Below are 72,089 nucleotides of genomic sequence, written 5' to 3'. Positions count from 1 at the left end.
AATTTCTGTTGTTGAGAGGGCAGACAAACAAAGAGTATGTTGTTACTTTTCTTTTTAGTGTATTTTTTTTTGTTTTTTGTACTTTTGGATTTATTAGACTTTGTGTTGATCGCTACTTAAAAACCATGGAGAAAATATTCTTACACATTAGTTAAAATTGAATGAAATGTGGCGATTGCATTCTACCCATAAGGTGTTTGAAAATTTTGTCTAACTCAGTTGTGTTAGTAATTATTTAAATAAATCCACAAAAATCTAAAACATGGTTGTCAAACATGCACTTTTGTTGGATATTTTAGGTCCCTTTGTAGTAGTTTTGTTAGATCTTGGTATATACTACTTCATGAGTTTGTTGGTGTCATTTTACACATTACTCATCGCTTATATTTTGTTTGAAGTTTTCAAGTTCATCATTTAGGGAGAAGAAGGAAACAAAAGAGAAATTATCTAAGAAGTTCCAAATTTAATTTTGGAGACAAGAAAGAGATGAAGGTGATAACAAGCAAATAAACAGTAGCCAATTATCCTATCACTACAAGAATTGGCAGATTTTCGACAGTTATTTTTGCAGGTTATGATGATTAAAACAGCCGTAATTTGCAATCTATGAAGGTTGTAGTACCGTCGCAGAAACGTGTGTTCTCAGGTTGTTTAGTGACGGTTCCCAAAACCGCCACATCAATCGTCGGTATATTTCATGATAGACTGGAACTGACATAAACAGGAGATGGCCAAGGTTAAATACCGTCGTGAATATCCTTTGAATTTTTGTTTTCATTGTTGATTGCGGCTGTTTAAAACTACCGTGAATGTGAAATCCCAACGATTCAAACAGTCGTAATTTAATTTATATATTTTAAATATAATTTGTTTGGTAACGGTTTAAAGCACTACTAATTATTTAATTTTTACATTTAGCAATAGTTTAAACTATTATAAATTTTTATCTATTGTATTATGTTTTTTATAATATATATTTTTATTTAAATTATTATCTACTAAAATATTTTTAAATATAGTATTATTCTTTCTAATATTATTTTTTTCTTTAAATTATTTCTACAATAATTATTTTATTTATAGCATTATTTTTTATTTTATTTTATATCACTTATAACGTAGTAAAATTAATTCTAATAAAAAACATTTAATATCAAATAAGCATCATAATATAAAAAAAATGTGAGTTCCATAATCATGTAAACTACGAGTTACATAATCATGTTATGTAGTAAAAAATACCGAAAACATATCAAATCCTAATTTTATAATAATAAGTATCATTGTGCCAAAAATACATAAGAAAGTTCAAAATCTAATTTATTCATAACAAAGTCTAATTTGTCCTTCTTGATGATCCATTATCTACAATTTAGTAGCTAGACTCAGATGAACGTTTACAATCAGCGGATGATTCCAAACCCTGGAAAAAAGTATTTAAATAATACTCATAAGCTTTAAATTTAAATGCATCAAAATAATATACATGCCTTCCACTAGAATTTTGCATTTGCATTAAGAGTTCAATTTCCTCTTTCCTAGCATTGTCCCCTTGTTGGAAGAATACGATTGCCTCCATCAATTCATCAATTTTTTAATTATTTTCTTTAAGTGCATTAATTTCTTCTTGCATTTCCTTTATTTTTTTCATTTTCTACAGAAGAAGATGTTGATCTTGTAGATCTATTAATCTGAGATGGCGTAACTTCAAGTCCCATACTACGAACATATACATGTTTTTCTTTTCCAAATACTTTCTCAAATGTCTCATTTTCAGACACATAATCCTTAATTATAGCTTGTAATTTTTCTTGCACATGAAAAAGAACAAATTGAGCTAGCAACATTACTCATTCTGAAAAAAGATAGGGAGCATGTTTTTCATTTAGTAACTAAGGAAATTGTATAAAATGAAGTAATACAAACCAGTCTATGGTAGCATAAACTCATTCTCTGTACATGATTTATTAGAGGAATTATTAAATATTAAATCTTATTTAGATCATACATTAGGCAGAAGACCCACTAACCTAATACGATACACAAAAACAAGATAATTGAAAATGAAATATTTTGGTTTGACTATTACAGGTCCTTCAAGTACTACATGACCATATCAGGGATTTTCATTTAATAAAAGTTGAAAATTCATGAGACAAAGTGTAAGTCATCAAACCACATCAATTAATCATACACAACATCAACTCAGCAAACAATGCATTCAAAGCTCCACATATGCTCATCCTAAAAATCTGCATGACACAATTTCAGTTTAAGGCACATCCCTTTTAAGTTTCATGAAAGGATCACCATTATAAAATGGATTCGCTTTCTCTCTCAACAATAGAATCCCTTTTAAGTTTCATGAAAGGATCACCGTTATAAAATGGACTCGCTTACAGAATCCAGGTCCGACCCTTTCTAGGTGCAGGCAGTGCTCTAGCATTGGGCCTTACAATCTTGGGGCCCAAATTAATTTAAAAAGCAAGCCACTTTAGCTATATTTCTACACACTATTTTATTTATCTTATTTTCTTTCTATAAGAAAGTTATATGGCTAATATGAAAGTATCAGTTTTACGGTGGTTTCTCATCATGTTAATAGTAGAAGCAAACACTTATGGTTAATGATACAAAAGGGAGTAAAGTTAATAACTACTTACTTTGAGTCTAGGTTGTGTTATTTAATTTCTTATTATCACTTGTGAATTAACTACATGAATGATTGAGATATTTTAAATGGTATGAAATGATATTTATAGTTTAAATAATATTTTAAATATTTAAGTGTCTCATTTGATTAATATATAATTTTATTTTTTATGTGTTTTATTTAATTATTAATATTTTTTATAAAAAAATTAGGCCAATTTTGAAATTAGACCAGGGCCTCCGATAGATTGGGTCGGCCCTGATAGAATCTCTAATCATTTCAAGAATGTATCTTTTGATCATCATGAGGCACATTCGATTAGATCAGTCCCATTTGTCTACTTTAGTCTCATTTGGGTTCTTATTAGTGGCGGTGGGACGTTCTTCCCTCAGAGATAAGTCTAAGTTCATGCATCCAAGAACGATCTCTACATATTCTTCCAGGAATTGAAGCTCATCCCACTTAGCATAGTGATAAAGTTAATCTGAGCAGCAAAATTTGGAGCAGTATTTGTTGGTAATCAGATTTAAACAAAGCTTCAAAAAGTAAGTGGAGTAATGTGATGTTATTCAATTAATCAGTAGCTAATATATAGCCATCTTACAAGCAAAAGGAAATAACCAACTCTACTCTTTACATGCCTACAGAGTAGTAACACAAATAACAAACTCTATTTCTCCTAAAGAATAGGTCTTATTCAAAAAGACATGTACCTGCTTATGAGACATGTACCTGCTTACGAGACTTACACCATACATTAAGTCAGGACGAGTTATAATAAAATACATGAGACTCCCAACCATTTGTTTAAACAGAGTTGCATCAACTTTAGTTCCTCATTCATCCTTTGACAAATTTGTTCCCGGTATAATTGGATTTTTTCACACTATTTCCATTTTCCATCTCAAATCTTGCTAACACTTCTCGTGTATATCTTCTTTGACAAATAAAAATACCATTTGAATTTTGCAGCACTTCCATTCCAAGAAAGTGCCTCATTCTTCCTAAATCGGACATATCAAACTCTATCATCATTAACCTTTTAAATTCCATACACATGCTCACATCACTTCCATTAAAAATTAAATCATTTACATAAAGGCTTATTATTAAAATTTTACCTCCTTTTGACTTGGTGAACAAAGTATGCTCACTGGAACGTTTCTTGAAGCCTTCACGCAGAAAATAAGCCTTAATTTTGTTGTACCACGCCCTTGCCGCTTGCTTAAGGCCATATAAAGCCTTTTTTAGCTTGTAAAACTTCCCTTCTTCTCCCTTCTTAACAAACCCTTTAGGTTGTTGTACAATTACTTCCTCCTTGAGTTCACCATGAAGCAAAGCGTTTTTACGTCAAGCTGAAAAACCTCCCAGCCACACTGTGCTGCTACTGCAAGTATTGTTTGAATGGTATCGAGCCTTGCTACTGGTGCAAATACTTCGGTGTAATAAACTCCATATCGTTGTGCATAACCCTTAACTACCAATCTCGCTTTATGTTTCTCAACATCCCCATTTTCATTAAGTTTGGTCTTAAAGACCCACCTAACTCCAATAGGCTTGGCATCCTTAGGCAAATCCGCCAGTTTCCATGTTTGGTTCTTCTCTATAGCTTCCATTTCTGCTTCCATAGCATGTTTCCACTTCTTGCTTTTTACTGCCTCTGCAAATGAAATTGGATCATTCTCTGTTACCATCATCATTGCATACATATTTTCTTCTTCCGAGAGGCCTTCTCCTGTTTCATAGTCCGCCATCCATACCGGTTTTGTTATGACTCTTTCACCCCTCCCTTCATCTGCAACTTCTTGAATGTTTACTTCATTTTATGGTGAACAATCAGAAGTAGTATTTCTGCCCATAACCTCCTCGGCATGCTTCTTTTCACTTTCATTATCATCTTCTAGCACATCCAAATTCAGTTCTTATTCAGCTCTTCCCCAATCCCAGCTCTCTTCTTCTTCAAATTGAACATCATTACTGATGATGATCTTCTTAGTGGTTAGATCATATAATCTATAGGCCTTGGATTCATTGTTAATACCCAAGAATACACACTTTTTGCTTTTGGCATCTAACTTGCTCCTCTTTTGGTCTGGAATATGTGTGTGTGCTATGCAACCGAACACCCGAAAATAAGTTGTTGTTGGCTTCACTCCACTCCATGCTTCCTCTAGAGTTTTCTCTTTTATCGTCGCGGTCAGACTCCTATTTTGAACGTGAACACACCAATTTACAGCTTCTGGCCAAAGAACTTTTGGAACTTTCTTATCGGCTAATATTGAGCGTACTACATTCATGATTGTTTTGTTCTTTCGTTCGGCAACTCTGTTCTGTTGTGGAGTGTATGTTGCTGTCAACTTCCTACTTATACCATGAGCTTTACGAAATTCTCCAAATTCATTTGAGTTAAACTCACCTCCTCTATCTGTTCTCAAACAAGTTATATATGCACCATCCTCTTTTTCAATAAATGCTTTGAAATTATTGAATGCACTAAAGGCTTCTGATTTTTCATGTAAAAAATAAACCCAAGTTTTACGTGAAAAATCATCAATAAAACTTATGATATACCTTTTGTCATTGTTAGAAGCAGGTTTGGTGCCCACACAAATCAGAATGCACAAATTGAATTTGATTTGATGCTCTCCAAGAACTTTGTTTCGGAAAGGATCCTCTATGTTGTTTGCTGTAACACCCCATTTCTACCCGGTAATTATAATCAAAATCAGAGTTATAAAATTTTAACAAACAAACGGGATGTCACACTTCACATTAAAATCATACATCATAGAACAACTTGCTCAGTTTAATTCAATAGATACATAATACTTCACATTCGGATGAACCGATAACGTCATACTTTAGTCTTTGAAACCAAACAACTTTATATTAATTATACAGCGGAATCACAATATTCAATGTTAAATAACATGTCATCTTGTCAACTAAAACAACTTGAAAACATCACGATACTTCTTAAAATTCAACTTAAAATTCAGCAATGTAAAACAAAGGCAACAACTAAACAATTATCGTTCATCCCTTCCCGAGTGTTACATATCAGAGCCACTCTGAAAGCTCACTAATCTTCTTAATCTGTTGTTGCACCCCAAAATTTGCCCTCATATATTTGCAAATGTTATTTTATTTCAAATAAGTGACATAGCTCAGTTGGTAAAAGTGTAAGGCTTACGATTACAAGGTTTCGGGTTCGAATCACACTTCTAATATTTTTAGAAAGAATCAATTTATCTGGTTATTCTTGATTAATCATTAGGATTATTTGGATCCCATTTAATTTTATTCTTATTTTATTAACCTAATTTCTTGTATAAATAATGTCTCAATTCTACACTTTTGGGGGGGCCAATTTCAATATAATAAACTTTGCATTCCTCACAGACACGCGTACACGATATCCTTCCACAAAATTTCCAATTCACTGTCAATACAGCCACTATTTTTTACACCAACAATCATCCCCCAAAATCTACAATTTTCGTGACACAATAATTTTCAACGTTTAATTTCATACATTTTTTCTTTTAATTTTTGGTGTTATTTTTTTGGGCAATGGTTTTCACATGAGGCCCCAACTCTTTATTTTCAGTTTCATCTTTATTCCGCCGTTTAAAACCGCATGATGATTATTTGACGGTTTTAATTTTATACTAACAATTTTAACCTTGTAAATAATTTTACACGTACGAACTAACAATTCCACACATCAAAACCTTTGTCATGTACAGTAAACAATTTCACCCATACCATTCACCTTCCTTTTGTTTTCAATTTTATATTTAATTTATTTGTTACTGAAAACCACATGATCTATTTGATGGTTCTTTTGCTTAGAAAAAAACTACGCCTTCCGTTTCTTTTCAAGTGTCGTTTTATTAGAAGATTTTTTTAGAAGGATAGTGGGTGTCATTTGGTTAGCATCGTGTTGGACCATTTGGTTGAGTCGCAACAATATCATCTTCAACAATGCTAGCTTTAGTTTTTTGGAGTGTATGTCGGAGTTGGTTTTTCGGTCTTGGTTGTGGTTAGAATCGAGCCTTAAGAGTGCTCCGCTTTGTAATTTTAATATTTGGCATATTAAACCGCTTTGTTGTTTTATCTAGCGGTTCTTTTGCTTTGTGTCTGTATTTGGGTAGAGCAACCCTTTTGCTCTAGTTAAGTTCAATTGCCTATTAAAAAAAAGTGTCATTTTATAGTTTAATATTATAACTTGTCAATTATACCCTTGTTTTCTCAATAACTCCACTTTATATTTTCCATAAAATTAATTATTTTTTTAATTAGTTATTGAAAAAATAGAGATAATATGATTGAATTTATTTGAAAAGAGAAAATAAATGAGGATATAATAGGAAAAATAACTCTAAGAAACGACTATTTTACTTGAAGATCTTTATGCTAAAACACTAAAAAAGAAACGGAGGGGGAGGGAATATATTTTATTTCCGTAACATTTTTCAATAGGTGACCATTACCAGAGACTTTTCTATAAAATCATCTGAATCTGTCAAAATTTCCAATCTAACATAACAACTAAATTTTTTAACCGAAACAATGATTTATCACCAGGAACCCTCATAAAATTTCATAACATATCAGTATCAAAATTTTAACTCGCCTGCAAATTAAACTCACACAACCATTATTATACAAACATTCGCCTACAGCACCTTGTCCGCCGGCTGTTCCGATCGGAGCTTGTTCCCACGCCAACGATACACCAGCAATCAGCGTGTAGATCCGCATCTCGACCTCCGCACGACCAGCCTCCGAGCCCAGGACCACCGCCAGTTCCGGATCCATTGAGCCGCACCCCCCGCAATACCGTCGCAATGTCGGAATCGTATAACAGGTGCTTCATCTTCTTTTTGCAATGTTTTCTTTGAAATATGTGGTGTTGCTCTTGTATTGATTGTTGTTTGATTTTGTTATGTGAATTTGAGTTAGTAACAATGGAGAAAGAAATAAAGAAGTTATGGTTGTGTTGTTGTTTACAAATTACAGTAAAAACAGATAGAGAAAGAAGAGATAACACCAAATATTTGGTTAAACTAGATTTATGGCCCGTGCGTTGCACTACACGTGTTTGATTAGAATTTTTACCTTAATAATTTATGTATATAAATTATATCATATGCTTAAACGTGCTTTAAAACTATATAAAATATAAACAAAATTTTAAAAATATGAAAATCCTTAATAATTTATTTATATAAAAAATTTCAATGATATTTTTTAAATTTAAAAGATTTAAATTGTTATAAAACTAACTAAAATAATAAAGATCAAAGAGAGGTAGAGAAGAGTAAAGCGATATTATATCATCTTCTTTCAAGTGTGTTTTACATTGTAATATGGGTCTCTATTTATAGGACTCAAGGGAGATAGAAAATCACACATATTAAACACATATTAAGTATGGAATAGGAAGATAAAAAACTAGGAGATGGATGGACATCCACTAACATAAATATTCATAACACTCCCCCTTGGATGTCCATTGAGAATATGCCTCGTTAAAACCTTACTAGAAAAAACTCAGTGGGAAAAATTCTAGTGAAGGAAAAAGAGTACAATATCCTTTGAATGTGAATTGCCTCGTTAAAAACCTTACCAGGAAAACCCAATGGGAAAAAACCACGGTGAAGGAAAAAAGAGTGTAAAACATATGTATTTCTCTCCCTCATGCAGACATTTACATGTGAGACGATATTATTTGTAGTAGTTGCTTAAAATTTCTTCTTGGAAGTGACTTCATGTAAAGCTAATAGTTATGCAGGATTTGATGAAGTTGTTGCCATGAGTTGTTTCATAGATCTCCATGAAATGGTTGTACGATCACATGTAAACAAATAACCTGTTTCTGATCTACTATTGTGAGAATCTGACAAGTAATCGGCATCTCTAAGATAACGAAGTATATGTTTGACTCCGTTCAAATGTCTTCGTGTAGGCGAATAATTGTATCTTGGTAATAGATTGACCACAAATGATATATCGAGACGTGTATAATTAGCAAGGTATATTAGTGCTCCAATTGCACTAAGATATGGTACTTCAGGTCCAAGTAATTTTTGTAATCATTTTCTTGAGGCCTGAAAGGATCTTTCTCTACATCTAATGATATAACAATCATTGGAGTAGGAAACATGTGACATTTGTCCATATAGAAGCCTTTCAACACTTTTCTATATAGCTTTCTCGATGTACAAATATTTCTTTGTCCAAATGCTCAATTTGCAAACCTAGACATATTTTGTCTTTTCTAGGTCCTTTATCTCAAACTTTTTATTAAGAAATTTATAGATTTTGGAAGCTCTTCAGGAGTTCCAATAATATTTATGTCATCCACATAGACAACTATTATTGCAAATCCTTTTCCACATTATTTTATGAAAATACAAGTAAAAATTGAGTTATTTGTATATTCATTATTTAGTAAATATTTACTGAGGCGATTATACCACATGCATCCAAATTCTTTCAGCCCATAGAGAGACTTGTTCAATTTGATGTAGTAGTTTTCTCGAGATCCACAATTATGTGTCTCTAGTATATTGAACCCTTCAAGAAGTTTCATGTAAATGTCACTATTAAGACATTCATCATGTTCAAATTAAGCCCTTCATGTGTTACAAGGCTAATTAATTATCAAAAATCGATTGAATCCACTACAGGTGAATATGTTTTATCAAAATCAATCTTAGGTCTTTGTGAAAATAATTGAGCAATAAATCAAACTTTATATCATTCTTTTCTTTTTCACAAAAACTCATTTATATCCAATTAGTTTCCCACCTTGAGGTGTTCGGACTACAGGTCCAAAAGTGAGTCACTTGTAAAGTGAGTTTAATTCTTCTTCAATTGAATATATATTTATTTTGGCCAATTCTCACTTAATCTACAATCTTTAATAGACTTTGACTCATGATCGTTGTTATCATTGATCACTTTTAGCGCTATATTGTATACAAAGACATTGTCAATATTCACTTTATTTGGTTATCTCAATTTCGGTTCCATTCCATTTCATCCATGACATAATTTATCGAGATCTCTTTTATTCATATTTCAAGTACTTGATTTGTTCTTCTGGAACTAAAAATTAAATTAGGTCAAAGTGCTCTTAGCATTTTCATATCCTCACTTGGGTCATCTTTAGTTTCTTTTCTTAGTAGATGACTTTTAACATTGGAACTGACTTTCATACCACGCTTTAGGCGCAGGAACAACTTATTTACAATATTATATTATCCAATAGGAGAATCCACTTTGAGTGGAGTATTATCAGCTGATAATTTATTTCATAAACTTTACAAATGCATAATATTTTGAACTTTTGGTTCATATTGATTTGTACGAGGATCAAGACAACAATTTATTTTAAATTGTTCATTTGAACTTCTTATTCATGATTTCAGCTGTTCATTTGAACTTCTTGTTCATGATTTCAGCTACTTATTCCCTCCCCCTAATAATGGAAAAATTAATTTATCAAGTGATAATTAGCCTACTGGGCTGCAATCAAGTATTTAATTATTTTCTCAAATTATATCCTTAAAATTGAGATTCATATTAATTATATTTTCCAATACTCTTTCATGACTCATCTTAATGTATTATATTGGAGCAATTGGAATATACACAACACATCCAAATGTTCACTAAGATGAGAAGTATTAGAATAAATTAGGGAGGACTAAGATATAGTATCTTGTTGGCTTAATGCGAATAAATATATTAATATCATACTTTGGGTGTTTCAAATATATAATTTAGAATTGATGATCTCATAAGTATCAACCATATAAATAACTTTAGACGTCTAAAGAATGGATCTTCGGGTCCATTTTCTTTTTATGAACATATATTATATGATATTCAATATCAATTTTAATAATATATGTGATACTTATACAAGATTTTTTTTTAAAATCCATAAAACAAGATCTTAGTCTAATTAGTTGAGAAAATAATTTCACAAACTTCTGGTTGTGAGTAGAGACATATGCATGATATTTTAGTGGATGCAACAATTAATGTCATAAAATCGCAATTTCTCAAATTTTTATTTTTCTTTAGAAACACACAAAAATTGACTGAATTGAAGAAACTTATGGTTCTTCAATACAAATTATTCTCATCATATTAAATCCGAGATGACCCAACCGGTTTTACCAACGACACATTTAAGTGTAATTTGTAAACTACTGGTTTACAATGACATGTGCTTAAATTGTACTAATATAAGTGTAGTACAAGCCCGAGGGAAAAGCCGATAGCTTTTCTATTATACATTTTATGTCCAAATTCATTTGTGTAATACAAAGATATTCAATACCTCCAATATAATTCATGTGAATTATCTATGACGAAAAAATATTTGGCAAGACATAAAGAGAACACACACAAAGAAAATATATAGATTTATAATTCTAATTATGAAATAATTTATACTCTAACAAATTTAATAAGTTTTTAACATAGCCAAATGCTAGAAAATTACAATAATCCAAAAATATAATCATCCTTCTGGGATGTGTTAGAGTCACTCATGTCATTCTTCAGGAATGACAAACATTTTATGAGTATATTACAATTTTTTTACATCGAAACACACAAATTTCTTTGTGAAATCCTTCACTATTATTGATCCAATCCATCTAGAATTCGATAATATAGGTGATGCAATAATTTTTCAAATTTTTAACTTAACATATGCATTCCTTCTGGGATTCAATAATACTATAGATGCGGTCTTTTAAAGGTGATTGAACGTTGAATTCTTCTGGAATTCATCAATTATTGATAAACACAATAATCGATTAAACTCAATCTTTGAACAATAATTTGGAGATAGTTTATTAAGTTATATTTGGCAACATATTAAGTTATATTTGGCAACTAGCATCTATTCTTATAATTAGACAAATCTGATTCTGTTTTGATGTTTTAGTTATTTACAGCTGCATTGTAATTAAGCTCATTCATATAGCAGTAATTAGTCATAATTTCGTAGGCACAATTATAGGAGAAAATGTGAGTGTCATGTATGTATATAAAGAGCAGTACATTGAGAAATAAAACACACAGAACCAATTCTTTACATGGTATCAGAGCCAGGCAACCCTAAAAATAAAACTGGCAGGTGCTATGGCTGGAAAAGAAAATGAAACAGAATCTTCTCTAACAGGAGAAGATCAAAAGAAAAAACCATCACCATATGACCTCCATTCCAATGACAATCCTGGAAGTGTCATTACGCAGGTGCAGCTGCGGGGTGAAAACTACGACGAATGGGCTAGAGCCATCAAGATATCTTTGAGAGCAAGAAGGAAATGGGGTTTCATTGATGGAACCATAAAGAAACCAGAAGAAGGATCCTCTATAATGGAGGATTGGTGGACCGTTCAAGCCATGTTGGTCTCATGGATCTTGAATACAGTAGAACCTACGTTGCGAACAACCATATCTTATTTGGAAACCGCCAAGGAACTTTGGGACGATATAAAGGAGAGATTTTCAGCTGTTAATGGTCCACGCATTCAGCAATTAAAATCAGACCTTGCACACTGTAAACAAGGAAGTTTGCCCATTAATTTTTGGGGTGAGTGTGTCTTGACGGCAGGATACTTAATTAACCGCACTCCAAGCTCTGTTTTAAAAGGAAAGACTCCATATGAAGTGTTGCATGGACAACCACCCTCTTATGCCCATTTGCGTGTGTTTGGGTCCTTGTGTTTTGCGCGCAACCAAAATACGAATGGAGACAAATTCGCCAGTCGCAGTCGTCGGTGTGCCTTCATAGGATATCCTTATGGACAAAAGGGATGGAGAGTTTATGACATTGAGACTCATGAATTCTTTGTATCACGAGATGTTACTTTCTTTGAAAATCAATTTCCGTTCCAACACACTGAAGTTGCGCCAATCTCCATTGCAGAAGATGTTGATGAGGAGAATCAAATTGATGATAATGAGTTCACACAAGCTGAGACGCCAACAGAGGTGATTCTTGTTGATAGGGAGGGTGCTCACACTGCAGATGTTGTTGCGGAAAATAATACTGCAGCTCCAGATCCTTCGAATGTGCAGCCCGCTAGCTCTCATGATGAGTTTGAAACATTGGGGCGTGGTTGTCGTGCCAAATTTCCATCCACTCGGCTGCAAGGATTTGTCACGAACACAATTCAGAAGTTGAGTCATTCCACTAGTTCACCAGCTGAATCGCATCCTTCAGGTGCACCCTATCCTATAACAAACTATGTAAGTTGTGAAAAATTTTCCTTGCAATATAGACATTTTCTTGCAGCAATTACTGCAGAAAAAGAACCAATATATTTTCATGAGGCAGTGAAGGATGCTCGTTGGAGAGAGGCAATGCAAACTGAGATTCAAGCTCTTGAAAAGAATGATACGTGGAGTATGCAACGTTTACCTCACGGGAAGAAAGCTCTTGGATGCAAATGGGTGTACCGCATAAAGTATAACTCAGACGGGACAGTTGAACGTTTTAAAGCCCGGTTGGTTGTACTCGGCAATCATCAATTGGAAGGAATTAATTACACCGAAACATTTGCACCGGTGGTTAAAATGGTCACCGTGCGCACTGTCTTAGCAGTAGCATCGGCGAAAGATTGGGAACTTCACCAGATGGATGTGCACAACGCGTTTCTACATGGCGATCTGCATGAAGAAGTTTTCATGAAAATGCCTCCTGGTTTTTATGTTTCACAACCAGACATGGTTTGCAAGCTACGCAAATCACTTTACGGGTTAAAACAAGCTCCGCGTTGCTGGTTTGCCAAGCTCTCTGCTGCCCTCAAATCTTATGGTTTTCAACAATCATATCTTGATTATTCTTTGTTTACTCTGCACCAAGAAGGCAGCCAGCTTGTAGTTCTCGTTTACGTCGATGATTTAATAATTGCAGGTAATAACCCTTCTGCAATTAAGCACTTTAAGCTCTACCTCAACACATGTTTTCATATGAAAGACCTTGGTGTTTTGAAGTATTTTCTGGGTATCGAAGTAGCCAGAAATTCTACTGGAATTCTACTTTGTCAGCGTAAATACGCGCTTGATATCATATCCGAATCTGGCCTCCTCGGTGCTAAACCTGCTGCCACTCCATTAGAGCAAAACCATCGCTTGTCGCTTGCTGACGGACAGCTGCTTGACAACCCCGAGAAATATCGGCGCTTGGTTGGGAGATTGATTTATTTGTGTTTCACTCGGCCGGAACTGTCGTACAGTGTGCACACTCTGTCTCAATTCATGAACCAACCCCGAACTGAACATTTGGAAGCTGCACTACGAGTAGTTCGGTTTTTAAAAGGCAATCCTGGACAAGGGATATTTTTGGGTAGTAAAAGTGACTTAAAACTTCATGGTTGGTGTGATTCAGACTGGGCCAGCTGCCCTTTAACTAGACGATCAGTCACTGGCTGGATAGTGCAGCTCGGTGACTCTCCTATTTCCTGGAAAACAAAGAAGCAGCACACTGTTTCTCGGTCTTCTGCTGAGGCTGAATATCGGTCTATGGCGACCACCACATGCGAGTTAAAATGGTTAAAAGGGATCCTTTCCAACCTGGGGATTGTTCATGATAAACCAATAACCATTCACTGCGATAGTCAAGCGGCTATCCATATTGCCAAAAATCCGGTGTTTCATGAACGCACAAAGCACATTGAAGTCGATTGTCATTTTGTCCGGAATGAAGTTCTCAAAAATAATATCCAGCCAATCTATGTATCTACTACCACTCAACTCGCAGATATTTTCACAAAAGCTTTGGGAAAGCCGCAGTTTGAATTTCTCCTTGGCAAGTTGGGCATTCGAGATCTCTTTGCTCCCACTTGAGGGAGGGTATTAAGTTATATTTGGCAACATATTAAGTTATATTTGGCAACTAGCATCTATTCTTATAATTAGACAAATCTGATTCTGTTTTGATGTTTTAGTTATTTACAGCTGCATTGTAATTAAGCTCATTCATATAGCAGTAATTAGTCATAATTTCGTAGGCACAATTATAGGAGAAAATGTGAGTGTCATGTATCATACATTTTGGGACCACCTGATTATGCATAATGTTTATGCCTCCTGGAATCACATAAAAATAATATATATATATATATATATATATATATATATATATATATATATATATATATATATATATATATATATATATATATATATATATATATATATATATATATACAAAGCGAAAGAATCATACCTGAGAGCTTCGTGCTGATAACGTGTTATAAAACTAACTAAAATAATAAAGATCAAAGAGAGGTAGAGAAGAGTAAAGCGATATTATATCATCTTCTTTCAAGTGTGTTTTACATTGTAATATGAGTCTCTATTTATAGGACTCAAGGGAGATAGAAAATCACACATATTAAACACATATTAAGTATGGAATAGAAAGATAAAAAATTAGGAGATGGATGGACATCCACTAACATAAATAGTCATAACATAAATGGTATATTATAAAAAGTGTTATATTAAATTATTTATAGACAATATTTGTGATTAATCATTAAATTCATAATACATACAACAGTAGATTAATCTAAATTTTAATTATTCTTTTAGTGTTTAGTCTATAATTTACAAAACTTAAGAAATTTCTTATTCAATGTGAAGTCCAAAAAAAGTTTTATATCATATATTTTTTAAATATTTTTTATTTTTAAATCATATTATATCTTTCTATATTGATTTTTCTTCGGTGTTCTTATGTTAATCAAGTAACTTCATTCATATTTTCATAATTTTTTTTGTTTACTATAGTGGAATAGTGGAAGTGATATACTGTGACCTGGTTATTGGAGCGTTTATTTTAGTATAGAAAATTATTATTTATTATGGGTTAATCATCTCAATAAATTAATTATTTTGACTTCAAATAATTAAATTAAAGGAGAAATGATTTTGAAAATTAAAATGAAACTTTAAAGAATTTTTTTCTTTCAATTTTATAGGCATTAATGATTTTAAAATTTATTAATTTTTTAGTGAAGAAGCTATCTTAAATTTTTTATTAAATAGTGATATTTTGATTCTTAAATATACTTTTATGATAAATTTTTTTTGTAGATTAGTCCTCGTATTTGTCATTCATTAAAAAATAAATAAATTATTCATAATACATATTACATATATATTATAATAAATTAAATACGCTATTATTACATAACTTTTAAAAAAATAGAGTTTAGTAACTTACAACTAAAGCGATTATAACTTAAAATAAATTTTATTTTGCAATTTTATTTTCCGTAAATAACTATGTATTTCAAAAGAATATATAGAGATAGTTAATAATAATAATAATAATAATAATAATAATAATAATAATAATAATGATAATATAATTTATAGAATTTAATTTATGTATAAAATAAAATAATAATCATACCTATTGTTCATATAAGTAGACATTATTATTAAAATGATGTGTAATAAAAATCAACTATTTTGTTGGTTATAATGCGTTAAAAAGAGAGAGAAAACTATTAACATAAACATAGAAAGAATGGAAGAGCATTGTTCGAATATGCAAATGCAAATATATTATGACAATCACTAAAATTACATTAATATTTTCCTATAATACAATTAGAATAACATGTATTATGACTATATTAAAATATGACATTATAAATTATTTTTTAAATTTAAATAAATTTTATATTTTTGCTTTTTTTTTATAAAAAAATTAGATAAATTTTTTATATTTTTATAATTGTAAATATTCTTATATAAGATTTTATAAAATAATAATTTTATAATAATTATAAAATTTCATATTTTATACATTTAAATTTTTGTATAAATTTAATTTATTTTTAAAAATATGTATTCCTATTATTTGTTTCTTTTACTGTATGCCTATCTAGTAACATCTTAAATTCCTCACATGTTCATTATCTTCTTTATTACCACTCATTTATTCTAATTTAATTATGTTTTTTTTTTACTTTATAAATTTTTAGTAACACTCATGGCCTCTCACATACTCATTATTACATTTAAAATGAAAATTTGTATATTTAAGTGATTAAAACCATTATACTCAACAATTAATATTAAAACAAAACTGTTATGAATTAAATTTGATAATTACAATAATAAATTATTTAGTTCTTTATTTAAAATTATAACTAATAAAATATAGTATGACAATCACTAAAATTAACAGAATTGTTCTGAGATGGAAAATATCATATCTTTCATTGAGTCTTCATATGCTATATATAATTACAAGATTGAATGGAATAGCTAATCATTCCAAAAATAGTTTCCTAATATTAAAGAACATTGATGCTATAGATACTAAATTGAATATATGTACAGCTGGTACATAATGTGATGTTATGATAATATAATGTACTGTTATGACAGTATCTTCATGATGTTATTGGCAATTAACAACAAAGATATCAATTGCTTAAAAAAAATTACATCAATATTTTTCTATAATACAATTAGAACAACATGTATTATAACTATATTAAAATATGTCATTATCAATAATTTTTTAAATATAAATAAATTTTATATTTTTACTCTTTTGTTTTGAAAAAATAAAAAGAAATATATTAAAAAAATGCAGTACCATAAACTAACTACTACGAAAGTTACATATAAAACTTTAAGCATAAGTAGTATGTATCAACATTTGATTTAAAGTCTGAAATAAAGTATTTTGGTTTAATTTTTTTAGTTAAAATCAAGAATTAAACTTGATATAACAATAAGTTGTTATCATATCATTCTATCATATAGTATTTTTTTTATATCATCTATAATTTTATTTATATTCATTATCATATTAGAACAAATATAAATACAAATATAGCATAGTATGCTTTATAAACCTGATAATGAATATAAATATAATTTGAACCATCTGCAATATAAAATAAATCATAGTAGAAAGTATCAATTGTATGAAGAGAATGATGAAGACTTAGCCAAAATATATAGTATAAATATGTAAAATTTCTTCATCAAATAAGTATTTATATATACAATAATGATTATTAAAAACAAAATAACTCTTATTAAAAACTGTAACTCTCAATTTTTCTAATTAAAACTTATTATTAATTAATATTATTTTAAACGAGATTAAAAATTATAACTCACAATTCAACTAATTATAATTTATCATTAATTATTATTATTGTAATTGAGTGATGGAGTAGTTATGGAATATGAACAAAATATTTAAAAGTTGGTGCAACAAAGAATAAAAATTATTATTTATATAAAATTAATATTTGTATTAAATGATTATATTTAAAAAGAATCTTAATAATAATAATTTTTGTATGATCAAAATCGTGAATATTTATAGAATATTATTCAAATAAAATTAATAATTGTATAAAAAAAATGAGAATTAGAATAATAAGATATAATTGTGTTAGATGAATATGTTATTGTAACACCCCATACATAAATGACTAGTATATTATGCATGAAACGTTAAAATTGATATTGAGTACATACACAAGTCAAGGTACAATATTTAATCCATAAAAAATACAACATGAAATTCTACTAAGAAGCATAATACATGAGTCTTCAATGGATCTTGCACAGCGGAATGTCAGAACCAACGAGGTCTTCGAGCCAACACCACTTCAAGCCATCAATCCGAACCTGGTATCTATCAAAAGTTACTAAACTGCACCTGAAAAAGATAAGTTGATTGGGGTGAGATTACTAAATCTCTCAGTGAGTCCTCCTATCCTATGGGTCCACTCGGTTCTACAGGGTTCATGCATCAACAAAACCGAATCCACCATTGATACAGGGTTTATCCTCATATCCGGTACAAGTACGGAGCAAACACAGTGACTCGCCCACCATTGGACTTGCCTTAAACAAATACACATTGTATAACAAACAAGTATGCAAACCCGCATCCATATACGGGGAATCCAGAAGTGCAATAAAACCTCGGCTAGATTATGGAATAAATGCATCTTCGATGAGTAACCTCCTGCCTATTGTCAAGGGACTTGTACAAGCACACTGCAATACGGTTAAACGGGTTCGCACAAGCCCAAATGGCCGCGAGATGACCTTAGCCTAATTGGCATCATTGTCCCATTAACCTTCTTCACGTAAGTGAGTTACGCCGAGTACAAACCGCCACCTTGACGCATGAGCCCATCGGGCGAAAGCCTAGTATTAGTCTACGTGACTTCACTAAAGGTGAGTTACATCATTATGTATCAGCCTACATGGCCACATAACCCCACCATACCGAGCACGCAAGTGTGTTAACGCCAAGTGAGTAAAAACCCCGTACGGCACTCACGAGCACACTGCAACGGTAGCTCAGATGCACACCTTATCGAACAATACACATGAACGGGCTATTCCATTGGACCGCTCGGTCCGGGAAGACTCATTGACCACATAGTCGGAGTAACATCCCAATCTAGCCCTCCGACCACTTTGATTCAAGCATACGGAAATATGACATAATGTCAAAAATCACATACAATACAATCAATACCGATCGTTTAACCAAAACGACGGTGTCCATTGATTTTCATGCATAAAACATAATGGCATAACATTTTCAAATATGGGTATCACATTCATAATAAGCAATAAACAAACTATGCCTTGCATAACATTAGAATTATTAATCAATTGGTAGAGACATAAGTTCTCATACTAATTCATTGATTCACTAAGTGGGGTTCCACCATTGTTAAATCAAACATTCTGGTTTGGGGACCAATTTTATTAGAAAGTACACGTCGCTAGCTTTCCAACGATATAAAGTTTGCGCAATTCTGATACCCGAGCCGAAAGTTATGAATTTCTAAAGTTTACTGATTTTTCCCTTTTAACCCGGTGTAACGGGTTACGCCAAATCCGTAACCGGTTACGGGCATGAAAAATAGCCCAGAATTGCATTTTCAGCAGTGTAACCGGTTACACAAAACCCCGTAACCGATTACACTATATCAAAAACGAATTTTCTACATTTTGAGGGTTCCAACCCAAATCCAACTCCAATCCAAACACTGTGCATTATCAATTATTAGTAGAATTAACATGGAACACAAGCATACTATCAACATGCAATATAGTTTTATGAACACATATCATGCATCAAGTGTATCTCACCATAACCCCATAACATGCAATTTCCCAATCTTCTACCCAAGTTGCTATCTAAGGAGTCACCTTGGATTTAGAGAGATTAATAGGATGCTCATGCTGCCATTGGACTTCCTCCTTGATCAACTCTTCACCTCTAACATGTTCAAACCCGTAACTACTCTCTTCACACTTTCAGCATGACTGACACAACTTCAAGCTCAGTTTTCTCCTTTAAAACAGAAGCTATGAGCGCGAACCTTATATGCAAATCGAAGAGAATTTCGTTAGCTTTCCAACGAGACCAGAATCGTTACGATCGGAATTACGAGCAGAGAGTTATACCTAATTTAGTGGAGCTGTACCAATAGTTGCGAAAATGGAACTTGCTTCATGAGTTCTTCTTCCTTTCTTGTTTTCAAATTCTGATTTGCAAGCCAAACAACCCCCTAAGTTCATGCAATTAAATCTAATATCCTTTATGTCCACATGCAAGCATTAGATAAGTCCATTATGCCCTCCAACTTAACCTTATTTACAACCATGCCATTTAGTTTGATTTCAACTAGCTCCTTTGCATTTCTCTACTAAACTCTTTATCAATTATCCCAACTTATTCCATAGATACACATGCTACTTTCTTAATTAAAATAATACCAATGTGCCCTCTAATTACCTTTTAACCAATTAAATGATAATTAACTGGTGTCGGGGAGTCGGGGTATTACAATTATTATTGTCATTATTATTATTATTATTATTATTATTATTGTAGTAGTTTGTTATTATATTACTATTTTTGTTATTATTATTATTATTATTATTATTATTGTTATTTTAATATTATTATTAGTTAGATATTAAGTACATTATTATTATTAATATTGATGGTTTAGTTTTATTATTATTATTATTATTATTATTATTATTATTATTATTATATATTTATTTATTTTAATATAGAGTTTGTATAATTACGGTTTGTATTTAGAATTATTACCAAATGACATGTGGCAAGGTTTGTTACCAAGATGACATTTGGCGAGGATTGTTACCAAGATGACATGTAACTAGGGTTGCCATCATGACTTCTTTACATTTATATTAAGTAGATTATTATTAGTTAGATATTAAGTACATTATTATTATTAATATTGATGGTTTAGTTTTATTATTATATTATTATTATTATTATTATTATTATTATTATATATTTATTTATTTTAATATAGAATTTGTATAATTAGGGTTTGTATTTAGAATTATTACCAAATGACATGTGGCAAGGTTTGTTACCAAGATGACATTTGGCAAGGATTGTTACCAAGATGACATATAGCTAGGGTTGCCATCATGACTTCTTTACATTTATATTAAGTAGATAGATGTGAGGGAGAAATAATGTCATGCCTTTACTGATTCCTTCTTATCCTGTTATCATGTTATGTTTTAATTTATTTTAATTTAATTATCATTGCCACGTGTCTCTTAAAGACTGGCTATTAGTGTAAATTATAAAAAAATAAAAAAGGATGTGAGAATAATAGATTTGGATCTTCTCCAGTTTTCTCCTGCTGCCTATTCTGCTGTGATCCAATGGTGGAAAAAAAAAGAGATAGAAGTTTTGTATTTTAAAATAGACAAAATTAAATGTTTAGATTAAATCTAATGGCTAGAAACAGAGTAGAAGGGAGCGTTGTAGAAGAAATGCAGCAGAGGATCCTTTTCCGAGAATAATAAGGGGAAGGGGGATACGTTGATGTTGCTTTTGTGTAGCTATGTTATTATTATTATTTTTTCTTTTCTATTCTTTGTTTTAAGTATCTCTCTTGTATTTTTTTAATCTAATTATTATAAGACAATTTTCAACAGACCCCATGGTCTACTTATGCTAGGGGTGGCAAAACAGATCGTGGTCCGCCAGGCCGACCCGCGTATTTTAACAGATCCCATGGCCTAATGCCACTCATTTTAACCTTGTGAAAATCACTCAGATCTTACCAAGACAGTGTTTCCCAATCCCTCAGAATCAGAAAATGTGATTCTATTATGATTTTGTTCAAGATTCAACACTAATACAAGAACCAAAATCAATCACACAAACGCCTCACCGTTTCACTCGTGTTTCCTGTATTTCCACGTGGATCAGAACCGGGGCTCTAGATACCAATTGTTAGTGCATAAGGTGATGAGAGAAAAGCAAAAGGAATATTATATTCTCTGTAAAATGACGGCTACAAAAGACTGTAAAATGAATCGATTTAAATGACAATTACTACTAGTCTATTTATACACAAAAAACTAGGGTCACATAGGCAACATACTAAAATACTAAATTACCTTCAATATCACGTAAGAATCAAATATTAGTAATAAGTCTTGTCAAATAGTTTGCGCATTTGATGTCAATCATTAGTCACATGGATAAAATTAATAATTACTACATATTTACCATCACGGAGTTGCAGTTATTCGTCCAAAATGCGTCTTTCTTTTGGCCGACCATAACAGTTCACACGAATAATTACAAACAATATCTTTTGTGATTCTAATTTAATTAAATTTACATAACATGGGTTACTTTTGAAACTTGTTGTTTCAACCAACATAACAAAAATCACTAGACATTTTTAATTTAATAAATTAAATGGAAAGATCTTAAAATTCACACAAACATTACCCACAAATATAATGTCAAAATTGTATGTTTATCTGATATCTCAATATTCGAATGACTATGAAATTATCCTAATTATGCAAGAAAATACTCGCATAATTTAAATTGAGAGATTAAACACATAACTATATTTATGTCATATATTGACCTGTATAATAAATCAATTGTACTCAATGGATATGAAAAAATTTAATAACTACTGAGCAGTGCATTTTGATGCACGTTCTTCCATGTTTGTACTCAAGCATTTCTTCGGTTTGTTTTATTTATTTTTATGTTTTAATATGTTTTTATATTTTATTTTATTTTTGCACTTATTTGTTTTTCGTATTAATTTTTCAGCATTAGCAGTCTGCACGGAAACGATCATAGCTGGAGTTCTAGGAGTCCGATTGGGGCGTTCTAATAATCTCCGGAAAGCTAAGAGAGAGAGCTACGACTTTCATGTTGGAGTCGAAGTCAGAATCGGACAGTAGCAGGGCCAGAAAATTTGTTGAAGTTGTAGCACTAGTTTTATTTAAGTTTTGAGTCATTAGTTTTGGGCCTGGGTCGTATGTTTGACCCAGTGGGTTTGTAAAACGGGTTGTATTATTTTCCCATAGGGTAGCAGCCGAAAAACTGTTCATCATCATCACTATTCACGAAAAAAAATTGAAGTTTGTACGATTGGCTATGGAGAACTAAACCTTCCGGACGGATTTGTTGTATTTAGGTTCAGTACTTTGAGATTGTTATAACTACAATTAGAATTCTATTCCTTTCAATAATATTATATGATCATTGTTTTCTAAAATTCAATTTCCTTGTAATATTGTTGATTAAATTTGAATTGATATATGTTCTTGACTTTTGATCGCAATTCGACTCTGCTTAACCGTTGAATTGTGATATCTTTAACCGTATGCTTAATCCGGTAATAGAAATATATATCTTACAATGTCGATCACGCTTGTTGAATGATGTTGTGTTCAAATAGGATAGAGATCGTAGTTGTATCAAGCGATGATAAGTAGAACCCGAAGCAGTGAATTCGTTTGCACAATAATCACTTATTTTCAAAATAGCTTATTTTTAGAATCACTTATTTTAAGCACTTTTTCTAATTCGACCACCAAACCAAACCCCCCTAAATCGATTCTACTTTTAGTTAATATAATAACTAAGAATCCTTGAGAGACGATATTCGAGTTAATTTGTCGCCGTACTACGTTTTTGAAAACTACTCGTTCTGATCCGCGCGCGACAGCGGATCAACTACACGACACATAAGTCGTATTTAATAAATAAATAAAAATAAATTAAAGTCATAACCATATATCAAATTATTTAATAATAAATAATAATAAGTTATATATCATTATCATTATTATTGTTATTAATATATGGTAATCAATTCAAATTCACCAATTTTTTTTCATCGTAACATTCTTAAAATAATTAGAACAAGTAATTTTAGTATACTAATAAAGTTGTTGATTTATAAATTATCAACAACTTGTTTACAAATAAATGTTGCTGCCAAGGATTGAACCCAGAACCAACAGTTTCCTTAACCCAACTAGTAAGTGTCAATTGAGCTACTCCACCCACCCTTCACTTATTAAACTTTAAACAAACCAAAAGCATACCTATAATTTATGCTAGGGGTGGACAGGTTTTTAGTAAACCGCCAATGTCCGTTTGATCCGCAGTACCCACTTGCATGCAGTTGGATACAAAACGGTTGTCGGGTCCACAGGGAAGAATGAGCCGGTTTCAATTGACTTGTAGCAGTTCGGTTCGGTTGAATAAATCCTATCCAAAAGAAACTGAAATCGACCGTAGTAATTTGTATTGGGCTGGACTGAAATTTTTTAAAGCCCAATACATATATAAGTACATAAGCATCATTTAATCTGGAAACCCTAGTCGTTTCTTTATATCTCTCTACCCTTTGCTTACTTCTTCACTCATTTCTCTTCACTCTCTTTTTATATGCTTCTTCACTTATCTAACTTCCTTTTCTTTGTCTAACTTCCCTTTCTTTATATGTTGTTATTGATGAGAAGATGGTTGATTGAAGAAAGATCCAGGAAGATAAATGTTATTTTTGTTTAAATGCTTGATGTTGTTCTAGATTGAGAAGATGGATGGTTGAAGAAAGATCTAGGAAGAAACATGTTGTGTTTGTTTACATCCTAATGTTGTTCTTGATTGAGAAGATGATGACTGAAGAAAGATCTAGGAAGAAATAAGAAATTTCTACTGTAATTTTATCTATTTATCATTTAATCTACTTTTTTAATTTTCTAATGTACTTTATTTTATATAATACTGTTTTTTTTATTTTTTCTTTTTTTATTCAAAAATCATTAAAAATTCATCAAAATTGAAAATGGATCGCCGTTCAAACCGATCCGAAAAATCGCAAAACCGTCAACCCGTAAACCGACCATATAAATGGTCAAAATTGGACCCTTCTTTTAGACCCGTGGTTTGTGTCGGATTGGATTTTTGGGCCCGAATCCAACCCAATCCGACCGTTGTCCAGCCCTAATTTGTGCAGTGCAAATATGTGTATATGATTTGATTGCATAAAGGCACTGATACACATGCAAAAAAAACACGACACTACAAGTGATGAGTAGAAGATAAATTGGTCACTAAGTTTGATAGTGACCTATTAGAGTCTTCTTGATCCTTACGTTGAATGACAAGTTACTAATACCTTTAGAGTCATAGTCAGTAGAGGTTAATTTTCTTCAGAGTATGGTCTTTAGAAGTTGACCGTCTTCATAGTCTGAGTCTTCAAAGCTAGTTCTCAGGTTCTGATCTATTAGATTGTGGATCTTTTAGTTTCACTTTAAATGATCATTTTCAATATCAATATTATGTTTATATCATAAATTTTAGTCTATGGACCTCCACACTTGAACATATATTAGTATACCTAATTTTTCTTTAAATATTTTGTTATCATCAAAATCTTAGAGTTATGGTACAAATCAATTTTGTTCCAACAGGATCTTCTATTTCTCCTTGATGAAATGAAGGCATTGATTCTTCTTCTACTTAATTTTGATATGTATGTAGATTTGTATGATTCTCAATACTATTAGTTAAATCATATTGACTCAAGGCATATGGAAATATATATTCAACAAACACAACATCCCTTAAAATGGTAAAAGTGTGTGTGTCTTAATTATATATTCTCAATCCTTTTTGTCATTGAGGATATCCAATAAATATGCATTTTTCTGCTCTTCAAATATTTCGAGTTTCTTGGATGGATTTTTCATGTAACACAAGCATCCAAAGACTCTCAAGCCTTCATAATTAGGTTCTTTATTGAAAAGCATCTCATACAATGTCTTTCCCTTGTTTTCTATAGTGGGAGTTCTATTGTGAGATGTATTGCAGTGAGTACACAATCTCCCCTAAATAGTAATGAAAGGTTAGATGGGAAACGTAATGCTCGTGCAATTTTCTATATATGCTTATGTTTTCTCTCAACGCATCCATTTTGTTGTGAATTAGCTGCACAGTATGTCCCGTGAATGATTCCATCTAGTTGAACGTATGTTTGAAAACTAGAGTTAGTAAATTTGGTCTGATTATCCTACAAATCCTTTTAACATCAAACTTCCTTTTGACCATGTTGTAGAAATTAATGATATTGTTTAATGTTTCAGTTTTGGGTTCCATAAGGTAGACCCATGTTCCTCGAGTGTAGTCATCAGCTATGGCGAGTAAATAGTGTGAAACATTATGAGATGCTGTATTATATTTCCCCTATAAATCATATTGAATTAAATTGAAAGGCATCTCAGCTTTATTAATACTCAAATAGAAAGAAATTTTTCACTGTTTTGACCTAAGACAAACATCACAACATTCTTCTTCTTGTATGAAAACTATAATTAGGGGAGTTTGGTATGTGTTAAAGAGTTTGTATTGAAGGATGTATTGCAGTGCAGTTATCAAGTGCATTTTTTATCGCCTCCATATGATATGGTTATGTTTTAAAGATCGTTCATTAGTTTATATTATTTTTAATTTGGTTTACCAGAAGATTGATTATTTGGTGAATACTTGAATAATAAAATAAGAGAAAAAAAGTTTCAGTTTCAACAGTGAGAAAACTTTGTTGGGGTTAGACTTCATTGAAGTGTTCTTATGTATCATCTTTGACCAATAATATGCAATTCTAATCAGTTATTAATATTACCTTTCGAGGCTCTCATTTCAGCTCATGTCTAAGTCAACAACGTGAGATCAGTCATATTACCTAATAGATGATTTCTTAGCCTATTAACCGATACGTTAGCATTAAGTTTCAATAGTAAATGCATATATTTATGTCCATTTTCATCAATATCGTCATTAAATTCAAATATTAAAACTAAATCTATTTCTAGACCTTAGCATCCAATAGATGACAAAGTTGGATCTAGTAATGACCTATACCTTTCAAATATAAAGTCATACTTAAAAACATGTTTGAGGTAGCTGCCAAAACAAGCATTAAAAATGAAGAATCTATCAATATTAAAACTTAAGAAGAAATGCATAGAACTCCATGGATAAGATCAAAACATAAGTGATAAAACAACAAATTTTACCCCAACAAAAGAGAAAATTAGCTACGCTTACTCATCGTAACTTTACAATCAAGCCATAGAAGAAAGAAGTTGAAAAGCATTTGTTGATGATTCCTTGGACAATTCTTCCGCCCTCGATATTTCTTTCATATCCTCTCCTATTATGATTTTTGTTGTGAAACTATTTTGTTTGAGTAACCACATCAAATACACCGAATTCCGATCACTCAAATGTTTTTCTGTCACCTTTATTTATAGGGTTGGGAAAAGTAGGATAGCTAAATGCATCGTCCAGGCTCACTTAACGTACCTACTTTCCTTTAGGTTAGTAATGTCAACTACCCTAAGACTAGAGTTGCCACCTAAGCTTGATAAGAGACCCACCCATGATTGCTTAGTGATCGGTCACCATTTCTACTTAGTTTCATCATAAATTCGGCATAAGATCGTCATACTTGGTAACACTTTGTGGTTGTTTTCAAGAGTTTTTCATTGATTCCTTTAATATTAGTTAATTGCTTGCATTATGTTTTTGTGCCCTTTATCATGTCTTTTTAGATGCTTTTGATCTCTCTACTTGGTGGGTGTAGGTTAATTCTGGATCAGATGGCAATTTCACAAGTGTTGGTGTAAAAGAAGCTGAAAATCGTGACAAGCGTGTAGTATTTTGATCATAACTAGAGCTTCGTAACTCGGAATGACGCGGTTTCGGTGGCAAAATTTCGCTAACGAAAAGGGCTACAACTTTGATGTTGAAGTCAAAGCCAAATTATGAAGGCAGATGCTGACACGGGAAACCCGTGTCAAGTGACACGGCCGTGTCCAACCTGCTGAAGGATTCTCCCCAAAAGTGGCAGAAGTTGACACGGTCAGCCCGTGTCAGCTGGTGCGGACAGAAATTCTGAATTTTTCTATTTTGTTATTTTTAAAGCACTAGGGGCATTTTGGGTGTTCTGTATTGGACCTGAAAACCTAGAACAGATTAAAAGTGATTTTGAGACAAGAGGAGAGACACTTTTTGTACCGTACGATAGAATTCTAGAAAGATGAGAAGATAGCTTCATCAAGGGTTTCGGAGACGGAGAGATTCAACGGTGGACAGCATTAAAGATCAAAGTTCCCAATTATCTTTGTAATGTCTAAATTATTTACTTTGTGTTTCTTGAATATTATGAGAGGCTAACCCCCCCCCCCCAATGCTAGGGGGTGTCCCTGATTTGATTTGTAATGACTCTGGATTCCGTATTTCGTTAATCAAATGTTCGTATTATTCAATTCGATTGTATAATGTTTTTAATGCTGTCTTTATCGGATCAATAAGGATTGTTTTGTGGTTAACAATTTGTAGGACTAAGATTGTTAAGGTTTGTATACAATTGAAACTTATAGTTATCACCTAGGACTAGGGATACCGTAAGGTTATTTAGAAATTCCTGATTAATCTCAGCTTTGGTTTTCTCCTATGTCTCTAAGGACTTAGGTAATAGGATTATAAACCAAAAGGTTTTCACTAAGGACTTAGGAAAACATCCTTAAGAATAAATAATTGAATTCTATGAACTTGTTAAAGAGATCTTAATCCAGAGGATTTATAAAGCAAATCACACACCTTACCTTGGCATTATTCTCATTTTATAAAAAGTTCAATTTTAATTTCAGCAATTTTTGTATTATTTCAACTCATTTCATTAATCATTAAAACAACAACCTTATGAATTTTTGTTTAATTGAATTATAATAATAACTTGTATTTCCTACGCAGTCCTCGAGATCGATACTTGGGGTAAACCCATTATAACTACATCGGTAAAAAATAATGCATTTGCTATTTTTCCGATCAAGTTTTTGGCGCTGTTGCCGGAGAATGCCAAAATATAAGTGATTAACAAGTCAATTGAAATTTTGTTGCTCTGCAACTAAAATTTTATATTTATGCAATTTTTATTTTTTTATTTTATTTTTGCTCTCAACTAATCATTGTCTAATCTTGTATGCGAGGTAAGGCCTCAGCAGAATTTTTTTTTTGACGCAGAACCAGAAAGATCATTGCGAGCACGACTTCGAGAAGCTAAGCAAAAAAGACTGGCATCAAAAGAAGAATCAACCATAGTTTCAGAATCGGAAAACGGAAATACTATCGAGCCCATCCAAGCAGTTAGATTCACAATCTAAAACTACGGCAGCTGATCCGCCTCCCGCGGAAAGACTTTTGGGTGATTATGGAAGAGCTAATGCACCACTTGGCCGAATGACAATAGTAAATCAACCAGTCAACTTGGCACACTTCCAATTACATCCTTCTACTATCCGCCAGTTGGAGAGCAAGCCCTTTTCAGGAAGAATCAACGAAGATGTGAATAAGCATCTACAGAGATTCCTCACCACCACAACATCATCGAAGATAGAAGGCCATTCTAAAGAAGCCAAGAGACTTGTGATGTTTCCATTCACTTTATCTGAGGACGCGGAAGAGTGGTTTTACTCACTTCCAGCTGGGAGTATCACGACATGGCAAGAGATGGAAAATGCTTTCCTTAATGAGTATTTCCCTGCTTCAGTTTTCATTCGAAAAAGATATGACATTGTCAATTTCAAACAGAAAGAAGGGGAATCACTTGGAGATGCATATAAGAGGTTTAAGAGGTGTTTGGTTGCATGTCCCACTCATAACATGAATTCAATCGAGCAAATGCAAACTTTTGTGAATGGTCTACGAGTCAAGACAAAACAGCTTATAGACACTGCTGCCGGTGGCTCAACTAATTTCTCAACAGCCACTGGTATCAAGAGGATCATAGAAGCAATTGTCGCTAATGAGCATATTGAGTTGTATGATCGCACAGTGAACCAAACAGAAGGCAAAATTGATTTAAAGCTTGCAGATCAGGTTGTTAAAATGGAGGATCAAATTGCAGCTGAATTCGAGAGAAGACTCAAGAAGACGACTGTTGAGACTGAAACTGTGGCTCAAGTTAACCGGCTCAGACTGCCAGTTGTGAGATTTGTAACGGCCCTCACCAAACTGTGTATTGTTTGGCAACTCCTCAACAAATTGAAGAAAAAAAGTTCTTGAAGCACAACAATCCTTATTCTAACACCTATAATCAGGGGTGGAAGAATCATCCAAACTTCTAATGGAAAGATCAGCAACAACAAGTGCCTCAGAAGGAAGAATGGGAAGTAGCTATTGAGAGACTGGTCGGACAATGTTCTCAGTTTCAAGAAGAGACGCGAAACAACCATAGGAACACCACAACTTCTATAAAAAATTTGGAAGTTCAAGTGGGTCAGATAGCACAACATCTCACTCTACAGGCACAAGGTACCCTTCCGAGCTCAACTGTGAAGAATCCTAAAAACCAAGAGAATATCAATGCTTTCACAACAAGAATTCATAAAATACCAGAGTCTGAAGAAAAAAAGGAAATAAATGACAACTTGGTAATAGAGGTAGATCTTGAAATAAGAGAGAATGTGAAAGAACCTGAAGTAGTGGCACTACCGGATAAGCCACTTGAAGAGAAAAATAAAAATGAGGCTAAATCGGTGATTAAATTACCATTCCCATCTAGAGTAGCCAAGAAGGATTCGAAAGAAAAGGAGTTTGAGAAGATTGATGCAATGTTCAAAAAGTTAGAGATTAACTTACCATTATTTGAAGCATTGGAGAATATGCCTTTGTACAAGAAATTCATGAAAGAAGTGATTTCTAAAAAGAGACCAGTAGGAGTGGAACCTGAAGTGGTGACTGAAAAGTGTGGTAGAGTCTCATCAGAAAGGAGGATCCCAATCAAGAAGAAAGACCCTGGAGCAGTGGCAATTCCTTGCACTATCAATGACAGATCGTTCAAGAAGGTGTTAATTGATTTTGGTTCTAGTGTAAGTTTAATGCCATTGTCTATCTTCAAAAAGCTTGACATTGGAAAGATAAGCGAGAGTGAGACCAAATTAAAATTTGCTGATCACACCATTAAGCAGTCATATGGGATAGTTGAAGATGTATTGGTGGAGATCGGTGAGTTTATCTTTCCAGTTGATTTCCACATTATGGATATTCCCGAAGATGAAGAGACTCCTATCCTTCTTGGGCGGCCATTTTTGATTACTAGTCGATGCAGTCTGGATCTCGAGAAAGGGACACTAACAGTAAAATCATTTGATGAAGAGGTAACAATGAAGGTCTTGGACGTCAAAAAGAAAGGTGCATGTGGAAATAATAAATCGTCGGTTGGTATGATTAGAAGTGAGGGAGAAAGCAAAAGTCCAAAACCCCTCCCATAAAAAGTATCGAGCATAGTCTCTCATGTGGGCTCAGCTCAGGCATCTATCATAAGTTCTGCGTTCATTCAAGAAGTCAAAAAGAAGAAAAAAGAGGATAATCAAAGTGAGAAGATGAAAGTGGATAGTAACTTGAAGAGAAAAGCAACCAGGTTTGGAGGAGGAAGTACCCTCCTTAATAAAGGGTAATGGACCGTCGAGCCATGCGACGTTAAACGAAGCGCTTCGTGGGAGGCAACCCACGGTTTTAATAATGCGGTTTACTTTTTGTTTTGTTTTTCAGAAAATAAAGAAAAGTGGGTCTCTCTGGTGAAAGCTAGGAAGCGGCAGCTGGAGTCGTAGTACCCTCTGTGAGTTCACCCTCGCTATCTCGAATTTAAACATTGAGGTCAATGTTTGGTTCAAGTGTGGGGGGGGTTTTTATTGCGTTCTGTTTTTATTTTGAGTATTTGTTTTTCCTAGTATTTCTATGCTATTATGTTTACCAGGTGTTACAGATTGATGAGATTTACCGAATGATTGATGGAGTGGTAGTAAAAGGATGAAAGATCCAACCCAAACGTGCACCCCAGGCATCCCTGGAAGATGATTTAACCAAACATAATTGTTGGACGCAACTTGATGACACCGGACCGAGACTGAAAGTTGGTACACACGAACCGGAAAAGGAGCAACATCACACGATAAGTACTATGGATCCTGTAAGCTATGCCCAACATGGTGAGAACACAAAAAATCCAGAAATATATCATCATAAGAGAGTAGTCAGGTATGACTTTATCACTTTGAATTTGCGTACATTCTGCTCATATGACACTACATGATGACACACACTGAGGCACGTTGTTTCTGTTTCCCTCTGAGCCTTCCTAGCCTTCCCATGTTTATTTTTATCCATTGTAAACCCCTTTGAGCCTGTATCCCTTGTTTGTGTTAACCACATATATTAACTCCTGGCCAAAAAGAAAAAATATTTCTAATTTCTTACCCTGCTCGGCATAAGTGTTGTAATGTTGTGTTATATCAGTGCAAAAATTTTAAGTTTGGGGTAGTACACCTAAAGAATGGCGAGTGCGAAAAAAAATGAATGAAAAAAAAAAAGAGAAAAGAAAAATGTTGAGACATCAAAGTTCCTTAAGAAAAGGAAGAATTCGAAGAAGCACTCGCCTAAACAAAGAGACTCATTGATTTATCACACACTCAAAGCAAAAAAAAATTGAGTGAAGCAAAAAAAAAAGGAATAGAAATAAGGGTGTGGTTAAATCCTATGATGTTATAAGAAGCACGAAAACAAGAAAAATAACACGAATGCTGAGCCTATACCCTTGTGTATCCTTTTCCTTGTTTATCTCACCGCACCTAAGCCCCGCTACATCCCAAAGACCTCAAAAAGTGTGTGCAGAGTGTTTGTGTATGAAAATAGAGTTTAATCAAAAGGGCTACAACTTTAATGTTGAAGTCAAAGCCAAATTATGAAGGCAGTGGCTGACACGGGCAACCCGTGTCAAGTGACACGGCCGTGTCCAACCTGCTGAAGGATTCTCCCCAAAAGTGGTAGAAGCTGACACGGTCAGCCCGTGTCAAGTGACACGGCCGTGTCAGCTGGTGCGGACAAAAATTCTGAATTTTTCTATTTTGTTATTTTTAAAGCACCAGGGGCATTTTGGGTGTTCTGTCTTGGACCTGAAAACCTAGAACAAATTAAAAGTGATTTTGAGACAAGAGGAGAGGCACTTTTTGCATCGTACGATAGAATTCCAAAAAGAGGAGAAGATAGCTTCATCAAGGGTTTCGGAGACGGAGAGATTCAACGGTGGACACCATTGAAGATCAAAGTTCCCAATTATCTTTGTAATGTCTAAATTCTTTACTTTGTGTTTCTTGAATATTATGAGAGGCTAAACCCCCCAATGCTAGGGAGTGTCCCTGATTTGATTTGTAATGACTCTGGATTCCGTATTTCGTTAATCAAATGTTCGTATTATTCAATTCGATTGTATAATGTTTTTAATGCTGTCTTTATCGGATCAATAAGGATTGTTTTGTGGTTAACAATTTGTAGGACTACGATTGTTAAGGTTTGTATACAATTGAACCTTATAGTTATCACATATGACTAGGGATACCGTAAGGTTACTTAGAAATTCTTGATTAATCTCAGCTTTGGTTTTCTCCTATGTCTCTAAGGACTTAGGTAATAGGATTATAAACCAAAAGGTTTTCACTAAGGACTTAGGAAAACATCCTTAAGAATAAATAATTGAATTCTATGAACTTGTTAAAGAGATCTTAATCCAGAGGAGTTATAAAGCAAATCACACACCTTACCTTGGCATTATTCTCATTTTATAAAAAGTTCAATTTTAATTTCAGCAATTTTTGTATTATTTCAACTCATTTCATTAATCATTAAAACAACAAGCTTATGAATTTTTTTTAATTGAATTATAATAATAACTTGTATTTCCTACGCAGTCCTCGAGATCGATACTTGGGGTAAACCCATTATAACTACATCGGTAAAAAATAGTACATTGCTATTTTTCCGATCACTTAGCCACCAAACCATTACTTCCCCCTGAAGTAACTTAACCCTGAAGTCTTTGAACCACGTTTGCTCTCTAAGTGCGCTTGTGTTTCTTGGCTAAGAAAGGTTGAACCTTTACTCGCTAAGTGTTCATGTATTCTTGACTTAGCTAGCCTTGATTTGTTGGGAAATTCTTGGGATGATATCTTGTGCTATTTTGGTGATTTCTCGTTCCTTTTCGTCTATTTTTAATAAATGCATAGTTAAGATATCCAGATAGGTATTTGACCACTTTTCACTTATAAATCAGGGGGTTTTTTATTTAATTTATTGTAAAACATGTTAATAAGTACCTACGTATTTAACATAGCTTTGGCACTTATCATATCTTCCCAACTTATATTTTTGTTTATCCTCAAACAAAATCCATTCAAATGGTTTAAAAGGAGTTGAAATTCATGTTTCAGAAGAAGTTAAATGATTTGATCAAGAATTTTTGAAGAAGTTAAATGAGTTTTTTATGACATGATTCTTTTTATAATGAAACTTTATAATCAACATTATAATTAGGGTTAACTATGTTTAAATTCCCTCTAAATTTTGGCATTTTTACTTTTCATCTCTCTAAAATATTTCGTTAAAGAATCGTCCCTCTAAAGTTAGGAATTTTAAATTTTGGTCCCTCCTGCAACTTAGCGACGGTTTTTACAACTTAGAGACTGAATTAACGAAGGTTTTTAGCGAAGGTTTACTACTTAGCGATTGAATTAGCAAAGATTTTAGCAGGAGGGACCCAAAGTTAAAATTCCTAACTTTAGAGGGATGATTCTTTAACGAAATTTTTTAGAGGGACGGAAAATGGAAATGCCTATTTGTTGGAGAATGCATAAACTATAGAATCATTTTGCATTTCACCTAAGCAATATTACCACATAATCATCACTCATGGATCACTAAGGTATTTCTTTTGGATGTAATGGATTGGGATACAAAAAAATATTACTTTTTCTTTGGATTCAAAAAGCCTAAAGATAAGAAAGAAAATTATTTTTTGGTATATCATTTTGTTTTTAAAAAATTTCTATTTTCTTTTCTTTCCACTTTACAACATTTTTTTTTGGTGATTTTATTTTGTATGCTTTGACATTTGATTCTTTATTTTTATTTTTCTTTTTGTTTTGTCAAAGCATATTCTTTTCTTTCCTTTCACCAATTATTACTAGTTGATTTTTCGATACCTTTTTTATTTTTCTCCCAAACGTTAATGTTCTTCATACCCTTACATTTTTTTAGTACTCTCCTATCCTTAAGACAAGGAGGTGAACATGTTTTTTTTTTTAATTTTAGAATTGGCTAAGTATTTAACATTGAAAAAATTCATTTTTTCAGGCTCAAAAGGGTTGCAAGAGGCCGCATCCTCACAAGGTAAACTTTTTTGTCAATTTTTTTCACTCAATAACAAAAAATACCTTGATCATATCCATGACTTCAAATATACCAATTAGTAGCAAGAATGATGCAACATCCGGATCTATGTATATATAGGTATGAAACTGATGATCATGTTGACAACCTTCTTAGTATTTTGATAACGACAACACTGATAAATGTTAAAGTTGGATGTGATATATTTAAACTCTCTATTGATGGTGCTTATATGATCGGTATATCTTTCAAAGGAACTTGAATGATTTAGAGTTGTTAATGAGAGGAAGTGTGAGAGCTCGTCTGATCATGTTTATTTGAGTGAGCAGAGTCTTATGAAAGTAGGAGAGTAACACATAAGCTATTAAGGCGACACACACACACACACACACTTAATATACTTTTAAGGGGCCTCTCTTTACTTAATCTATTATGACACTCTCTTTGTTGATTTATAACGAATTTATATCAAAATCTTCCATTTTGGGTCAAAATAATCTATTATTAGAGGTACCTAATCGATTAGTTAATTGATTATGCCATTAAATTGAGCCATGGATTATTTTTTATTTTAAGCCAAATTTTCTCCTATATAAAGGAGGTCTCTCCTCACTTTATTTCACAACACAATTCGAGATTTTCCTAATTCTTAACCATTTATCCCTCTCTTCTCTCTCTTAAAATATTTTATTTCACCAAAAGTTGCCTTAGTGCCTTTTGAGGGAAAATGCTTATGAGGAAAAAGTTGTATAGGTGTCGAGGCCACTATTGTTATTTTCAAGAGTATGATACTCTTGAAGAATTGAGTTTGATTCTTGAGATAAACAATTTGCAAAATTTGTGATTGGTTATAGAACTCAACCTAGAAAAGTTTTGTTGGGTTATTGAGATCAACATATAAAATATTTATTTGATTCATGAGTTCATCTAGTGGAAAAGATCTCTTTTGATTGGGAGGATAAGCCAGTGTAAAATCTCTCGATTCACTTATATCCAAAGTTCATGGGCTTAACTTATAAAATCTCAATATTATAGTGAAATCTCAAGAAGTTCTCTTTGAGACAATACTAGGCCAAAGTTCGGTCGAACCTAGGTAAATCTCTGGTGCCATCTCTTTAACTCTATCTTCTTTATTTGCTTACGTTCATATAAGGACTTATGTAGTTTGCAGACTTTGTTGGTAGAAGAATCAAGGGGCAGGAATCCAGAAGGCAGATCCATATACACCTCTTCATGCAGATCACCATGAAGAAAGGCGTTGTTAACATCGAGTTGTTCTAAGTGCCAATTGTTATACCCCAAAATTTGCCCGCATCTTTTTTCAAGAAAGCTCCAATCTGAAAATTAAGAGTCTCATATAATCATGGATTTTTATTTCAACAAATATCCTGACATATGAAATACTTAGTTTTTTAGAATTTTTCTTATACAGTAATTTGGCTTGCAGTTGAATTTATTCTTACGCAAACGCCAAATACTGTTTATTACTTCACTATCTATTTATTTATTTACAGATAAATAGTACTGACACAATTGGTACAGAGTTAAATCTTTTTGCAGGCGCAGAATCAGGAAACTCAGACTGTACTGGTAATAAGTAGATTATTATTATCTATTGTTTCCCACTAATTTTTGTACTATATTCCATTATTTTCAAAAATCTTTTCAAATCTCTTTTTCAAAAATCAAATCCTGACTTTATTCTCTACATCTCTCTTTTTCCCAACACTATCTCCACTTTCTTTCAAATCTTATTTCCACTCAAATTTTCCTTTTGTACGGAATCACATCATTCCCCAACGTCTCTATCCTTCTTTCCACTCTATAAATACCTCTCATTTTTTCATTAAAATCTCACATCAAATTCTAATTCATCTCTCAAATTTCTACTTCATAATCCATCCTTTCTTCTTTCCCGACAAAATGGCGAAGCGGTGGGAAACGTGTTTTCTTATAGTCATCACCATTGCTACGGTGATCATGTCTTTCTTCTGTCTGCATAGCCCGGAACACTGTGGACCTGGGATGCTTATGCTCCCAATCATCTACATGTTACTATTTGTAGCATGGGTTATCAATCGTCATTCTTAAAATTTGCCGTATTTCTTATTTCTTAAAAGTACCGTTTATTCGTACTGTTCAATATAGTATGTAATATTTGTACTGTCAGTATTAAATGTTGTACTATTTGTCATAATATTGCTTAATTACTCAGATAATATTTTGTGTGTTTTCTGCCAGTCAAATATTCATTTTTCTGTGCATTAAATGGTTTTCAGGGTTATTATCGGTAATTTTGCCCGCATACAGTAAATATTAGTTATTTATTATGTCTGTTTTTTTAACAAGTCATGTAAATAAACTTTCATTTTTCACATAAAACAAAAACAACAAAAAAAGAAAATTAACTTTGACTGTTGATTTTTCATTTTAACTGCTACGTCAATATCTGAACAGTCAATTGACAGCCAAACTGCTGGCAATACAATTCTCAGTGTTTTGTACCATCAATCAAATCAATATTTCACAATTCAAAATTCCAAGATTTTTGTTCTAGAAGTCTTCTGAATATCACGCGATTAGCAGAGACTCAACACTGCACAAAAATCAGGTACGCTTAACTGTCTCCTACACAAACAGTCCCTGACTAGGGTTTTCTTGTTTTTACAGGAGAAATAAGCTTTTGAGACCTCAAATGGATTTCATGCACATCCATATATCTCAAAGTACCATCATACAAATTTTCAAACTTCAATTCACTCAGACGCACCGTCAGCAGCTCAAACAGTCAACAGACGACCCGTTTGACCAAAAAAGTCAATAGACAGTCAAAAATGAAATTTTTTGTCAAAGTCCATATTTTGTCAAAGGATTCATCATTTGATCATTGGATGATCATAATTCATCAAGGAAAGATCAAAAATCAACAAAACCCTAAGATTCAAAATTAGGGTTTTTGCCTGAAAAGTCAACTCAACTTTGACTGGTCATAACTCTCTCATCCTTCATCCAAAAAATTCAAAACAAAGCTCATTTTGAAGGAAATTCAATTATCTTTCAAATGCAATTGATCCCATGGTCATTGCATTCACCATTTGAAAAATATGACCAAAGACATTACAGGTCATTTTCAAAGTCAACAAAAAGACACTTTTTTCAAAAGGACACACAAGGAGCATCAAAAATCATTTTGACATGATACCAAAGACATTGGTTATAGGACTCTTTGAGGTTTCCAAAAAGTTCAAGATCTCCTTCATATGACAAAAATTGAGGGATTTACATCTTGTTGAAGTTGGCTAAATTTTGGGAAAATGCATGAAATCAACATTGCTCAAAAATGTATTTTTTCCAAATGGGGCCAAGTTTTCATGATTCAAACATCATTTCCATAATATTATGGGCCTCCCACGACCAAGACAAGGCCCATACCATTTTTATCCATTTTTGGCATAATTTTATCTTATTTTAAGATTAAATTAAAAGGAAAAATGAATGGATAATGGTTAGCTTACAATCTAAGCATGACTCACCCAAGGAATCTCTGATTTTCTGCAGAGATTTGAAGAGCAAGGCAAGAGAATTGAAGAGAAGAAGACTTGGTCAACAATTCAAAGGTTTTTAATATAAAAAAATCAAGAATTCCACAAAGGCAACTAAAGGCTTCTTAGCTTCAATTTTAAGCACTTCAATGCCTATATATAGGCTACAATACTTCAGCAATGCAGGGAGAACGAATTCAGAATCAAACTCTTGCTTGTAATACATTTGTAACCTCTTAAAATATTCAAAGAATTTTGAAATTCGAATTCTAAGTTTAAGTTAGTTTCAATACAAAATAAACACTCAAACACGTTCCTTGAACTTCACTGAACCTATCCAGATCATTTGCAAGCTTTGAAACTCATTGAATCAAACACTACAGGTCACGATTTGTCCAAACTAAAACTGACTTGTATCTCATAACACAAGCATATCTAGCACGATGTAGACATATATTTGAACTTGGTGTGGTGTGTAGATCATTTCTGGAGCTTTAATTGAGTTTTAGACGCTTACACACGAAGTTACCATTCTAGGGTTCATAATCTCAAAATTAGGGCTTTCTGAAATAGGCAAAATTAGAGGATCTAAGTGGTACCATTGAGTTCGTATGGATCAGACGAGTTGAATGGATAGGTCGCGCCAAATTTATTTTTACGTTTGACCCTATTCGCTATTTTGCAGGTTTAAGCATCATGTATTATAGCGCTTTTTTACAAAAGCGCTGTTATAAGTGTTGTCTGGAGGTTGAAGACGAAGACGTGTCTTCCCCCCATTGGTTCAGACGCGCGCGTGTTTTTTTTGAATTTGTCTCTGATTCTGTGCTTTGCAGGTGTAACTATTACCACGTGCCTCAATGTCTGGACCATCTGATCTCATTTAATGAACCATCCAACGCCTCAGAATGAATCCTCATACCATGGACTCTCAGATTAATCACACATGATCATGTATCCTTTATTTTTCTATTTTATTTTAATTTTCTTTGCAAAATTAATTAAAAATAGTTTTAAAAATCCAAAAAATACACAAAAAATATTTTTAGACTTCTAAAATAATATATTATTTTCTGAAATAAAAATATTTTATTTTTCTTCAAAATTCCAATATTTTGCATAATTAATTAGTATATATTTATATATTTTCTTTTTAATTATTCTAACCAATCAAAAAATCATAAAAAAAAATTGTTCTTTATATTAAATATTGTTTATATATTATAAACTAATTTTGTACATATTTTGAATAATTTTCTCTCTAAGTTTTAATTATTTGTATAATTATTTGTATAATTATGTATTAATTAGCTTAATCAATTTCAAATCAATTTCAAAAATTCCAAAAAAATTAGTTTTGTTTTAAAATTAATTGACAAATATTTTGTACATATTTTAAACTTAATTTCTAGGTTTAAATCTATTTTCATCTTTTTTCTTCATTTTAATTTAATTAATCATGCATTAATTATAATTAAAATCAATCATAAAAAATCCAAAAACATGCCTTTTATTTTTCTTGCAATTTAAATTCCTAGATAAATGTATAGGATGTCAAATTCATGTAAATAGGCTAGTTTACATTTCCTGCACAATCGATGTAATAGCGTAGATTTACTTTCCGCACTTTATATTTCCGCATTTTAATTTCCAGCAAATATAAACTGCGTGTATGTCAAAGATAAAATTGAACCGTTAGATCACTAACTCCAAAAGATAAAATATCTGAATTCAAACACAAATCACATTTGCACCTCTTAAGGTAATCCCTTCTCATTCTTTTCAAAATCAAAAGTCAAAATTCTACTGTTTCGAGTACAAAATCGAACCTTTTGTTTGTATCCGGTGAAAGGATAGATTTTTAAAGGAAATAGGATAAAGACCTTACAACTCAGGGAAGACCTCCTAGTTTGCTTGCTCAAATCAAAACAAACAAAATTCTCATACACTGTTGTTTTTCAAAACTTTCCAAAAAGACAATATTTTGTATACATCCAAACACGGATCATTACAAAGTTAACGTTCTTTTCAAAACATCTTTCGAAAGATAAACAAACATTTTTGTATACATCCGCACAAGGATCATTACAAAAATTCAATTTACAAAGGTATTTGAAACCACATATGAGCATTCTAAAGCAATTGAAAAGTGATCGAAAAACAAGTGAGCTAAGCAAACTTAAGAGCCCATGGATAACCATGGATACAAAGGGTGCTAACACCTTCCCTTTGTATAACCTACCCCCTTACCCAGAATTTCTTAAAGGTCTTTTTTCTGTTTCTTTTATAAACCTTTCCTTAATTGGATAAAATAAAAGGTCGGTGGCGACTCTGTGAATTTTCAAAAAATGCGAAAGCATACGCGATAAAAAAGAGTCAGTTCACGTATCTCTCCCGCTCAGAGGTATGGCCCGAAAAAACGGAGGTCCACACCAATCCTTAATGGCAGCGACAGATAGTAGGGTGCGAATTATGGTAAGCTTCGCAACGGGTGAGAAAGTGTCGAAATAATCCACACCCTCTAGTTGAGTGTATCCCTTTGCTACCAAATGAGCCTTGTATCGTTCAATGGATCCATCAACATGATGTTTGATCTTGTAGACCCATTTGCAACCAATTGGTTGTTTACCTGCAGGAAAATCAACAACAAGCCAAGTGTTTGTGGATGCAAGAGCATCTAACTCAGATTTCATAGCATGATTCCAACAATCGAACTTGCAGGCTTGTTTATAAGTTTTGGGTTCTATGAGAGAGATAATGGATAGACAAAACTATTTGTGATCTGGACTGCATTGGTTATATGATAATACAGAAGAAAGAGAATAATGGAAATTACCTGAATCAGATGCTGGAAACATTGAGGATAGCAAATTGCAGTGATAATCAGAGAGATAGGCTGGAAGTTTTGTATTTCTATTGGATTTTATGGTTAGCACAGGGGTAGTTTCATGGGATGAAGAGGAGATAGTGTCAGTTGAGGAAGGAGAGGTGCTGGTAGAGGAAGAAGGAGCTGACTCGTGGAGAGAAGGAGGAGAAGTTGGTTCATTTAGTGGAGGTAAGGGTGGAGTAGGTTTATTTGGTGGAGTTAAGGGTGGTGGAATGGTAGTGAGAATGTCAAGTGTGTCAAGTAGAGTAGGATCATGATTATCATATATAGGATTGGTTGCAGGTGGGGTTGAGGCAAAGGGAAACATCGTTTCATAAAAGACTACAATCCTTGAAACATAAAATTCATGGGTGATGGGATCATAAAGAAGGTAGCCTTTGGTGCCATCCCTATAGCCAAGAAAAATAAATTTCCTTGCCCTTGGTTCAAATTTTGTTCGATGATTATATAGTGTGGAGGAGTAGGCAAGACAACCAAAGACTCTTAAATGGTTAAGGCTGGGAGGATTAGAATGGAGCATTTGATAGGGGGTGAGATTGTTCAGGGGAGGAGTGGGAAGGCGGTTTATAATGTGAATGGCTTGTTGTATAGAGAGATGCCAAAAGTTATGAGGGAGGTGAGAGTGAAAGAAAAGAGCACGTGCAACATTCAGAATGTGCTGGTGCTTTCTTTCCACGATTCTATTTTGTTGAGGTGTTTCAACACAGGATCTGTGATGGATAATTCCTTTAGAAAGATAGAAACTATTCATGAGAAACTCAGGGCCATTATAACTAGGAATGCATTTGAGTTTCTTACTAAATTGAGTTTCTATGAAAGAGATGAAGTGAACTAAGTGGTTTCTGGTTTCACTTTTATTTGTCGTGAAAATTGTCCAAGCGTTGTAATCATCTATAAGTGTTAAGAAATACTTATGGCCATAGATGGAAGGGGTGGAAAGAGGTCCCTAAATATCAGCATGAATTAAATAAAAAATGGCAACAAATTTAATAGTACTATGAGCAAAAGGTAAATTTCTTTGTTTAGCCAAATGGCAAGTAGTACAAGGTTTATGATTGTCATTGAAAGTGACAAAAGGAAATTGAGAAGAAATACATTTGTGTATATGAGGACTTAAGTGTCCTAGTCTAAAATGCCAAATAGTGGCAAGATCATGTTTAGGAGGAACTAATTGAAGAGAGATGGAGGTGTTGACAGAACCAGGTGTGGGAGAGAGAGCTTGAGGTGGGGTGGTGTCAAGAACATACAATTTGAAGTAACTGCACAATTTGACAACAATTAGGGTAAAGTTTCACATCATATAATGTGGATTCAAATAGAGTAGTGACTGAGATGATATTGACATGAAACGAAGGAAAATAGTAAGCATTATGTAGAATAAGGGAGTCACATAGCACAACGGAACCAGCTATAGTGGTAGTGACAGTGTTACCATTAGGCATGGTCTTAGACTTAGGTGCAATGTGATATGTTGAAAGAAAACTAGCAAAGGAATGGGTGATGTGGTCAGTGGCACCGTTGTCATAGATCCACCAATTATTACAAGGAGGTTGTGAGAGATTCTTACCAGAGGAAGGATGGAGAGAGGAATGGGATACATAATTTGTAGAAAAAACAGAATTAATAGAGGAAGGTGAAGGAGATTGCAAGTTAGATTGTTGGAGTAGCTGCAAGATCTGAGTATATTGCTCTTGAATCGTAGACAAAGCACTTGGACCATTGGTTGATGTGGAAGCAAATGTTGATGATGCAACAAGAGGAGCAGAACCAGCATCTTGAACAAAATTCACCGCAGAGGTAGTTCCAGCAAAGTTTCCCACAGATGTATTAGGTTTACGCTGTTGAAAACCAGAAGGATAACCCTGCTTCATGAAGAAAGTCTCGATAGTGTGGTTGGTGCGACCACAATGAGTCCATAGCCGGTTGCCACGACCACCAGAGGAGTATCCGTGGCCACGACCACAACCAGAGTTGTTAGAAGGACGAGAAGGCGCCTGAGAGAAGTGATTCACTAATGATTGAGTCTCAATTGAAGAATAAGTGGTTGAATGAAGATTGAACTGGCGTTCTTGTTGAAGTACCAGATTGAACGCATTATCAAGGGTTGGCAGTGGTGACATCAGCATAATCTACTATCGAACATGAGAGTATTAATCACCAAGACCTTTCAAGAACTTGCTTACCTTATCTTGCTCTTTGAATTTGCGTAGATCTGAAGCAGCACCACAAGAACACAGTATAGCGCAAGTACAATCACGAATTGGGCGGAAATTCTCGATTTCTTCCCAAAGCGTCATCAATTTGGTGAAGAACGAAGAAATGTCAAGAGTTCCTTGTTGAAGACGAGCGACCTCTTCTTGAATATCAGCAATACGGAAAATGTCCCCCTGAGAGAATCGATTCTCCAAACTTTTCCATACAAGAGAAGCGCGATCATACCAGAGAAGAGATTTTGCGATTTCCTCAGAAATGGAGCGTTGAAGCCATGACAGGACGAGATTTTTGCATCGAAGCCAAGGTTTATAGAGAGGATCAGAGATAGGCGGAGGAGAAAGAGTGCCATCAACGAACTTGACCTTGTTCTTGGAGATGAGAGCCACATTCATCGATCTACACCAGATCTGGTAGTTTTGGTTATCAAGAACAGGTTGAACATGAACAAGGGAAGGATTCTCATTAGGATTCATATAGTAAGGATTAGAAGGATTTGTAGCGAAATCAAAGTAAGAAATCGCCATAGTTAAGGTGATACAGCAAAGAAGATGAAGGCGCGAAGAAGATGAAGGCGTGAAGAAGAAAGAAAAAAAGCGCGGAAAAAGAGGTTTCAAACTGATACCATGTTAGCTTTGGAATACCAAGAGAGAGATTATGAAATGGAGTATATTCATTGTATTACTCTATTGTTCAATGTACAAGAGAATACAATATATATATATATATATATATATATATATATATATATATATATATATATATATATATATATATAATCATTAACTTAGCTAAACTAACTCAGTTACAACAACTAAGATTAACTATAGTTAACTATTTATATCATGTAATATATTTTGATGGATTAAAATCAAAATTTGAGATATTTAGGAGGACCACAAACATAATTAATGTATTAACCTAAATTTAACTTAGTATAATTCAAACAAATGCTCACTTTCTTTTATAACATATAAGCTTCAGTAACACTTACAAACATATATTATTCTTAAATTTTGCACCATTCTTTCAAACTTATAACTTCTAGTCTAGTTTAATTTCTGTTCAGTTTCACCTCTCAACTTCCAAAACCAGTGTTTGATCTCCTTGTGTATTCTGCAACCAATTGAGCAAGAGACGACGATTTATCCTTAAGCAACTTCTTCGGCGAATCATATTCCTCAACAAGTCCTGTAGGATCAGTATGAAAAAATATCACGCTCACAATTATGAGTAGAAAAGTAGTAAGAAATAAAGAATGAAGAAAACGTGTTCTTACCGTCACTGAGAAACAAAACCATGTCGCTATCGAGGATTAAAGTTATTCTGTGAGCAATGATAATGACTGTGCAATCAGAGAAATGTTGCTTAACTGTCTGCTGAATAATATTATCTGTTGCTGTATCAACTGATGCAGTCGCTTCGTCAAGCACTAATATCTTGCTTTTCTTAAGTAAAACGCGGCCGAGGCAAACCAACTGTCTTTGTCCCATGCTCCAGTTTTCTCCATTCTCAGTTACTTGAGAGTCAAGCTTTCCTTCTTTCTTTCTCACTTCATCTCCAAGTTGGCACATACCAAGAGCCTAACATGTTTCCTAAACTGTATTAATTCGTATAATTTGCATAAAGGGATCATTTATTTTTTTATCGAGAAAAAATGATTAAAGAATTTACCTCCCATATTTGTTCATCTGAGTACTCTTTGTTAGACGCTGGCCTTAGGATCTAGAGGGGGGGTGAATAGATCGTTCACAGTTTTACGGATTTAAACGACTTTTCAGCGGAAGTGAATTCTGAATCGACTCGCGTCTATTCCGAACCACTATCGAAACGATTATATATGTGTTTAAAAAACCAGTCAAAGACTTGAAGTAAATGATAAGAGTATATGTTGCAGAATCAAAGCGTTTCTCTTATTGAAAATCAGATTAACTTTTTGTATGATGGACAATGTTTGCAATGCAGTAAGAGTGATAGAAACAAATATACAAACACTTGGTGATAATGATCAAATTGAAGGTAATTCAATGTGTGGTGGATTGTGATGTTTATGTAAGAACTTAATTCACAATCTTAACACTCGAATCGTTGATCAATTTGCTATTATAACCAAATATGAACAGAATGTAAATGAAAAGGTAAAAGCGACAAGAACACGATATTTGTTTAGGCAGTTCGTCGATCGTCCTCGCTACGACTACGTCTGCCCCCAATTCAAAATTGAAATTGGGTAATCTTTCATTAATGTTGAAAGTAGTATATACAAAGAAGATAACAAAGCGATAAACGATAAACCAATTATGTCGATCCTTTGAATCTTCTTCCCCCTTAATCTTGAACAAGATCAAGGTTATCCAAGAGCTTCACTTTGATTCCCTTATACAGTGTCTTGATTCCTTGAACTCCCCGTTCCTCAATCGTTACACTCAGCCGAATCCTCAATGAACGTCTCTTGATAAAAAACCCCAAGAACCACCCGTCGTGGAGGACAAAACCCGCAGATTTTATTCACCAACAAACCCCACAAACCTTCACCCACTAGGAATCTTCAATTCCGTTCCATGGACGTTATCGAACTCATCACTAACCCGCAACGCAAGAATGATTATGTGTAATTGTGTTGGAGATGATGAAGAACGAAGATGAGAAGCGTTTGTGTATCTTTCAGTCGTTGGTGTTGCGTTGAATAATGAACCTTTGATAATATATAAGATAGCTTAGCAGTTGGAGATGAGAAAAACAGAATTTTTGGCATTCTTGATCAGTTAGGTCGACCTCTTGTAGAGCTTAGGTCGACCTAGCAGTGCTTGCAGAATTTTGCTCCCAGTTAGGTTGACCTGTTTAAGGAGTAGGTCGACCAGAATCCTCTCAAAATGCATTCTGGGGACATTTTCACAGATTAGGTCAACCTAGTCGTTGTGTAGGTCGACCTAGCAGACTGGTATGTAACTTTCATCAATTTAGGTCGACCTGGATGATGTGTGAGTCGACCTAGCAGAAGTATGTGGATTTTTCTCCATTTTAGGTCGACCTGGGTTGACAGTAGGTCGACCTAACTGTTGGTTTTCTGCATTCTTCTTGATCTGCTTGTGTTGAGTCGACCTAAAGTATAATAGATCAACCTGTACTTGTCATGAGTGATCAATGCTTGCTTTTCTTTGAGTTTTCTGCTTCCGCCTTGTTGTTTGAATGCTCATTTGAGTTTGCCATAAATCAAAAACATCTTTGAGTGTAATCTTGTATTCACATACTCCCCCTTTTTGATGATGGCAAACCATTAGTCGAAGCTTTGGTGGTAAGTGATAAAGACTCAACAAAGCTCCCCCGTACATCCAGCATCTATCTCTCAACAAGTCAATCTCTCAACACAGCTCCCCCGTACACTCAGCATCTATCTCCCCCTTTGTCAACATCAAAAAGAGATACAGCGAAAATAGAAGAGTAACGAGAGAACCATAGATAAAATGCTAGCATTCATAAAAGGTAGTCAGTTATAGCATGAGAGTCAAATGAGCAAGAGCGATATATGTATGAAGTCACTATAAGCATGTTAATTGATAGCATATTATAGTATCAATAATATTTTTGGAAGTGAACAACAATAACGTTACCGCTTTCTCAACTTTAATGGCAGCCTTTAATCAATGTGGAATGACGCCTGGCTAGATGATGAACTACCTTTACGCTAAGAAAAATGTTAACAAGAGAGAACATATATATATATATATAAAGTAAAGGAATAATATTAAGAGAGAACAAACGTAATTAGCCCAAATTAGAGATATCGAGTATCCCTAATTCCCTACGAATGTTGAAGTATTGCTCCGTTGCTAGAGGTTTGGTGAATATGTCAGCTAGTTGCTTCTTGCTTTCTACATGTTCAAATGTAACGTCTCCTTTTTCTACATGATCTCGTAGAAAGTGATGTCTTATTTCAATATGCTTGGTACGTGAGTGTAAGACAGGATTTTTACTCAAGTTTATGGCACTTGTGTTATCGCACATGATAGGTATGCGATCAAGCTTAATACCAAAGTCAAGAAGTTGTTGCTTGAGCCATAATATTTGTGCACAGCAGCTTCCAGCAGCTACATATTCTGCCTCAGCAGTAGATAATGCAACCAATACTTGTTTCTTGCTATGCCAACTTATCAATGAATTTGAGAATAGATGACACGTTCCACTTGTGCTTTTTCTATCGGATTTGCAGCCAGCAAAATCTGAATCAGAGAATCCTACCAAATGACACTCATTTCCCTTTGGATACCATAGGCCATATGTAGTAGTTCCACGTAAGTATCGCAGAATTCTTTTGACGGCTTTCAAGTGAGATTCTTTTGGACAAGATTGATATCTTGCACACATACACACACTAAACATGATGTCTGGTCTTGAGGCAGTAAGATACAATAGTGAACCTATCATACCTCGGTATAATTTTACGTCAACCTCTTTACCTTTCTCATCTTTGTCTAGATTAGTATTTGTTGCCATAGGTGTGTCAATTTCTTTTGCTTCACTCATTCCAAATCTTTTGAGCAGCTCCGTACAGTATTTAGTTTGATTCACAAACGTTCCATGACTGAGTTGCTTGATTTGTAGGCCAAGGAAGAAATTTAGCTCACCCATGAGACTCATCTCAAATTCACTCTGCATAAGCTTAGAAAAATCTTTGACAAGTTTTGCATTAGTCGACCCAAATATAATGTCATCTACATAAATTTGGACTAAGAGAATATCTTTATCTTTTCTTTTAATAAAGAGAGTAGTGTCAACTTTACCCCTAGAGTACCCTTGACTAAGGAGAAACTTGCTCAAACGCTCGTACCAAGCCCGAGGAGCTTGTTTAAGACCGTATAGAGCACGTTTCAGCTTATAGACATGAGTTGGGTACATGTAATTCTCAAAGCCGGGTGGCTGAGCAACATAGACTTCTTCATTTATATAGCCATTTAGAAAGGCACTTTTAACATCCATTTTGAATAGTTTGAAGTCTTTAGAACAAGCATAAGCAAGTAAGAGACGAATAGCTTCGAGACGTGCTACAGGAGCGTATGTATCTTCATAATCAATACCTTCCTCTTGATTATAACCTTGGGCAACTAATCTAGCTTTGTTTCTAGTAATAACGCCGTTTTCATCAAGTTTGTTACGAAAAACCCATCTAGTGCCTATTACTTGATGATCTCCCGGATGAGGGACTAAGTCCCAAACATCATTCCGTTTAAATTGGTTTAATTCTTCTTGCATGGCCATTAGCCAATGCTCATCAAGTAATGCATCCTTAGCGTTTTTCGGCTCAACTTGTGAAACAAAAGCAAAATGATGACAGAAGTTACTTATCTTTGAGCGTGTTGTAACGCCCCTTGAGATGTCTCCTATTATATTGTCAATTGGATGGTCTTTCACGTTTGTCCAGGCCTTGGGAAGTTCTTCATTGTTTGAGATGCTTTCTTTTTCATTTTCATTGTGAGACTCATCTTTCTCTCTCTCAGCATCTTTCTTTACAATACTTTCATCCTCATCTTCCTTATCCTTGACAATGTCTTCAGTGGATGGACCTGCACCATTAAATGAAAGACCTTTCTCGACATATTTTGCATAAGATTCATCAAAAGAAACGTGTACTGACTCTTCTACTATAAGTAATCTCTTATTATATATTCGATATGCTTTGCTAGATTGTGAGTAACCAAGGAATATGCCCTCATCAGCTTTAGCATCGAATTTGCCAAGATTATCCTTACCATTGTTCAAAACAAAACACTTGCAACCGAATACATGGAGATGAGATACATTTGGTTTTCTACCTTTTAGTAATTCATAGGGAGTTTTGTTCAGTATAGGACGTATTGTTATCCTATTCAAAACATAACATGCTGTACTAATCGCGTCAGCCCAGAAATACTTTGGTAGATTACCCTCATTCAGCATTGTTCTTGCCAGCTCCTCTAGAACTCGATTTTTACGTTCAACTACTCCGTTTTGTTGAGGTGTTCTAGGAGCTGAAAAGTTATGCTCAATTCCATGTTTATCACAGTATTTTTCAAAAGGAATGTTTTCAAACTCTCCACCGTGATCACTTCGAATTGCAACTATTTTGTTGTTCATTTTGTTTTGACATAATCTTGCAAATTGTGTGAAAGCTGGAAAAGTTTGATCCTTACTAGGTAGAAAGATTGTCCAACAAAATCTCGAGTAATCATCGAAAATGACAAAACCATAGGTGTTTCCACCTATGCTTTTAGTCCTTGAAGGGCCAAAGAGATCCATGTGAAGTAGTTCAAGAGGGCGTGATGTTGAAACCACGTTCTTTGATTTAAAAGAGATTTTTGTTTGCTTTCCCTTTTGACAAGCATCACATAGATGATCTTTTGAAAACTTCATTTTGGGTAAGCCGATTACTAAATCTTTTGAGACAACTTTATTTAGTAAGTCAAAATTTATGTGGGCGAGACGTCTATGCCAAAGCCATGAGTCATCGCCTAGAGCAACTAGACACTTGGTACTAGACTTAGATACCTCATCCAAGTTTAGCATGTAGATGTTGTTTACTCTTAAACCCTTAAACATAATGTCTCTTTTCTTAGTATGTTCTATTGTGCATCCAGAATTTGTAAACATTACTTTAAAATCTTTGTCGCACAATTGACTTATACTTAAAAGATTATGTTTAAGACCTTCTACTAGCAGCACATCAGTTATAGTAGTGGTAGAAGGGTTACCTACACTTCCCTTACCAAGTATGGCTCCCCGATTGTTATCTCCATAGGTGACATACCCCTTTTTCTTTGCTTGAAACTCAACGAAAAGAGATAGGTCTCCAGTCATGTGTCTTGAACATCCACTATCAAGGAACCACAACCTTTCGGCAATGTCAAGACACTTTTCCTGCAAGATTAATTTAAGGAGGGAGGTCCCCAATTTTCATTGGGTCCTTGGTAGTGAGTACACAATTTGTTGCACTTAGGCAACCATTGAAATACTCCTTTAGGAACTAAAATTCTCCTAAATTTGCATTTTTCAATGGTATGTCCCTTTTTGCAACAATAATGACAGGTAATATGATGAGAATATGGAGTTTTGCTAGTTGATACTTTTGGTACAAAAGTGTATTTACTATATAAAGGAGTATACGATCTTTTGAACTTATTTGGATCAACCGCAAAAGTCACTTTTGGTTGTAGAGCCTTGTCTAACTTGGCTTTTAGATCTCTTACTTCTTTTTGCCAAATGTGACATGTCTCACAACCAAACCATGATGTAGGATCTATTTCAACTTTGTCCTTTTGAATGTCTAGCATAGATTGTTTTAAAGCTTCCATATCCTTTTCGGTTTTCTCAACTTTTGATTCAAGATATGAAAATATTTTCTTATTTGAGGCCAAAAGTTTGAAAGCTTTAATTGCATCTCTATGTAATTCTTCAAAAGCAAGTTTTAGTTGAGAATGAGATACCTTATCTACGAGTTCAGGTTTAAGATGACTTACAGCTTTCTTTTTCTTGTTTTGATGAGCCATGAAACAAAGATTTGCTGATTCTTCTTCATCGCTTGATGAGCTTTCACTAGATGAATCACTTTCCCATGCTATGTAGGCTCTTTTAGATTTGTTATGACCTTTGCTTTGGTTCTTCTCCTTTTCTTTCTTAAGGTATGGACAATCCGGTTTGTAGTGACCGGCTTTCCCACAATTGAAGCAAAGACCTTTGATTTTTCCCTTGTTGTCGTCATCTTGTTTGAACATGTTTGATTGCTTTCTATAGTTGATCAATCCTTTGTCAGAATGTTTTGCTCCATTTTTCTTTAGATATTTGTTGTATCTTCGCACAAACAGTCCCATTTCCTCATCATCGGAGTCTTCGTCATCACTTGTGTCATTATCCTTTGGCTCTCGTTTTGAGGTCTTGGAGCTCGAAGCTTTTAGAGCTATTGACTTCTTCTCTACCTCTTTCTCCATGTTCTTTTCTTTCTTTGTCCTTTTCTCATGCATGTCAAGGCATTTAAGATGCTGTTCATGTTCCTCTAGTTTACCAAATAGAGTTGTGATGTCTAAAGTGTTTAGATCATTTGCTTCCTTTATTGCTGTAACTTTGGGTTGCCATTCCCTGTTCAAACATCTTAAGATTTTGTTAGTAGCAACTGCATTGGAAACAGGTCTATCAAGAGAATTTAATCGATTTTTCAGGTGAACGAATCTTTTCTGCATGCTTTCGATGGTTTCACCATCTTCCATGTGGAAAAGTTCGAACTCTTGAGTTAGCGTATTGATCCTAGCTAGTTTGACATCATCCGTTCCCTCGTGGGCAACTTGCAATGTGTCCCACATAGCTTTAGCTGATCTACAATGGGAAACGCGATAGTATTCATCAACTCCTAGAGCTGAGATTAGAATGTTTCTCGCTTTCCAATCGTATGCATATCTCTTTTCATCTTCAGCATTCCAAGTATCTTCTGGTTTTGGAACAACTGCACCAGCTGCATTTGTCATGGTGATCTGAAATGGACCATTGACAATAGCTGTCCAGATGTTCCTATCAATTGCATTGATATGGACACACATACAATCCTTCCAATAGCCGTAGTTTTCGCCGTTGAAAACTGGAGCTCTATTATGAGCCCCTTTAGGTCCGGAAGCCATCTTTCCAATAAGTGTTTCACGTAGCACGGAATAAACCAGAGCTCTTGATGCCACTTGTTAGACGCTGGCCTTAGGATCTAGAGGGGGGGTAAATAGATCGTTCACAGTTTTACGGATTTAAACGACTTTTCAGCGGAAGTGAATTCTGAATCGACTCGCGTCTATTCCGAACCACTATCGAAACGATTATATATGTGTTTAAAAAACCAGTCAAAGACTTGAAGTAAATGATAAGAGTATATGTTGCAGAATCAAAGCGTTTCTCTTATTGAAAATCAGATTAACTTTTTGTATGATGGACAATGTTTGCAATGCAGTAAGAGTGATAGAAACAAATATACAAACACTTGGTGATAATGATCAAATTGAAGGTAATTCAATGTGTGGTGGATTGTGATGTTTATGTAAGAACTTAATTCACAATCTTAACACTCGAATCGTTGATCAATTTGCTATTATAACCAAATATGAACAGAATGTAAATGAAAAGGTAAAAGCGACAAGAACACGATATTTGTTTAGGCAGTTCGTCGATCGTCCTCGCTACGACTACGTCTGCCCCCAATTCAAAATTGAAATTGGGTAATCTTTCATTAATGTTGAAAGTAGTATATACAAAGAAGATAACAAAGCGATAAACGATAAACCAATTATGTCGATCCTTTGAATCTTCTTCCCCCTTAATCTTGAACAAGATCAAGGTTATCCAAGAGCTTCACTTTGATTCCCTTCTACAGTGTCTTGATTCCTTGAACTCCCCGTTCCTCAATCGTTACACTCAGTCGAATCCTCAATGAACGTCTCTTGATAAAAACCCCCAAGAACCACCCGTCGTGGAGGACAAAACCCGCAGATTTTATTCACCAACAAACCCCACAAACCTTCACCCACTAGGAATCTTCAATTCCGTTCCATGGACGTTATCGAACTCATCACTAACCCGCAACGCAAGAATGATTGTGTGTAATTGTGTTGGAGATGATGAAGAACGAAGATGAGAAGCGTTTGTGTATCTTTCAGTCGTTGGTGTTGCGTTGAATAATGAACCTTTGATAATATATAAGATAGCTTAGCAGTTGGAGATGAGAAAAACAGAATTTTTGGCATTCTTGATCAGTTAGGTCGACCTCTTGTAGAGCTTAGGTCGACCTAGCAGTGCTTGCAGAATTTTGCTCCCAGTTAGGTCGACCTGTTTAAGGAGTAGGTCGACCAGAATCCTCTCAAAATGCATTCTGGGGACATTTTCACAGATTAGGTCGACCTAGTCGTTGTGTAGGTCGACCTAGCAGACTGGTATGTAACTTTCATCAATTTAGGTCGACCTGGATGATGTGTGAGTCGACCTAGCAGAAGTATGTGGATTTTTCTCCATTTTAGGTCGACCTGGGTTGACAGTAGGTCGACCTAACTGCTGGTTTTCTGCATTCTTCTTGATCTGCTTGTGTTGAGTCGACCTAAAGTATAATAGATCAACCTGTACTTGTCATGAGTGATCAATGCTTGCTTTTCTTTGAGTTTTCTGCTTCCGCCTTGTTGTTTGAATGCTCATTTGAGTTTGCCATAAATCAAAAACATCTTTGAGTGTAATCTTGTATTCACACTCTTCCAGCGGGTCGAGGTTACTTCTTACAGTTCCTTCAAACATTGTTGGATCCTGAGGAATTATGCTTAGTCTGGATCGTAAATCATGGATTCCAAATGATGAGATGTTGATGTTATCTATCGATATTTTTCCTGCAACAGGCTCAACAAGCCTAAAAAGTGCTTGCACTAGAGTTGTTTTTCCACTTCCTGTTCTTCCCACAATGCCTGTTTTTTCTCCAGCAGTAAAAGTGCATGTAAGTCCGCGTAAAACAAGAGGCAAATGAGGCGCATATTGAACCTGTACAATGAGCCAAATGTCATTAGGTTTTGATATCAGGTAAGTTGTTATTGAAGGGTGTAGTACCTGTAAATCGTGGATATGAACCTCTCCGAATGAGGGCCAAGAAAGATCTGGTTGATTGTCTTTTATTACAAGAGGCGCTTCACTTGGGATGGAGGTGTACTGAAGTATTCTTTCTACAGATATAATTTTGTTCTCCAAATTGCATAGAATCGAAATTAAACTCGATTGCACAGCATTTAGATTAATCCCATATGTCACAGCCAATCCCGCAATGCCTGCACAAAAACAAAATCAATGTTTTTATGCCTAATGTCATTACGAGTGAGTACGAGTAGTTAATGTATACAAATTAAAATCGAAATACTCACGAGGATCCGCTATTGAACTTGGAAAAGATACCAAGAAAACCAAGCAGAAAGCAAATACGGTAGAGGATAAAAGATCCAATCGGAAACTCAACCATTCCATCGCACTCGCACTGTATAATTTAGGCTGAGAGTATTTGTCTATCAATTGCATATTCGTTTCACTAAATCTTAATTCTTGCTCAAAGCAGGTTATGGTTGTTGATCCAGAAATTGTTTCAGAAAAATGTAGTATAACCGGAGCTTGGCATATACCAGTTAATCACGCCAATTCCCGTGCTGATGCTGAGTAGTATCGCTGGTACCATATGCATGCTGCCATGACAGGAATCAATACTATGAACACCTGCCATGCAGCTTGAGACATCACAGCAATAATTCCCAAGAGCTGAACCAGATTGTAGGTTAATCCCCATGCTACACTTGAAATGCTCATATCTACTGTACTTTGATCGGTCGAAGCCTAAAACGAACCAGTAGAATTAAAATTTAGATAAGCAACAAACGCGGTAGTGAATCTGTAACTGCATTATGTATTTGCTACAGTGAAGCAAAGAATTATCGACATGTTATACATACTCTATTAAGAATTCTTCCACTTGGGGTGGAATCAAAAAATGACATCGGAGCGCGTATGAAGCTCAAATGCATTTGATTGAGGAGCATGGTGGCGGTCTTGTATCGTGCTATCGCGGCAAGAACTGCTCGGGCAAGGGTGGTAAAGGAACTTCCTATTGCCAAAGAAACATAGACAACCATCAGAGTAAAGCTTCCAATATCAGGTTCTGCAGTTGTGGAAACAGGAGTTGCCAAAGCCATCCAATAATTGCTTGCAATTTGTAAGACCACAGTGAGTATCTGTGAAAGAAATAGGAAAGGTACAAGAGCTCCTCCATATGCTGTTGTTATGTATTTCCAGAACACTTTCAACCCAACACTACCCTTTTCGCATTCTTCGTCTCGAACAAGTTGGCCTTTCGGCACATTTGTTTCATCTAGCTTTCCGTTTCGATCATCTATGTTTTCTACTTCTTGCTCATGTTCATAATCATTTAATGAACCTGTGTCTTCTCCGGAAATACTCGATGTTTTAAATGTAGGCTTTCTCTCTAAAGACTTAACTGAAGACAATGCTTTTCTATGCGCGCCTACAAGTTCCATAAAATCGGTTCCTGATGTAAGAATGTCATTGTATTTTCCTGATTGAGTTATCCTTCCTTCTTTCATGACCTAAATGAATTGTAAGAAAGAGAGAAGTAGTAAGCTATAATGTTTCAAAGTTTGAATTAAGGAGCATGATGAAATGTATAATCCACTCACAAGTATCAGATCCGCATCAGGTAAGAACTCGACTTGATGTGTTATGTATATCACAGTTTTTGTTTTCAAAAGGCCAAGCAAACACTCCTGAAACATTACAGTTAGAATAAAACCTTTCCATCAAAGCAAGAGAGTTTAGAAAATAGTACCTTAAAGAGATGGGAACCTGTATGAGCATCAACAGCGCTAAAGGGATCATCGAGTAGATATATATCGGCATCTTGGTAAAGAGCACGGGCGATTTGAACTCTTTGTTTCTGTCCACCACTCAAATTATTTCCCTTCTCTCCAATAATGGTCTGATCACCAAATGGTAAAACCTCTAGATCTTTCTTCAACGAACACGCTTCTAGCAACCTCTCGTATTTTTCCCTATCCATCTCTTTACCGAATAGTATGTTCTCTTCGATCTTGCTACTTTGTATCCATGCTGATTGAGCAACAAAAGCCTTTGTTCCACACACCTTCACTAGCCCGGATATCTTCGGTATTTCGCCTATTATACAAGAAAGTAAACTAGACTTACCCGATCCTACAGTGCCACAAACAGCGACCCTCGTACCATGAAAAACTCTAAGATTTATATTTTTCAACGTTGTATAAACAGAAGATAACTCCCAAGAGGAATTTCCATCTACTATTTCAATTGCTATATCAGAACTACCTCGCGGAAGCTTCTCCACTACATCAGTCTGTAAATCATCTAGCCGAAGAAACGCAACAACCCTATCGAGAGAAACCTTGGTTTCTGCCATCACTGAAATTGTGTCAGGAAAGTTATAGATAGGCATTTGAAGAATTCTGAACGTTGCAAGAGCGGATAAGATCTTTCCAGTTTCAAGTGGAATGCCTAGAAGAACACAAGCACCAAAAGTGACCACCGCAACAAACGTTGGGGCATTAAAGAAGAGAAATCTAACAATTGCTGTACCGACAAGAAACTTCTTTAGCCACGTCTCCTCTAACTTCCTAAGCTGAATAATCTTCGATAAGAACTTCATCTCCCACGCTTGAAGTTTAAGAATCCTCATGTTCGTTAGAATCTCAGTCGTTGCCTTCATTCTTTTATCCTTGAACTCCATTAACTTAGCTTGGAACTTCTCTTGTAAGGATGCCATAGGAAGGTTTAGCAACATCACAATAAGAGTTGCAACAAAAGTAGCTACTGAAGCAACCCCGACGCTTCTATGAAGAATAAACAAAGCCAGAGAAACTTGCAGAACAGCCATCCATAGATCATGCATATACCAACAAAATTCACCTATCCTCTCAGCATCAACTGTCATTAAGTTGATGATTTCGCCACTGCTATGCTCCTCTTTTGATTTACACGAAAGTGTCAAACCTTTAGCATAGATCATTGACACAATCATTGATTGCATCCTAACGCCAACCTGTTGAAACGTAAACATCCACTGCCTTTGCGAGAGACACTCAACAAGTTTCGCCACAACAAACATCGTAGCGAAAACATATCCTTCATTTTTAGCCTTGCTTTCATCATTGAGATATTGAACAAGGTTGTCAATAAGGTAGGGTCCTACATAAGTAGCACATACGTACACGAATGCATATACGCCAGATATAAGAATCCCTTTCCATGTCGATAAGAGCAGCACCTTGGCGAGTTTAATAGTTGTCACAGTCCTAACATTACCACATTCCAACTCAAGCTTTTCTCTAAAAGTTGAAAAAGTTCCATGAGCACTGTCATTGGCAGAAAGAAGTGGAAGATCTTCATGGTTTAAAGTCTTGTTACTTCCTAATGTTATTAGTGGACTCATCCATGAGAAGGTAAGAATGCTGAAAAATCCAGCCTTGGAATAACTTGTTAAAATCTCATTGGAATCAGAATTGTTGTTGCTTGCATTAGCTTCATCCTTCAAAAGGGGCTCTTCAAGAGGTGCATGTTTACTCATATTCTTATCAAAACATCCAACATAACAAAGAAAAAAACTCTCAAGATGGGAAACTCAGTTCCTGTAGTGTACACTGTTCTTCTCTTACACTTAAACAAACAAATACAAAGCAACTGTTTTAGTAGCCAAATCCATGCTAAGAGGGAAGAATTCCCCTTGTAGTACAAGAAAGTAGGATTATGGAATTCAATTATTTCCACTTTTTGTATGGTCTACAAACACTGATAGTGCAAGTGAGTTGAAGGAGCAATTGTTGACTTTACTCTAAAGCGAGAATTATAATCTGTGATCACAATTAAGGGAGTCAGATACATAAGTGGTTGAAGGAGCAATTGTTGACTCTACTCTAAAGCAAGGATTATAATCTGTGATCAGAATTAAAGGAGGGAGTTTGATGTAAAATGTTATAACATGTCAATATTCTAGCGAGATGAATTTTAAAATTTTCCTTAAGTAAAAAATAAGTGTGGTTGTAAGTTAGTTGAAAAATTTCTTTAGTTACATTGGATATTTTGTTTAGTTTATTTCATTATATAAAAAAAAATCACTTATTTCATTCTAAAATACATAATATTTTTTTTCCAATGTTATTCTTATTCACTCTCTATATTCTCGAGTTTTCAAATGGTCGAAATGCCAACTTCTTTATATTTATTTCTATTCGTTGAATTTTCTAAAAATTTTTTTAAAGTTTTTTTAGAGAATTATTATAATTTCTCCTCATTTGAGTTGAGAAATTATAAATATTATTTTATGGATTCTGTTTGAAAAATTATTTGAATATTTTATTGTTTTAGAATTTTTTTTTAATTGTCAAATAATCATTATTAGATTCTTTTTAGATAATTATTTTAATTTCTCTTTATTTGAAAAATTATTACGATTGATTTATATACCAGATACTACGAATGATACTTATTTCATATTCGAATGGTCTTTGTATCATCAGAGGGTATATTTCTATATCGTACCGTATAAAATTGATTTGTTTTATCTTGGAGACATCGTGGTTGAGTGACTCCTTTGCATAACTTTGAGCAATATCGCGAAACATCTTAAAAAGAGCGACCTAGTCTATGACTTGATCCGGTAAAGAAATTTTTTTAAGACGTTTCAAACTAGCATGGCTACTGAAAAAATTATTGGTACTTCTTCGGTTGATGTCTTTGACAAATCATTTAAGTTTGAAGGAAGTCACTTCAAACGTTGACAACAAAAAAATAAGTTCTTTTTTAAGTTGAAAAAGATTGTCAACATTCAGATCGATGACATTTAAGTAACTCCTTCTCGATCAATGATAAGTGCCAAAATGTCGTTATTTTGAGTATATATTTGTGGCACTTATCGATTCTATTCTTTCCGTTTTATAATAAAATCTCAACTTTTGTGTAAATATTTGTACACTTGAGTTTTGATTCCTTTTATGTACCGTTTTCTATTTTTCCTTCGTTTTATAGGTATTGATGCATATCGGAGCCTCAAGTAATAAAGTATCGAAGGCATGACTTCGAATACGCAGTTTTGGAGCAATAAGGAGAAATTTCTGCAGAAGCTCGCTAAGCCAAGTTGTAGCGCGCTTAGAGATTCAATAACAGAGGCGTAGCATTCTTCATGAGCTCACTTAGCGCAGTCAGCTTGCTAAGCAAGATCTCTTTTACTGTACTAGATATTTAGGAAAAAAGTGTATGCTCGCATAGCCAGATTAGCTCGCTTAGCGATCCTGCGTAGATTTTGTTTATATCTTATTCATTTGGAACATTTTAGGTTATGGTTTTTGGGGGATATTTGACCCAAACTCCATCAATCTCATTCTTAGGTTAGATTAGGTTAGAAAACAACTATGGAGTTTGCATTTGGATGATCGGAGGTGAATTGATCGTCGATCGAAGCTGACAAATCGGGAGATTTTCGGTCCATTTCTCTTCTTATTTGTGTATTCTCTTGTAGTTGGGTTTTGTTTATGTATTTACTATGAACTTATGTATATTTTTCGCCCATGGCGTTATATAAAACTTGCTTTACAAATCTTTGTCGATTGTTATCCTGAATTTTTTCTCTGTGGCTAGGTTTTGGGTTGTTATAGGCATATACTGCTCGAATCCTTATCCAGGATGATTATGTGTTAGTTTCTAGACTCTAGAGATAGATTTAGAGCTGACATTCACTTGGGTATCTATACTTAATGCCTCTGTGTTGGTTGTGTTGTGCTGAGAGCTCGTCGACGAGAGCAACATGGTTGTCTTATGTGTTGTCGAGGTGTGTGTTGAATGCAGTATAGGGCAAGCAACGAAAAAAGATTTGGAAATATTGATCCGGGATTTATCGTCCTTAGAGATGGAGAGATGCCATTCAACAGTTTCTACAGTTTCGAGCTTGGGTTTTGAATGAGCAAAAAGTAAACAAAGATATAGACAGGAAAAGAATAAACACATTCTTAGAAGAGAAATAACTTATCAGGTATGTAAATATATTCACTCTTCACAAACATACACTTACCAACCCATTATACTCAACCTACGATACTCATCTATGTTATCACGTATCTCTCACATAAGTGTCCATCTCTGGAGCACAAACGAGATCATCTCACAACTAAGGTTATCTCTAACGCGAAGTCACGAGAACATCCGTGTTCTCGCGTCGGCGATCTCTCGCGCGCCGCTCAAACACGAAAGCATTAAGTACAGATACCCACAGTGAATGTTAGCTCTAAATCTATCTCTAGAGTTCAGAAACTAACAGATAATCATCCTAGATAAGGATTCAAGAAGTTTATCTCTAAAGCACCCCAAATCCCCAGCATAGAGCAAAAATCCAGGATAACATCAACACAGATTTGTAAAGCAAGTTAAATATAACATTATAATCGGTAAATATACATAAGATTCAAGTAAATATACAAACAAACCCAACCAAAGAGAAATACACAAAGAAGAAGAGAAATGAACCGAAAATCTCCCAGTTTGTCAGCTCCGTTCGACGCTCAGTCCACCCCCGATCATCCTTATGCAACCTCCGAAGTTGTTTTCTAAGCTAATTTTGATCTAAGAATGAAGTTGATGGTGTTGGGACTCAAAAATACCCAACCCATAACCTAAAAATGTGATTTTTTGCCCCTTTTAACGAGCTGCTGTCTTAGCAGGTCCGCTTAGCGGACCCCCTCCGCTCAGCGGACTCAAAATTGCATCCAGACTCTGATTTGCTCCGCTGGAGCTCCGCTCAGCGGACCCCCTCCGCTCAGCGGACTGACAGCAAAAGTGAAATCTTGTTTTCGCCATAAGTTGAGAACCGTAACTCCGAATTGCGCCCGGTTCGAAGCGTTGGAAAGCTTATTCAATGCTCTATCCAATAATGAATGAATGGAAACCAAATTGAAGATTTTTATCATCCTTATTTTGAGTCTTTGGAAGTCCGCTTGATGGTGGCTAAGCGGCTTGCACCAAAACTGCGAAATCGAAGTCGTGCCTTTGACACTTTATTCCTCAAGGCTCCAATAAGCATGAATACCTATAAAAACAAAGAAAAAACTATCAAATGGTATAAAAGTATATGAAAATACAATTATTCGCAAAGTATACGTATTTATACACAAAACAGTGAATTATTCAAACGGTATTAACAAAAGTATCGATAAGTGCCATTATTTACATACACAAAATAAGTACATTTTGGCACTTATCAGTGTGTGGAGAGATCCCCGCTGAGATGATACAATAGGTTTATTGGTTGATACTTGATGACATTGACGAGTATCGTAGGTTGAGTATAACTGGTCGATAAGTTTAACTCTGTGACGAGTGAGTATATTTGCATGTCTGATAAGTTATTCTATCCGAAGAATGTATTTATTTTCTGTTCATAGATTTTATTTTCCGCTTTTACTTTCAATCCTTTTTAACCCGAGATTAGAAGCGATGAAACCGTTGAACGATATTCTAACCAACCATTCTCTGTGGGCATGATAATTTCTGGAGTAATACTTTCAAATATTTTTTTGTTTGCCGCTATATCGCACTCAACAATTAACCAAACAAACTAAAAGTAAGAAATATGTGGATTAAGATGGAACACTAATAGTGTTAAAGCCGAATGAGATACACATATTAAAGCAAACGATTTACAACTCATAAAGGAAATCGCCTTATGAAAAGAGAATGAATATCTCTACAAAATCATATTTCGAATGGACTCGCATATGGTATGTATGACTATTTCAATAGTTGTGATACTACAAAATAGGTTGGGAAGCTCTTAGAAAAAAGTATGATACTGAAGATGTCAGAGCAAGGAAGTATGTTGTTAGTCGCGACTTGTAGTATCAGATGGCAGATGAAAGATCAGTGGAGGCTCTATGTTATGAACTTCAAAAGACTGTTCATGAGATCACCATTGAAGATATGTTTTTAGATGAACAATTTCAAATTGATTTTATTATTGAAAGTTTTTAAAAAATTTGCTTCACCACAAAACAAAAGAATTTTCACGTATTTCAAACATGATTTCACGTATTTCAAGCACTCTCTCATTGATCAAGATGTCGTTACAAGCAAGGAATTGTTTCAAACATGAGTACATCAAATAAAAATGTTGAGGATAAAAAGAATCTCCTACTGAAAGCCAAGAAGATTGTGTCCAATGTTGGAACATCTACTAGAGCATCAGTAGGAAGAAATATGTGTCACAGATGAAGTCATTCAAGAAATATCATTTTCAAGACTCTGACTCAGATGTTGATGGAGATTGGGTCATCTACAAGGACTCAGGTGGAAGAATTGGGTAGTTTTTTTCACTTATATTCAAAAGAACAAAAAATTGTAACTTTTTAGTAGGTGTCTTTGTACATGCACTATATTTTTGTCAATTTTTTTCTAAAAAGGGGGAGGGTATAGGAGTAGTATTAGTAGTTTTTATGATAGGAGTAAGAGTTTTTACAATAGGAGTAGTAGTAGTAAAGAGTTTTGCATGTCTTGTCAGGCTATTTAGAAGGTTATGGTTTTGGTTGCTTTCTGAATGCAACTATTTAGGAGGAGCATGACAGTCTATCATGTTGGTCTTGATGATGGTGGTGTTGCTGTTTTGCTTCTGTGGCTGTGTGCATGATGTTCTACCAGATGTTCTAACATCCTGAATATTAAGGTCTATGAAGAACCTTTGCTAATGTGCTCTAGGTTATGTCTGCTTCTTCTGCTGCATGTTCTAACTTGGATAGTTCAAGTCTGGGTTCAGACTGGTTTTCTTGTGCTTCGGGAAAAGTTTCTTCTTTCTATAAAAAAGGACAACTAGCTCTTTGTGACAATAATTGGTTCTGTAAGATAGGGGGTGTATGAGGATAGATCTGAAACAACCTCTAATCCCTAAAATAGATTTATGAATAATTGTACAAGCTATTAAGTTGTGTTAAGGAAACTGTCTAATTTTACAAACTATTAAGTTGTGTTAATGATTATGTAATTTTATGATTATAGAATTTACAAAGTTTACATGTTTTCATGAAACTTGTGTTATTCTGTGGTTTTATTCCTATCTCCAGAATTAATTGTGATTTGGTTGTTTTAGCCAAAATTTGCCAAAGGGAGAGATTGTTAGTTCCATGGTTTTAGGATTGGCAACAATTTTTCTAAAACATGGTTCATGATAGATGTTGAGCAAGATGTCGTAACATCTTAATTATACTTATACAACAGAGTTTGAGCTGATATTGAAGACAAATGTTCTAACAGATGTCATGACATTCTGAACCAGAACATCAGTACATGATGTTTTAAATCTTGACAGATTTAATTTGATTTTGTGATATTTCTTTCAGATATATCTCAACAATATTCGCAGGTCAAGAAGATTTAATCTGAAGCTAAAGAATCAAATCTCTGACACAATTAAAGTTTATAAAATTGGATGATTGGACAATTTAGGAAACTTGAAGATTTGTTCCAAGATTATAAGAGATTTATCTGCAGACTTGTTACAGTTCTCGGAGCGTGCATCAAGTAAGATTTGGGCATAGGTTTCGAAGCCCATGGACTAATGAAATCTATTTAAAGAGAACCATAACTCAATGTATTGGTAACTTTCACAATTGTAAAATTAGGAGAAGTCTTATGTCTGCAGTTTTGAGAGTCTCTTGTGTGTGTGCAAGTAACCCTTGTATCTTTTGATACTTGTGATAGACAGTATGTTCTCACTCAAAAGCCTTTAGATAATGAGTTGAGTATTATTCTCACTCTTTAAGCTTTTAAGCATAAATATGAGTATTGTTATTGATTGAAGCTTTTAAGCAAGATCAAGTATTGTTCTTAGTTGAAGTTGTGAAGTAAAACTAAGTATTTTGTTTTGGAAGAGAGGTATTCTTTTATCACTAGCTTGTGATTGGTTTTGTCATTGTAATTATGACTTGTTTTGAAACAATAATTGTGATTGGGAATGTTTGTTTATCACTGTGGTGATTGGAGGGGAGATGTCTATTTCTCATATCTAGATGTTGATTTCTAGGTAGAAGTTGCACTGGGTAGGAATTAAGCAAGAAGTTGTAAACTGAGACTGTTTAGGCTTTAAACTAATACTGCTAATAGTGGATTTCCTTCCTGGCTTGGTGCCCCCAGATTATGTGTTGTTTCACTGAACGAGGTTAACAATTCCTCTATGTTATTTACCATTCTACAACTGCTTTGTGCATATCTTTTTGTTTGGTAAATATGTGTTATGTCAGCAGATGATGTCAAGACATTTGTCTTGACATTGTTGTTTTTAGTTGAGACACTAATCTTAACTTATGATTTGTGTTGGTTTCCATTATGTAATTTATATGTTCGTAGAAGTTACAGTTAAATGCTATTATTCTGTATCAATATTTGTTTACCATGTACTAGAGAATTTCAATGACGATGTTGAAATAGAAGGATTTCTTGACTATGATTATGCAGGATGTATGGATACCCGAAAATATCTTTCTGGATATAGTTTCTCTATGTTTGGTACAAAAATCAGTTGGAAAGCTACGCTCTAGAAGGTTGTAGCCTTATCAACCACTGAAGCTAAATATATTGCCCTCACTCAAGCTATAAAAGATGCATTGTGACTCGAAGGGTTTGCTAAGGAGCTCAAACTTCAAGGTCAAGAAATCACTGTTAAATGTGATAGTCAAAGTGTCATTCATCTGTCAAAGAATTCATCCTATCATAAGAGAACCAAGAAAATTGATGTTAGGGTGCATTTCGTCGGGGAGGAAGTCGAAAGGGGAGAATTCAAAGTGATGAAGGTTTCTATTAATCAAAATGTTGCTGATATGATCACCAAGGCAGTGCCAAACATCAAGTTCTTCCATTGTATGCAGTTGATAAAAACTACATGATGATAGCTAGTTTGTTTTCTTGATGTTGTGGAGTTTTTTCTAAGGTGGAGATTTTTAGTATTTGGATTGAAATCCAGTCTCGACAGGGGTAGTTTTAACAGTTCGACTGAGATGTGCATGTTGTAGTCGAAGCCTGTTCTAGCATGTAGTAGTGTTGTGGTCGAAGTCTCTTCTAGCATGTAGTAGTCAAAGTTAATTTATGCATTTTATTATGCTGTAGCTATGCTTGTCATGTATAAGTGTAATCATCATACATGACATACATATGCTAGAAGTCTATAAATGTGTTGTTCTCTCATATTGTTGAAAAATGTTGGTTGTTATTCACTTGTAATCTGTTAACCCTAATTTAGAAAATGAATAGAAAAACCGTTGTAACCAAATATGGTTCTCTTTCTTCATTTTCTTCTCTTTTCTCTCTCATCGTGAATTGAATGATTTGTTGTGTTTATTCAAGAAACTCTCTCTTTCTCACAGCATTGCTTCGTTCTTAACAGCGATTGTCACAACAAATTGTTTTTCATTTTGTACTTAGGTTTCTTTTTAAAACGAACAATTTTCTAGTTCAACTAACTCTAACAATTTGCAATCAGTTGAAACAGATTATTCCAACAGATTGCTATAAGTTTTCTTTTTTAGGAAATTTAATACCATTTTCCTTTGATATTTTTGTTTTCTAGCATCAATGAAATGCAAAATCTCATGCATAGCAATTTTGTGTTTCCTAGGACAATGAATGTAATTTTAAAAAGGATTGATTTATCATCTAAAAAGGAGTAGCAGCGCATTTTGTTGTTCTTTTTCACAGCTAGTCTTGATTATATATTATGTCATAGCAGTTTAATTTACATAATATCTAAATCAAGATTAAACGAAACCAACAATAGGTTCATTTCACATAAACTGATAGAATGTGACATCCATATATAATTAAAATTCTTTGATATTCTACATTTCATGTTCTCTTACTATAGCTAGCTTTCTACATTATAAATAAATACTGTATGTGCAGTGAGACTAACAAAATAGTTGTGAGTTTCTATAAGGAGAAAAAGTATGTGCAACATCCATGCCCAACAAACACATGAGATGAGTATATGTGCAACTTTACTTTAGTCTTTCAATTCTCTTTGGCAAGTTCAACCTCTTTGATCAACTTATAAGTCATATTTCAATATAGACAAGAACTTAATAATGTTAACTTCACTTTCTTTTGCCATTAAGTCTTTCATGAATCCTCCATATGGCCCTCGATTGTTTCTTTATCGCGAACCATTGGATCAATGACCTGTGGTTGCGGAAATTCATCATTGATGTTATCATTTGCCAATGCTAATGGTTCATTTTTATCTTCTTCTACCACCTCTGTTGATGGAACCTGCTGAGTTTACAAAACAAAGATGCATCATCATGCAAATGTATTTTGATACCTCTAAAGTTGAAAACTACAAAAACATATAAATTTGAAAGAATCAATATGTTACTTTGTCATCAGCTAAATCTCTTGATTCTTCTTCATCCATAGTTTCCATCATATTAATTTCTTTGGTGGATTCTGAAGTAGCCTCATGGCTAATTTGGTGTGAAGAATTTTCTTCACTACTTTCGCCATTGTTTATCTCGTCTCGTTGTTCCTTTCTGTTGATTTCTTCATCATTCATGTTTCTCTGAATATTTGATTCTTCCATTGAACTCTCCATGTTGATTTCGTCGCCATTCATGTTTCTATGAATATTTGATTCTTCCATTGAACTCTCCATGTTAATTTCTTCGCCATTCAGGTTGCTATGAATATTTGATTCTTCATTTGAACTCTCCATGTTGTTTGTTTGCTCCTGGTCAATATCACACATAACAAGCAAATTTAAGCTTAAGTTTTTCTTTCATCCAAACAGGTTCTAAATTTGAAAAAAGTATACCTGGAAATGATTGAAATCAGCATTATGTGAATCATCAGTTATCTCATCCACCAAATTTTGAACATTTTGAGTCATGCTGTCATGTAAATGTTCATCTTCATTCAAAGCTTCTTGAGTCATATCATCGATGATTGATCGCGGAGAACCTATATCCATCTGTTGATTAAAAGACGGGGACGAAATTTCATCTGATACAGTCTTGTCTGGCAATACAGACCTTGGTGAGGACGAAATCGATTCATTAGAGCCTTCATCGAGTGATTCTTGCCTTACAACTGGAGGACTATTACCAGGATCTTCGCTACTCGTTGAGTTCTCTCTATTACCTTGTTCCGTGGTTGCCAAGTTATTCACATCATCGATAACATGTGACTGGTTAATCGAAATCTCTTCCGATATTTGATCCATTGGACTACCTATCAACTGATTCTGAGATAATGTATCATAAGACGAACGAGAAGATTGAGGAACTTCGTGTTTCCCCCTAGAAAATTTCGTGTAATTACCGAAAACGTTATGATCAGAATTTACTACACAGCAAGTTGGAGTATCTTCAGGCCCTTCATCTCTTGATGAATATGAACTAACATCAGCTACATCTTCTTCATCTATTTGTCGTAAAGAATTCGGCGAAGCAATGTCCTTTAAGCCGTTATTTACATCTTCGCTGTTGTTATTCTCTTCGGTTTTAACTCCGCCTTTTCCATGGAAAGAAGCTCCCCACAAATCTTCACTGCCAGAACTAACATCTCTATCAATGTCTCCATCATATAACATAGAATCTCTATCTCTATCGCTTGATGAATTGGAATCGCCGTTATCATCAACTGTTGATGTAGGCGAACCAACTTCGGAAACTTCCACTTGCATATCAGAAGCAATGGAGAATGTTGGTGTATGACATAGTCGCCGATCGCCTGAGAACATAGTTTCTTGTCTCTTGTCAATGGGCGATGGAACACTGTCGCACATAGATTCGTGTATAGTCTTTGTATCGTTAAAAGTAACCGGTATATTAAGGAGCCTCTCGTGAGACTTCGAAAATCTTGACGCCATCCCTGACCCTGGTTTTTGTGAAACACTGTTAGTTTCCATCTTTGAGATGTTTGGAACTGTTGAGGCTGATTCACTTGTTTGAACTGATATGGTTTTTGTGTCATCTATATCAGTTTTACTTTTTTCATCATTTTCGAGTTTTGTTTCCTCGCCTTTGATCAGTGGTTTCGGTGCTTGAACTCCATTTTCAGCTCCATCATTGTAGATCAATTGCTCAATTAGCCAATCATGATTTCCTTTATCTGCATAAAATCATAGAAATTTAACATTTAGAATAAAGAATTCGATTGTAAAATAAGCCGATAAATATACACACAAGTACACAATGATTGATCACAGAGTTCGGCCAATTGTATTATATATATTTCTGACACAAATTGCCTCTGTAGCACAAACACCTCTGGAAAATGTCTGTATGTGTCTGTGTAGCCTCTGTAACACAGACACCTCTGAAAAATGTGTGTATGTGTCTGTGTGTCCGTGCTTCATAGAAAATAACTAATTGTTACCTGGAAGCCGTCTAAATCTTGAGAAACCATGTTTATCTGAAGACTTCCTCCCATGAAAAGAATGACTCTCTCTAGTTCCATATTCATGTTTCATTTCTGATGAATAACTTGAACCTAAACTAAAACTCTCATGCCTACTAAAAAGCACATCCTTCTGAAAATCATTAAGAAAACCACCACTTGTAAGATTCGGTTTCTCCTCGAAAGGCTCATAAGGAATATCATAAGGACTCCTTGGCATAACAGAAGGAGCAGAACCAGGCATTTCTAAGTCATCCATATCACAGCTCTCTCTGTTAACAACCAACGGTTTCATCGAACTCGGTGCCATTGCTTTCTTATCCACCAAACCATTCTCAACTTGCAACTTCAACAATTTCCTTGCTCTTCTTCTTGCTATAAGACTCTCAAGCCTTCTATTTCGCTCCATCTCAGAATCTCCAACATCCATGAGATTCTTCTGATCATTTTCCGTCCATTCAATAGTATTCTTCACATCCTCTTCGCCGTCCTCCTCGTCCTCCATCTTTTCTATCTCCATTTCCGTATCACCAACTTCGATAAGATCAACCATCGAAGGCTCAGATCTTAATGATCTCTTAACCGCTTGATGAGTCCTTCTACCGGACGATAAACCATAATACAAAGAACTCTCTGCTCTCTTAAAAGGTCCAGTGTTTCTTTTATTAGTGTACTCATTTTGAAAAACTTCAGATAAATCTTTCGCTTTTTCTTCTAATCCGCCATACACGTCCCATTTCCTCTCCCTAAAATTTCTCCTTCTACTCGTTGCATTCTGCGACGGATACCTGAAAAGAATTTGTTCTTGTCTACCAACAATATTCGGTATCGGTATCTTTGGTGGTAGAATCTTTGGTTCAACTTTTACTTCTTGCTCTTCTTTTTTCTCTTCGAGTTTCACATATCTTAGTTGTGTTTTCTCAGAACTCCAAAAGATTCTCAAAAATATTGCACCACATATAAGAAAAGGTGACATGTAACCTAAGAATGTGTATATGTATGAAAGGAAAATATATAAGATGGAAAATAACAATAAAAGACATGAAAATATTGGATGTCTTTTTAGAAACTTGTAACTAGAATCAACTGAAACATGAAACATTCTTGACAAATGAAGTTGAATGTCTTTTGCATGGTTTTTCAAACCCATCTTTGTCTTTTTTCAATGTTAACACAAAGAAGAAACTATATATGCTTTCAAGCTTATGGTAAAAAAAAAAAAACTCAAATGGTCCACATTTTGTTCATGACTAGATAGATTTAATCTAGAGGGAAAAAAGTGGTATATGTGAATAAATGTTCATTGAGAATGTGGTTTTTTTTGCCAATGAAAAAGTATGAAGAGTTAGAATTGGCTTAGGAGAAGAATGATGGATAACAAAAAAATGCAACATTTGTGTGATTTGGTAAAGGTGTGACCTAGAAAATTGAAAAAACTAAAGAAGTGAAGAGAAAAACAAGGTGAATTTTCAATCAAGTGGTGGATAGAAATAAAGGTGTTTTGTGAGCCATGACAATTTAGTTTTTCTTTTTTAAGGAAACATTTTTGTTTGGTTGAAAATTGCATAGATCCTCTTATTTAGGAGATTTACTATGCACAAAGGTGAAAATTGCATTAGAGAAAATACTATATTATTTTCTTTAAATTGTAATTATAATGATTTAATCTATGAGAACCTAATTTCAAATGTTAGTTGGAAGTTGAAATTATGAATAGTTAAACTTTGTTTACATTTTAACAGAATTGTAGATAAGGAGATCTCATTCCGTTAGACAAAGTAATAAATTTATCATTTTTTCTTGTATTTTATTTTAATTTGTAACGAAAATAATTTGAATTTAATCTTTCATGATTTTTTAAATTTTCTTATCATAACTTCTTTTATTTTTGAGTTTAATAAAAATAGATTTAGTTATTAGTTTTATTTTACTTTAAAATTGATTCTTTTATTTTAATATTATAAATTTCGGGTTAGAGAAATTTCATTTTAATTATATTAATTTTTGGTATAAAAATTGAAATAAATATCATATAAAAATTAAACTCTTTTATAGAAAATAAAATAAATTATATTTATAAGAAAACATGCCTTACAAAAGTAGGAAAAATATTTAAACAAAAATTGCTAGTAAAACTTGTTTTGGAACGAGACAAAACTCAAAAGTAGTTTTAGCCCAACCCATTGCAGAGGTCCTCTAGGAGTCACAAAAGAGAGAAGGTTTAAGTAGAGAATTTAACTTCCACCTCGAAGATTAAACCTGACACCCTCGTATACTTTAATAATTTTTAAACTATTTATGGATAAATTTGAGTCAAAATGTACGAACAAAATTTCGGTAACTAACTGAATTTCCATGTCGTGTACTGGAAATTTAAAAAAAAAATGAAATTTTCGATAGTTCAATTTCTAACGATTACAATTTTGTTGACAGTTTTGTACGGATGTGAATGCACCGACTGTTTTGTGTGGTCCAGAATGAATCCAAAGTTGTATAAAATGGGGTCATATGTTGTTAAGAAAAATATCTTACAATGCCTCAATTTTTGTTTAAGGCAGAAGTGTACTTCAACAAGGTGAAACCTCTTATAGAGTTTCAGTTTTCGAAAGACACTGCATGTGTCACCGTCTTGAGATCCAAGTTGAATGATTTGACACCAAGAATATAATGGTGGGTAAGATCGAGTTTCGTGCAAACTGGATTAATACTGATAGAAAGGAGAAATACAACCTTATTGAGTTGAAGACCAATGAAGATTTGAAGGTTATGTGGAGAACATTTCACCGTAGGCTAACTAAGGGACCGATCGAGTTTGATGCGATAATTTCAAGATTTGTTGATGACATAATCAAAATGTTGAAACGTCCAAAATCATCTGGTAGCGTCTAGATTTTGTTATTTATTATTGTTAATTTATGTTAGTTTTAATGTGCTAAGTTATGTTCATCTTGCAAACATGTAATCGATAAAATATTATGTAATAAAAAATACGGTGCTAAATAGTTTGAGTTAAAAAATATACAAGCCTCCTTTTGTATTCGGAACAACACTTGGATGTGCTTGTCTGACCTTCCATATCTTAGAAAAGGGGGAGCCGACAGGGGTATGTTGGACCCTCTTGTCACAAATGGTCGGGAAATGTTCGTATAT

At 34.1% G+C, this 72,089-nt stretch overlaps 2 protein-coding genes and 1 pseudogene across 3 annotated transcripts; all 3 read right to left on the bottom strand.

The window, feature by feature from the left end:
- Nucleotides 1-3,960: 3,960 nt before the first annotated feature.
- On the bottom strand, nucleotides 3,961-4,407 carry LOC131630283 (uncharacterized mitochondrial protein AtMg00820-like). The gene has a single exon (XM_058901077.1). It carries the CDS (start codon nucleotides 4,405-4,407, stop codon nucleotides 3,961-3,963), a length of 447 nt encoding a protein of 148 aa, XP_058757060.1.
- Nucleotides 4,408-45,000: 40,593 nt separating this feature from the next.
- On the bottom strand, nucleotides 45,001-58,212 carry LOC131630302 (ABC transporter C family member 3-like; annotated as a pseudogene).
- Nucleotides 58,213-66,360: 8,148 nt separating this feature from the next.
- LOC131630301 (uncharacterized) lies at nucleotides 66,361-70,353 on the bottom strand. Of its 2 annotated transcripts, none has more exons than XM_058901088.1 (4): nucleotides 68,919-70,353; nucleotides 67,354-68,651; nucleotides 66,919-67,269; nucleotides 66,361-66,815 (listed from the first exon to the last, which is right to left on the bottom strand). In XM_058901088.1, exons 1-4 carry the CDS (start codon nucleotides 70,087-70,089, stop codon nucleotides 66,663-66,665), a joined length of 2,973 nt encoding a protein of 990 aa, XP_058757071.1. In that variant the 5' UTR covers nucleotides 70,090-70,353; the 3' UTR covers nucleotides 66,361-66,662. The 2 variants fall into 2 exon arrangements, with proteins under 2 accessions (XP_058757071.1, XP_058757072.1); XM_058901089.1 differs by having other exon boundaries at nucleotides 66,361-66,812.
- Between the last annotated feature and the right edge of the window lie 1,736 nt (nucleotides 70,354-72,089).

This window comes from Vicia villosa, unplaced genomic scaffold, assembly GCF_029867415.1.
Source record: "Vicia villosa cultivar HV-30 ecotype Madison, WI unplaced genomic scaffold, Vvil1.0 ctg.000666F_1_1, whole genome shotgun sequence".
NCBI classification, from domain to species: Eukaryota; Viridiplantae; Streptophyta; class Magnoliopsida; order Fabales; family Fabaceae; genus Vicia; species Vicia villosa.
This window is presented reverse-complemented; position numbering and strand designations above follow the sequence as displayed.

What these genes read in the sequence shown, in the direction of transcription:
- LOC131630301 (XM_058901088.1), bottom strand. Translation starts at nt 70,089, where the DNA reads ATGGGTTTGAAAAACCATGCAAAAGACATTCAACTTCATTTGTCAAGA. An exon ending in AAGATTTAGACGGCTTCCAG is followed by an intron (nt 68,652 to 68,918) that starts GTAACAATTAGT and finishes GATTTTATGCAG; the next exon opens with ATAAAGGAAATCATGATTGG. An exon ending in GAGATTTAGCTGATGACAAA is followed by an intron (nt 66,816 to 66,918) that starts GTAACATATTGA and finishes TTGTAAACTCAG; the next exon opens with CAGGTTCCATCAACAGAGGT.
- LOC131630283 (XM_058901077.1), bottom strand. Translation starts at nt 4,407, where the DNA reads ATGGCGGACTATGAAACAGGAGAAGGCCTCTCGGAAGAAGAAAATATG.